General features: G+C 34.8%; 3 protein-coding genes and 1 pseudogene across 4 annotated transcripts; 1 reads left to right on the top strand and 3 right to left on the bottom strand.

The window, feature by feature from the left end:
- Nucleotides 1-15,200: 15,200 nt before the first annotated feature.
- LOC120208893 (casein kinase I-like) lies at nt 15,201-20,689 on the bottom strand. Its single transcript, XM_039208026.1, has 14 exons — nt 20,317-20,689; nt 20,178-20,218; nt 19,418-19,487; nt 19,149-19,297; nt 18,965-19,060; nt 18,139-18,209; nt 17,673-17,734; nt 17,510-17,573; nt 17,327-17,411; nt 17,032-17,158; nt 16,405-16,478; nt 16,264-16,327; nt 15,840-15,970; nt 15,201-15,729 (listed from the first exon to the last, which is right to left on the bottom strand). The coding sequence occupies exons 1-14, from the start codon at nt 20,390-20,392 to the stop codon at nt 15,439-15,441; spliced, it is 1,401 nt and encodes a 466-aa protein (XP_039063957.1). The 5' UTR covers nt 20,393-20,689; the 3' UTR covers nt 15,201-15,438.
- Nucleotides 20,690-39,231: 18,542 nt separating this feature from the next.
- LOC120208892 (pentatricopeptide repeat-containing protein At3g04760, chloroplastic-like) lies at nt 39,232-41,076 on the top strand. Its single transcript, XM_039208025.1, has one exon. It carries the CDS (start codon nt 39,284-39,286, stop codon nt 41,048-41,050), a length of 1,767 nt encoding a protein of 588 aa, XP_039063956.1. The 5' UTR covers nt 39,232-39,283; the 3' UTR covers nt 41,051-41,076.
- A 450-nt stretch (nt 41,077-41,526) lies between these two features.
- LOC120208891 (pentatricopeptide repeat-containing protein At1g08610-like) lies at nt 41,527-44,011 on the bottom strand. 2 transcript variants are annotated; one of them, XM_039208023.1, is made up of 2 exons: nt 43,817-44,011; nt 41,527-43,454 (listed from the first exon to the last, which is right to left on the bottom strand). In XM_039208023.1, the coding sequence occupies exon 2, from the start codon at nt 43,446-43,448 to the stop codon at nt 41,661-41,663; it is 1,788 nt and encodes a 595-aa protein (XP_039063954.1). In that variant the 5' UTR covers nt 43,449-43,454; nt 43,817-44,011; the 3' UTR covers nt 41,527-41,660. The 2 variants fall into 2 exon arrangements, with proteins under 2 accessions (XP_039063954.1, XP_039063953.1); XM_039208022.1 differs by having other exon boundaries at nt 41,527-43,451.
- Nucleotides 44,012-45,454: 1,443 nt separating this feature from the next.
- On the bottom strand, nt 45,455-48,108 carry LOC120208890 (annotated as a pseudogene).
- Nucleotides 48,109-72,089: the final 23,981 nt, after the last annotated feature.

The raw sequence follows: 72,089 nt of genomic DNA, 5'->3' as shown, positions 1-72,089 counted from the left end.
TACTGAAGTGGGTATCGATACCATTGGAGAGAAGTATCGATATTGTGGTTAGAATATTGATACAATTCAGTCATAAATGTTAATTAGGTGTTTCATTTCGCTTAAGTAAAGGTTAATTGGTTAGATGTTAATTGAGCTCCGACATTTATATTAATCATGTTAATGTGTAGATTTGATCGAAAGCAAGTGTTGAGCGAAGTGATGTATAAAGTTGGGGAGTTAAAGTGAAAAAGAGTTGCTTAGGGCTTAAGTGAGACAAATGTGAGTGTTATTTACTTATTTTATTTATGATTGGATGATGGCTTGCGATAAGCCAACCTCAAATGTTTTTCATTAAAATAAAATGCTATGAGTATATGTGAAGTTTTTCTATGTGAATATGTTCTATATAAGTAAATGGATATGTTGAATAATGATATGTAACATGAAATAATTATGTGAGTCACTATGAATGTATGTTATATGTGATTAAATGAAAAATATTGAATAATGCTATGTGAAACGAAATACCATGAGAAATTGTTTAAATGTGAATAAATAATAAAATTTGATAATGCTATGTGACAATGTGCTACGTGAAATGTTATGTGAATATGTGCAAGTGAATATATTGAGAAATGTTAAAAGAAATACTATGAGTAAATCATTTATGTGAATAAAAGATATTTAAATAATGTTGAAAACATTTTGATATTTCGATATAACAAATTAAGTTAAATGAATTTTAAGATTTTCCAAAAAGGTTTTCTAAGTATATTCGATATAATTATTCGAATATCAAAATATTACTCCAAATCTTTCAAATGTCATTTTTAATCCTTACTCAAGTGTAAAATTAAGTTTTAATCTTAAAATAATTTCAAAACGATTTTACAAAATATTTCGAACCATCTCAAAGCCAAAAATTCCAGATTGCTCAGAGGGAACCGATTCCCCCCCAAGGGGGTACCGATTCCCCCCTGAATGGTTTGGCTCCAAGAATTCCAGTATGCTCGGAGGGAACCGATACCCTCCCAGGGGGTACCGATTCCCCCCTGTGTAACGGTCGAAATATTTGAATTTTACACTTAGGGAACCGATTCCCCTTAAGGGGTACTGATTCCCCCCACTCTCCAAACTGTTTTATTAATTGATTTCACGCTAAAACGGCTATATTATCTTCATTAATGATCCTCAACGTTCAGAAGTGATTCAAGGTGTATTTAAGCAAGCTTAGAAGCCATTGATCAATAACAAGAAACATCAAGCAACTAGAATCAAGAGAGAATCAAAGAGAAAACATCAAACCTCAAGTTTGAGCATTTCAAGCCTATTTTTCATCCAATATTCATTTTGCTTTCAAGAATACTTATTGTGCTCAATTGTATTCATTCTTGAGTATTCTTTTATTTGTTCTAGAATTGTGCAAACAATCTACCTTGTCAGGATTTCCTTGTAAGTTTGTAAATTTGTATTGTTCTCTTTGGGAGAGAGTGTTCTCAAGAATTTGGGGTATAATTCTTGAGGGTTTGTAAGGTTACTCGTTGTCCTCAAAAGAAAGACAAATTAGTGAATTTGTGGAAAATCCTTAGTGTGGATAGCTAAGGTAGTGGAAGTAGACTTGGTTGATAAAGTCGAACCATTCTAAATCGTTGTGCAATTTCTTTCAATTTTCTGCAAAAGCTTCCACCAAAATTGTTATTGCCAATTCACCCCCCTCTTGGCCAATTCCGTCAATCGATTAACTCAATAATTGGTATCAGAGCCTAACTCATTTGAAGGTTTAATCACCTCTTGAGTCGATTCGAGAAGAGTTACATCGATAATCAAAGTCATCAATGGCCTCTACTTCAAACTTCGACTCCGGTCTCGATTCGATGCCCTTCAACAAGCCTCTTTTCTTCAATGGGGCTAATTATGCCTATTGGAAAAATAGGATGATGTACTTCATTTAAGCAAGTAACATGGGAGCATGGAATGTCGTAGAAGAAGGATACTTCAAACCTCTCACTCATCCAAGATTATGGAGTGAAGGAGAGACAAAAATGTTCCAGCTCAACTCCAAAGCCATCCATATCATATTTTGTGCTCTTCGACCAGATGAATACGGAAGAGTTTCATCTTGTACAACCGCCAAAGAAATATGGGACAAACTTCAAGTCACTCATGAAGGTACCGATGACGTAAAGAAATCTAAAATTAGTATTCTAACGCATAGCTATGAAAATTTCAGGATGAAACCAAATGAAGATATCAAAGCTATGACGGATAGATTCTCAACGATTGTCAATGGTCTCAAATCATATGGAGAGATCATTTCAAATGAAAACCTTGTGAGGAAGTTAGTCTACTCCCTCCCAAAGTCGTGGCAATCAAAGAAGACGGCAATCATCGAGTCTAAGGATCTAATATCCTTAACTCTTGAAGAGCTAATCGGTTCACTCCTCACTCATGAAATGATGCTTGAAGATGAGGTGGACCTTGATAAGATTGAAGAGACACCAAAGGAGAAGGAGAAGAAGAAAAACATTGGAGTTGCTCTCAAATCCACAAAAAATGAGAGTGATTCAGATGAAGATGACGATGACGAGGAAAAGGCATTGTTTGCCAAACGGTTCAGAAAAATGATGAGACCTTACCGAGGAAGAAAATTCAAACGAAATGAAGGCCTCAAAAATGAACCAAAAGAAAAGGACCCGATCATTTGCTATGAATGCAAAAAAGTCGGGGCATGTCAAATATGATTACCCACAACTGAAGAGAAAAGGGTCAATCAAAAAATAAGCACAAGGCTCATATGGCTACATGGAGCGATGAAGAAGGTTCCGATGAAGAGGAACAAGAAGTAGCAAACTTGTGCTTGATGACATTCGGGGAAGATTCTAAGGTAACCTCTAACTCATCTGATTTTGATGATTTACCTATGATGAGTTATTAGAGGAATATAATGGGTTGGCTACGGATTATGAGAAATTATTTTTAAAATATAAAAAATGATGTTTCAAAATTAAAAAATGAAAATAAACTCATATCCAAAACCAACAACGATCTTGAAAGTAAAATCAAAGATTTGCAAATCAAACTAGAAGAGTTTGAAAAGAAAATTTTGGATTTGCAAAATTTACTTTCAAAGGTCAATGATGATCATCAAAAGAAAATTGATGATCTTAAAACTTCTTTTGATAAAGTTGGAACAAAACGTTTTGAAAATGGAGAAAATTCAAAATCCAATTTTGTTAGAAAAAGTTTTAAAAACTACAATCATAGATGTCCCCAAAGAACCTCTAATGGAAAAATCGTTAGAAGTATATGGGTTCCTAAAGAGCTCATTACTACTAAAGATAAGGATATCCTACACAAATAGATACCTAAGGGGACTAGGATTTTGGAAACTAATGAATATAGACCCAAAAGAATTTGGGTACCAAAAATTAGAAATTAATCTATGTTTGTAGGAAAAAGAGCATTGCTACAAGGCACGGGAAACAAATCCAAATTCATGGTACCTTGATAGTGGATGCTCAAGACACATGACCGGAGACAAAAACCGGTTCATTGAGTTTAACGCCAAAAATGGAGGAGAAGTGACTTTTGGTGATGATTCAAAAGGTCACATTGAAGGTATTGGTACTATTGGTAATACCTCTTCCATACAAATTAAGAATGTTTTATATGTGAATGGATTAAAGCATAATCTATTGAGTATTAGTCAATTTTATGATAAGGGATTCAATGTCATGTTTGATATTAATGGTTGTAAAGTCATTGACATTGCATCTAATCGGATTATGCTTGTTGGTCATATAATAGGAAACATATACATGGTGCATTTAGATTCTATTGACATGACTAATTTGTGCCTAGTTGCTAAGGATGAACATGATAGTTGGTTATGGCATAGGAGACTAGGACATGCTAGTATGAGTGTTTTGCAACGGCTAACTCAAGGTGATTTAGTTCGAGGGTTGCCTAAGCTTAAATTTGATAATGATAAAATCTGTAATGCTTGTGCTAAAGGAAAACAAAAGCGAGTTTCTTTTAAATCCATTAATGACGTATCAACTAGTAGAGTATTACAATTGATCCATATAGATCTTTTTGGGCCAACTAGGACTACTAGCTTGGGTGGAAAACAATATGCATTTGTCTTGGTAGATGACTATTCTAGATATACTTGGGTTCTATTCTTAAGTACTAAAGATGAAGCATTAGAAAAATTCATCACGTTTTCAAAAGTAATCCAAAACGATAAAGGTTACTCTATAACTAGTGTTAGGAGTGATCATGGCACTGAATTTGAAAATCTTGGATTTACTGAGTTTTGTAATTCTAATGGTATTAGTCATAATTTTTCAGCACCTAGAACCCCTCAACAAAATGGAGTTGTTGAGAGGAAAAATCGAACTTTAGAAGAAATGGCTAGAACCATGCTTTGTGAAAATAATTTGCCAAAATATTTTTGGGCGAAAGCCACAAATACCGCTTGTTATGTTATAAATCGAGTAATGATTAGGCCAATTTTAAAGAAAACTCCATATGAAATTTTCAAAAATGAAAAGCCTAACATTAGTTATTTTCATCCTTTTGGATGTAAATGTTTTGTTTTGAACAACGGTAAAGAAAACCTTGGCAAATTTGATGCTAAAAGTGATGAAGGAATTTTTCTGGGTTATTCCTTAAATTATAAAGCTTATCGAGTATTTAATAAAAGAACTTTAGTTGTAGAAGAATCTATACATGTTGTTTTCGATGATAATCCCCTTCCGAGGAAGGATTCTTGTGTTAATGATGATGTAGGTATTATAAATACAAATGACGTTAGACATGACGTTGGAGAATCATCATCAAAAGAAGAAACGAAAGATGAGGAAACTCATGATCCCCTCGAGAATCCAACCATTGAAGAAAGGGAAGTATCTTATCCAAGAGAGTACAACTATGTCAAGGATGGTGAGATTATAGGTGATCCATCCAAAGGGGTAACAACTCGATCTTCTCTTAGAAATATTTGTAATTATGTTGCATTTATTTCATGCATAGAGCCTAAAAATATTAAAGAAGCATTAAATGATGAACATTGGATTATGGCTATGCAAGAACAATTAAATCAAATTGAGAGAAGTAAAGTATAGACATTAGTTGAAAGGCCTAGTAATAAATCTACTGTAGGTACTAGATGGGTATTTAGGAATAAGCTTGATGAGAGTGGTAATATAGTGAGAAACAAGGCTAGACTTGTTGCTCAAGAGTATACTCAAGAAGAGGGCATAGACTATGATAAAACATACACTCCCGTAGCTAGGATGGAAGCAATTAGAATGTTATTAGCATTTGCATGTTTTCATGAATTTAAATTATATCAAATGGATGTTAAAAGTGCATTTTTAAATGGTTTTATAAAGGAAGAAGTGTATGTGGAACAATCTCCAGGTTTTGAAGATTCAAAATTTCCAGATCATGTTCTTAAATTGACAAAAGCGCTTTATGGTTTAAAACAAGCTCCTAGAGCTTGGTATGAAAGATTGTCAAATTTTTTAATTGAAAAAGGTTTTTCAAAAGGGAAGGTTGACACTACATTGTTTTTAAAACACAAAGGTAAAGATTTATTAGTAGTTCAAATTTATGTTGATGATATAATATTTGGTTCTACTAATGATGTTCTTTGCCAAGAATTTTCTAAGCTAATGCAAAGTGAATTCGAAATGAGCATGATGGGGGAGCTCTCATTTTTCTTGGGACTCCAAATCAAGCAAAGAAAAGATGGCATCTTCATCAATCAAGCTAAATACGTCAAAGACATGCTTAAGAAGTTTGGACTGGAAAATGGCAAACCTCATGACACTCCAATGAGCTCTTCAACAAAGCTTGACTTAGATGAAGGAGGTAAATGTGTAGATGTTAAATTATATAGGTCAATGATTGGATCTCTACTTTATCTAACTGCAAGTAGACCAGACATTATGTTTAGTGTTTGCTTATGTGCTAGATTTCAATCATGCCCTAAGGAATCACATTTACTAGATGTTAAGAGAATCTTTAGATACCTTTAGGACACTCCTAGTTTAGGACTTTGGTATCCTAGAGACTCTAGCTTTAGCTTGCATGCTTTTTCTGATGTGGATTATGGAGGATGCAAATTAGATAGGAAAAGCACCTCCGGTACTTGCCAATTCCTTGGAAATATGCTGATTTCTAGGTTTTCAAAGAAACAAAATTGTGTTGCATTATGTACCACTGAAGCCGAATACATTTCAGTTGGTAGTTGTTGTGCACAAGTTATATGGATGAAACAACAACTTTTTGATTATGGAATTGAAGTTGGTACCATTCCTATCAAGTGTGACAATACTAGTGCTATTTGTCTCACTAAAAATCCCATCCAACACTCTAGAACTAAGCACATTGAAATAAGACATCACTTCATTAGAGACCATGTCACTAAGGAATATGTAGTTCTAGAATTTGTTGATACTTTGCACCAATTAGCGGATAACTTTACAAAACCTTTAGACAAGGAAAGATTTTGGACACTTAGGAGAGAATTAGGTTTAACTGACCTATCTTCACTTAGTGTTTAAAAATAATTTTTAGCACTTTTAAGACTAAATGAAAAATGCTAATTTTTTATTGCATTCATTGCTATTAGTTAGGGGGAGTTTATGATTCTTGATGAAAAATTAATTTTATGTTCAAATATCGTTTAAAGAATAATTTGATTGTTTGAACATGATTAATTTTCAATATATGAGTTGCCAATACCACTAGAGAAAATTAATTTAGCATTTTGTGTGTTTAAAATCGGATTATAGCATTTTGGTGTAGAGGGAATCGATACCCCCATGAGGGAACCGATTCCCCCTTTGAAGGGGAACCGATTCCCCCCACAGGGGAATCGATACCCCTCTGGGGTTCTGGATTTTAACATAGGCAGAACCCTTAAAACCTCAAACCCTCTTCTTCTCTCATTCACGCCATTTCTCCTCTTCTACTCTCTCCCTATCTCTATTTTGCCTCAAATCAACGATTTTAATCGGAATTCACTTCAAACATCATCTTCTAAACCCGCTAGCATCATTAAAATCGTGCAAACAACATCAAAATCCACTCAATCTCATCTTTCAAGGTAAAATTGTCTAAACTCTCTATTTCATTGATTTTGAACATATGACTAGTTTTAATTAGTTCTAGGTAGAAATAGTGATCGGGCATTGATTGTTTAGTGATTAGAAACTAGATATTACAACTAATTTCATCAAAAACACAAGAATTTTCCAAAATATTTGAAATTTTCGAAATAATAAAAAAATTGTTTTTTTTCAAATTATTGTGTTTTGATTGAATTATGTTGTTGTTATGAAAACTATACATATATTGTTTTTCAAAATCTTATTTTTCAATAGTTTTCAAAAACTTTGCCCATTAGGATTGAATTAGAGAACCTTGAAATATTGAGGACTCAATTGAGTTTTGGGATTGATTGAATTGCATACATGTGTTTTCTAAATTGCAGGTTATCCATTCTATTATGATTTCCTAACCATGTCCAATCCTAAACGTGTTAGGTCATCATCTAGTCGCTCACACCGTCAACCAAATCCACCTCCAAATCCTCCTCATGTTCCTGAAATTCCAATTCCTAATCCTAATCCAGTTGATCCCAATATAACGATCCAAAACTCGTGCTTCAATCTTCCTGGTCCTAGAAATCATCGTTTTTGGTATTATCAATATTTCGACTCTTACAAAATTAGAGAATAACATATCCCTTCTCGTCAAGCTATGTTAGATATTAATTTTAAATATCTTCCGCTTTTACAAGAGTGAAAATTTGAGAAACTCTTTGAACTTGAACCCATTGTCTACCATCAACTTGTTCGTATCTTCTATTCTAATGCCGTTTGTGTTAAAAACCGAACTGAAACCGAAACCATAGGAGTTCGTTCCTACCTCCTAGAACAATTCTTATATATTGACTCGGCTTACATAGCTAATGCATTCGGATTAGATAATGATGGTATTTCAAATGAAAAACAAATTTTAGGTTCTCGTTATAAAAGAAGAGATAGTGCGAGTGTCTTAGACCTTCATGAACGTTTTCTTCATCTAATGATTTCTTGGTGGTTTCGACCATCCGGAGGTCGTTATTCTACTCTTAGAGCCTTGGATCTTTGGTAGTTACATTGTTTCGAAAACAATATTAAAATAAACCTACCTCAGATCATTTTTGCTGAAATTGTTGAAACCGTAAATCTTGTTCCTAACAAGAAACTCTGTTCATCTCTAGTTTACGGTTGCATTTTGAGTAATCGATTTTCTAAAGCCGGGCTTAGAGTAGGTCTAGATGCCTCCTTTCCTCTAAAGAAACAAATTAATCTGCTTTCTTTAACAAGAGTGGGATGGATAAAGGATAAGGAAACCGGTGAATGGGTTCGATCATCTGAAAATACTCCGGGAGCTAGTTCTTCACGAGCTCAACCAGAAGCTGACGACGATCTCGAGCTTCAACAATTAATGCGAGACATCGATGAAGTCGAAGATGAGCCTGAACAGCCTGAGGAGCAGCCCGAGGAGCAAGCACAACAAACGCATCAAATGCCTCCATATTTTCAATCTTTTATGGAGACATTCGATTTCCGATATGCTACCATAGATTCGCGCTTTACTTCTATAGAGTCCCATTTATCCACAATGGGAGCTCAACAATTAGAAATCCTCTGAGAGATACGCACAAACAACGCTTCGATGAATGAACGTATTGATGCACTCTCACACGAGATGGCCGCTATGCGAGCTCGTTTTCCTCCTCCCGATCCTGATGTTTAATTCTGTGTTTAGCTTTAAAACTTTGAACTAAAAGATTATTGTTTCAACATTTTGAATATTTTGGATTGTTTGATTTTGTGGATTGTTCGACTTTGGATTTGTTTATATGTTTGAACTTATATATTGTGTGGTAAAATATATTCACTATTGCATCATTTACACCATGTTAGATATATGACCAATTTTTCCATGTCACATTAATTATGAATATTGATTATGGAACTAATGGCTAACATTTCTCTTGATTGTGATCTTAGCAGCTTAAACTATATATATTCAATTGGCTATATGATTTAAAAACCTTGTTTAAAATCTTTTACAAGTCTTTTTGAATTAACAAAAAGGAGGGGGAGAAGTGTTAAAGTAAGGGGGAGTAATTTTTCAAAAACGTCGTTTTTGATTTCAAAATCTTAAAATTACTAAAATGTTTTGTTATATCAAAAAGGGGGAGACTGTTGAAAACATTTTGATATTTCGATAGAACAAATTAAGTTAAATGAATTTTAAGATTTTCCAAAAAGGTTTTCTAAGTATATTCGATATAATTATTCGAATATCAAAATATTACTCCAAATCTTTCAAATGTCATTTTTAATCCTTGCTCAAGTGTAAAATTAAGTTTTAATCTTAAAATAATTTCAAAACGATTTTACAAAATATTTCGAACCATCTCAAAGCCAAAAATTCCAGATTGCTCAGAGGGAACCGATTCCCCCTCAAGGGGGTACCGATTCCCCCTGAATGGTTTGGCTCCGAGAATTCCAGTATGCTCGGAGGGAACCGATTCCCCCCTGTGTAACGGTCGAAATATTTGAATTTTACACTTAGGGAATCGATTCCCCTTAAGGGGTACCGATTCTCCCCACGCTCCAAACTTTTTTATTAATTGATTTCACACTAAAACAACTATATTATCTTCATTAATGATCCCCAACGTTCAGAAGTGATTCAAGGTGTATTTAAGCAAGCTTAAAAGCCATTGATCAATAACAAGAAACATCAAGCAACTAGAATCAAGAGAGAATCAAAGAGAAAGCATCAAACCTCAAGTTTGAGCATTTCAAGCCTATTTTTCATCCAATATTCATTTTGCTTTCAAGAACACTTATTGTGCTCAATTGTATTCTTTCTTGAGTGTTCTTTTCTTTGTTCTAGAATTGTGCAAATAATATACCTTGTGAGGATTTCCTTGTAAGTTTGCAAATTTGTATTGTTCTCTTTGGGAGAGAGTGTTCTCAAGAATTTGGGGTATAATTCTTGAGGGTTTGTAAGGTTACACTTTTTCCTCAAAAGAAAGACAAATTAGTGAATTTGTGGAAAACCCTTAGTGTGGATAGCTAAGGAAGTGGACGTAGACTTTGGTTGAGAAAGTCGAACCACTCTAAATCGCTGTGCAATTTCTTTCAATTTTCTGCAAAAGCTTCCACCAAAATTTTTATTGCCAATTCACCCCCCTCTTAGCCAATTCCATCAATCGATTAACTCAACAAATAATAAATGTGAAAGTGTTCTACGTGGATAAAAAACACTGGAATAAAGTATTGAAAATTAATTATAAAACTAAAGCCCAAATTATATTTTATGAGAATTAGGGGTATAGTTGGCATGCCAAGAGTCGAGGGTTCTACGCGGTCCTTCGGGACAATTCTACGTGGTCCTTTGGGAAAAATTATATGTGGTCCTTCGGGACAAATCTACGTGGCACTTTGGTACAAATTCTACACGATACTTCGGTACAAATTATATGAGCAGTGGTGACTGCATTAGTGCACAACCTCAATGTAATCACATACTTTGAGTTCTCAGCGATATACGTTAGGATAATAAAGCAAACTTGATATAATTTGAACCATGAGTAATAGTATTAAAATGTTAATGAAGTGTCTATTAGTTTTATACAAAATGTTTCAAAAGAATGTATAAGCAAGTGTCAAATGCACATAAGTTAATTAATGAGTAATATTATATGTTATAAGTTATGAAGAGTATGATATTATAATAGTTAATGATTCTTTTGGAAACTTTTACATAAATGTTTTATTATTTTTCTATACTCTGTATTGTCTCACTAAGTCATAGAATTAGCGTGTGATTATTTTTACACGTAGGTTCAGAGACATTAGTAGCATAAGCAAGGGCAGGACAACATATCTCTGAAGGATATCAGATCAGAGTAAAGTTGAATAGTATGTGATTTGATGATTGGCAAGTAGTTGGCATGTACTAAAATTTTGTAAATTATAGATGCTCTGATATGTATTTTACTAAGTTTATTAAATTTTATTTTCAATGTCAAGTTTTAGTTGTATTTTAAAAGTGTTTAAAAAGTCAATGTGACATTCTCATATTCGTATTCGGGTTAGGTACGGGTCAGAGGTGTTACAAAAATATTTTTTCGTTTAATTTTATTATATATATTATATATTAAAAAACCTCCTTATTCAAGAATATTTATTATATTAAATATGGTATGTCTTATGAAAATATTATAATTCCCTTACATGAAAATTTAGGTTTGATCTCCCTTGAGTTTTTCATGTATTTTCCATTAAATTTTGATCAATAACATAGTGAGACCTTATTATTGATGAACAATTTATCGATGAATATTTATTTATTGAGAAAATTAATATGTAAGTATGCTACGTCAGTTGTTGCTATTAATTTTTCAACGAATTATTGATTGAAATAATAATTTTTTAACGACAGACATTAATAAAAAAAAGAGAAAATAACCTCAGTGATCGAAAATTCCTTATAATATACGATTTTGACCAACTTTTTTTCGATTTGCCAAAATGACCAACAAAATCGCAATGCGATCTCCAGTATCGCAAATCAGTTTCCAAATTCGCAACGCGATTTTGACTATCGTAACGCGATAATACATAATCGCAATGTAATTCTGACTATCTCAACGCGATTCTGACTATCGCGTTGCCATAATACAAAATCGCAATGCGATTTTCAAAGCGCCATTAGTATCGGAGATAAATGTCGTGGCATCTTTGCCGATCGCCTATCATGAGGTGATGGTGGAGAAGAGGCTCGATGATGTGACGGAATAGGTGATGGCTCTCGTTGTAGAGGTGTATAGTGTGGTCGATCAGGTGATGGCTCTGGGTGAGGTGATGGCTCTCGAAGTGGAGGCTGCTCATCATCCGTGCCATCAAAAAAATGCTTACTAGCTTGCCACTAATCAGTGGCAAGCTCAGCCTCCGTGGGTGTCAGCCTCTATAATGGAGTGTTGGCCTCCTAACAATATAAAAGCTCAAACAAAGTTAAACGTGTACTAGTAATAACTTGTTTATATATGGTAGTATTTGTGTTAACTTACATCACTTATTGTCGTATACTGTAGTAACTCTTCCCAAATCAACAGTCGTCGTTTCCTCTTCCAGGAAATAGCCCTAGGAATATCATTTGAAGTTTTTAATGCATATGTCTGCATGTCGGGAAAAGCCTCAAATATCCAAATCTACAAACAATATAATACACAAACATTAGTAATTGTTAAATAATTAATTACAATTTTGGAAACATTATATAGAAATTCTTACCTTAAAGGCCCAAATAAAACCTGACAAAGTGTATTTGGAACCATCGCCACGCAAACTTTTGCGGTCATCAAAGGCAGACGACAACTTATTCCAGGTAGCTTTCCATAGATACGAACCCCACGAAAACATGTTCCATGCATTTAGGTCCTCTACCAATAATATTAGGTCCTTAGGAATAGGTTGTCTGGCCTCTCTGCCTAAAAAGCCGGCATGCAAAAGTACTAAAAGGCATACTCGGACAACATCGACGTCATCCATCCGAGTAAAACCATCTTTCTTATTAAATAATCTCGTCAAGTCGTCGACGTGTAAATTCGGCTTCTCCATTGATAGCTCAGAAAAAACCCGGGATAACCATGATGGGCGGGTAATATGACTAGTGTATCGACCTACATCATCGTGTTCGAAGTGTAGACCAGTGATTAAGCAAAACTCCTCTCGCCCAAAACACGTATACGCCGGTGGAAAATGAAATCATATCTCTTCATTACTACGTTTTATACTCTCGGGTAGATCTCTAGTCATGGTCTGAAGCCACAAATGGGTCAGCATAGCATCTCCACCCGGATGTTGTACTTTCAGCCATGGCCCGAAGCAATTATCCTCAAACAATTTTCTTTGTACAAGTGAAAGCTTCGACGCAATTGTATTGACTAGGCTTATTTTATTCCTTAAGGTCAATTGAGCCGAAAAATAGTTCTCCAAAAACAATAAACATACCAAGTTAGATATACCAAAAATTACACTGTGAAGATATACCAAAAACAATAATAAACATAAAGAGTAGTAGTAGTTTATTCTTCAAACTTAAATTTGCAACACTGTGAATTTCGTATTTGTCTTTGTTTTTTGGTTGAAGTAATGCAATTCATTCAAGTTTCAATTTGCAGAAGAAGAATAGTTTCTGAAACTTAAAATCGCAACACGAAAATGAAAATCGCAACACGAAAATGACTATCGCAACGCGAATTTGACTATCGCAACGAGAAACTAAAATCGCGTTGCGATTTTGTCGTTGCGATTTTCATTTCGCGTTGCGATCCTCGGTTTCAAATGGTCATTGTCTAAAATTAAAACTTGAATGAATTGCATTACTTCAACCAAAAGACAAAACAAAGACAAATACTAACTTCACAGTGTTAAAGACTAAACAGTTTAACAGTATTGGCAGTAATCGAATGAATTTAATAAGCAATCTAAGTGAAATGGTTAATTTATTATTGAAATTACCAGTAAACTTATCATCAATTTCAATATGAAAAACCTAATAATAATGCAAAAATTTCAAAATAAAAATAATTAAAAAAACTAACCCTCGGTGGTTGATTTGGTTGATTTTCCATTTCTGATCGTGAATGACTGTGAGGGTGGCTCTGAGAGATGGTGATAGACGGATTTCGCCGGAGATGGGGACGGATTTCGTCGGAGATGGGGACGGATGTCGCCGTAGAGAGTGAGAGATGGATATGAGACTGAGTTGTGATTTAAGGTTTTAGGTTAATAGTTGAGATTACGGGATATATTAATATTCGTGTTTGGAATTTGAAAATAAAATATGCGTTGCTATATTAATGGCACTTTGAAAATCGCATTGCGATTTTGTATTATCGCAACGCGATAGTCAGAATCGCGTTGCGATAGTCAGAATCGCGTTGCGATAGTCAGAATAGCGTTGCGAATCTGGAAACTGATTTGCGATACTGGAGATCGCGTTGCGATTTAGAGATCGCATTGCGATTTTGTTGGTCATTTTGACGAATCGAAAAAAAATGGTCAAAATCGTATATTATAAGGAATTTTCGGTCATTGAGATTATTTTATTATAAAAAAATTGATTTTAGTGATTAAAGTAAAAGTGACTTAAAAGTTCAGATGACTAGCAGCGTGGTTTTCAATATTTATTTAGCAAACCAATGATTATATACAAAGTTTTAATTTTAAAACTAAGCATGATCATGAGGTAAATTGTAAATATCGTGAATTAAATATATTTAATTATTTTATATTAGGAATTAAAGATTAAGTTAATAGATAATTTTTTAATATATATATTTTTAAACAAGAGCAACTAATCTTATTAAAACGTGAAAATATTCAAAATTATAATAAGGATTTACAATAATCATCGCAATTAAATATATAATTTGGATATTTTTTATAACACTTACACAAGAAACTAGTCACTTTATATCATAATTTTTTTAAAAATCTCAACAAAAAAACTTGAACAAAAAATATATACGAACAAATCAGACTGTATCGGCAAAACATATCACAAAAAGAGATTAAACTATTGAAATACCACCGAGAACTACAAATCAAAGTCGAGCTTCTTGAGAAACTATCCACGAACATAAAATTGTGTATCTAAATTCAATATGAGGATGTAGAACATGGAAAATCATCAAGATTACAAATAAACGCCATCATGATCAGTCGTGACGTCGTCAACTCCAACCTTGCGAAAACTTAAAATAAGAACGACCAAACTACTGACATAGAAGACGAAAAACGTGTCACAAAGACAGAAAAAAAACGTGCCACATAGACAAAATCACTATTATTAAAAATCTAAAAAAGTTAGTAGAGAGTTAAAGGTATTTCTTATTGAATGATGAAATAATTACTAATGTTGATTGATTATATTCATAATGTTGATTGATTACATTCATAGACAAGCCAAACCCACACGTAATGAAACTTAATTTATCAAGAACCGATAAAAGAGTTACAGATACTGAAATTACATATTAAATAGATTTAAGAGAAAGTAGGAAAATATGAACTGCAACTGCAACTGCCAACATAGCTTTTTCCATGAATAAATATTTAACAAATAAGCCTGGATCCAAGTATCTTTCTCTTCATCAACTCTACAACAACATAGCTTCACAACCACTAACATGATCACACACACATATATATATAATTCGACATTCCATCAAAAAATATGGAATTTGGCAGCAACGACACCCCATGATGCATGCAATAAATTCGTTCCGATCGAGGAGATGGGAATGCGAGGACTACACCGAGAAGAGCCTGCTCTCTCTCTCTCTCTTACCAAATGCAACATTCACACCTTCCTCTTCTCCATAAACCTCGACCGGTTCTCGGTGTTTTGATTCTGATTCTGTTCTTCAAGGGCACCTTTTGAGACCGTAGCGCGGGAGAGAGATGATTTTTGCTCAGACCTTGAATGGACTCTCTGGCTTGTGGAGAGGCGACTGCTACCTGAAAGAAGCCAACTTGATCGACTATCGCTGGGCCCTAAAGAAGAGGTTGGCCCGCTGCTCGAGGCAACAGCCCTCTTGGACATGCTGCTAGGGCGGGTGGAAGAAGTTCGTGCCCTTCCGGAATCATTATCCTGGAAAACCATGATAGAAGTTCATAATAGCCTTTGGAATAAAAGATGATCAACTCTTCATGCCAATAACCGAGTAAATAAAACAAATTTTATGGCAGTCAGATGCATACCCTATCATTCGATGGTGATGCCTTCTCCGATACTTTCTGCTTTGAATGATCACTGAGAAGTCCGCTGCCTGAAGCATTTTTCCTAGTAAATGCCTCAGCAGCACCTGAAACTCTATCCCGGGTTTCTCGTGCTACAGTAAAAAACATGGAAGAAAAAAAAGGCAAAATCAATTAGCATCTGTTTAACACAGGGAATACATTTTTCTTTAATTAAGTAGCAGCCCAGAAACATGTTGAATCACTTGGCTGTAAAATGGCAAGGTTAAGTACCAGAGCCTCGAGCATGATAATTGCAATTAAGAATTGTATCTAGAAGGAACTCTAGAAAACTAAGGAAATCAAGAAATCCAAATACACGCTAAGCGTTCAAATATTTTAAACTGTATATCCCGTCCCTACAACCTCAAGAGAGAATGGAGTGCACCTGATGGCTTCTTTGTTCTTTCAGCAGATGTTCCAGTGTTTACAGCAACTTTTCCACTTGATGGCTGAAAAGACACAACAAAGCAAATAAGCATAATCTGCGATAGGAGAGATGTACAGCTCAACAGTGACACTCACTGACCCGTTGTTTAGAGCTACCAGTCAGCTGGGGATACTTGAGTATGGTCCAGTCATACACATAGTCGAACTGATATCCTGTAAACAAAACCATGTCGGGTCAAAAACTGCCTTCCAACAGCCTTCAAATAAATATTTTGCAACTTCTTGAAAACAGGAAAATTAACTTCAGCCAGAAACAGAATTAGTCAACAGACGCTATTGATTTTGCAAAAACAAACTGTGTTCACAACATGTTTAAAATGCATTTTCACAGATGTCGGTATGCAACATCCTTATACTATTTGAAGCTGCATGAGTTAGTTACTGATATTTGCGTACAATCAATTCTGACAAAGCGACACCAATCTATGCAGAGTTTCTTATACATTTGAATGACTGACAAGACCAGAAGAAACTAGAAAGGTAGGTCATCAAGTTTCCAGAAAACAACCCATCTTCACAAATGTTAAATTTCAAAACAGTCATGCTTTGACCGGTAGCGCTTGTGTTAAGATAAACATAGACTCGGGTATGTTACAAATATTTTTGGGCATTACAACAGATACAAACAGCTACCATCCATTAGTAATAGCTGAGATACGATGAAAGTATTTTGAACTTGAAACAACAATGCAGGGTTCTTTCTTACCTTCTCGAATAAACAAGTCACGGAAAAGCTTCTTCAAGTACGAATAATCTGGCTTGTCTTCAAAGCGTAATGAACGACAATAATGGAAGTATGATACGAATTCAGATGGATATGACTTGCAAAGTACCTAAAGGAAGGATTTTCACATTTTAGGTGATTAGTCACAAATAAGGGAAAAGTACTGACAGGGTTATGACACAAGCCTTGCCTTTTCAGAATTCAATACGAATTCCCTATGCATTAAACTATAAGAATATCATTCTACATGCAAGTGACAAGTTGAAACTTATAATACCTCAACAGGAGTTAACATCTTCTTTTCACTGATTCTATCATACTTCTGCTTTTTTGTTCCTGCTCTAAGGCCCTGCCATGGAAGGCTGATTCCAGCAATACAAAATAAGAACGTGAATAAAGACAAATAGTTTTTCAATCAAATTTAGAACACAAAAAAGAATAGTGCTTATATTGTTACAACCTTCCCTGTAAGAAATACATTAGCACATAACCAAGAGATTCCAAATCATCTCTTCTGCTTTGCTCTGCATATGAATTGAGAAACAATTAGACTGCACAATTCACATCATGACTAACATGAATAAGCAGAAACAAGAAGATAACTATTCTGGCACTTTACCCACCAACTCCAAGGTGAGTGTTTACACTTGCATATCGAGCTGTGCCAGTAAGATTCTTATTCTCTCTGTAAAAATAGCAAAATCAAAGTAAATATTGAACACAAAGAATAAATAGATAAAGAACCACTCAAATAAACAATTGAAACTAATCATAGATGCTAGTAAAAATGCGATCAATTTTTGGACAATTTAAAGCAGCATGTAAGCAATTGAACATAAAAGAATGCAAGTAAAAGAAGACAACAACTGATCAAGAACTTCAAAAGTACCCTGGCCTGGTGCCCGCCTTTTCTAGCTTGTTTAGCTAGATGCTATCATTTTCAATGAGAATCACCACCCATAAGAAATTAATTTACAAGTATCTACCTTTCACATAGAAAAACATGTCACATACTAGATAAATGTAACTGCAGGAAACAAGGATTCATTGTAAGACTATTATGGATAAGCAACAATGGTAAATGCATACCTATATGGTATGTGTTTATGAGTTTGAAGATCCCTATACTTTTTAGCAAGGCCGTAATCAATGGCATACACCTGTTACAAAATCAATGTGATGATTAGTAGCAAGTTGAGACATTTAGTTAATGGCCCTTCACATAACAAATAAATACAGCTGCAGTAACATTTTGGAATATTCAGTTATCAACCATTGATACAGGCAAGAGAAGCTGATGCAAACTTCAATATATAATCAGAACTGACCTAAGGCACCAACATGAAATAATATTTGAATAAAGCTCAACATAAAGAAGCAAAATTAACTCTAAGAGGATACCATGATAAAAATTTACTTGCCCACGTGTTATTTCAATATCTTAAATTAACTCTTCATTGAATTAAATAATTGTATCATATTTAAGATGAAAAAATGCTTATGTGAAAATTTCACAAAAGAAAATCACACTGATGCATCCGCGATACAAGACCTTGTAGATGTCCTCTCTTTGGACTTCTTGGTTACCATTGTATCAGATATTGAATCATTGAAACTCACAGTTTAGACAAAAAGGATTAGCTTTTACTCGGGAAACATGATAATTTTCTTTTTTAAACTTTCTTATGGAAGTCTGGAACTATTAACTGCTACAGTTATAAGTGTGAACCATAAAGTCTTCTTACTGATGGATAATCTTAAGAAACACATATCAGCATTAGCAAGATATAAAATAATAAACTTCGCTCTCTAAATTCCCACCTTTCTCTATTTCACCAACCATGAAGTTCGAGAAAATTCCAAATGAGTGCACTCCACAATCTAACCAGAAATTGAAAGCATTTAGCTGAAGTACCTGATTTGCTTTTCGTCCCAAACCCATTAGAAAGTTGTCAGGTTTTATATCACGGTGAAGAAATCCCCTTGAGTGCATATATTCAACTCTGTTGATCTGAAGGGTAACAGATACAGGAGAATTTGTCACACTTGATGCTAAACTAATAGGCAGAAAATTTCTCCTGTAAGACAGGTAAACATACTAACTGATCTGCGAGCATTAAAACTGTCTTCAAAGAGAGCTTTCGATTGCAGTAGTTGAACAAGTCCTCGAGGCTTGGCCCTAGAAGCTCGATAATCATAACATTGAAGTCACCTTCAACTCCAAACCAATTGAGCTGGGGAATCCCCGCTTCATCAAAAACAATAAAGAAAAAGAACAATGAACTTTAGTTAAATCTTTTTTATATCGAGTTCAAATTTTTCTAATTATGCTTATTTATAATCAACGCAGAAAATAACAAAATCTTACTTCCGCCTTGAAGAAGCATGTACAACTTTGATTCATAGTGAAGCTGAGGGTGCTTGGTCTTCACAGGTTCCTAAAAATGTAGGCAAAAAGTATATCATGGTGATCAATATCCAATGAGATTAAGGAAGGGAATTGACAGACACATTCTGAATTCACTTCTCGCAACATTCAGGAAGAAAAAGACACTTTTCATTCTACAATACATGCCCACTATGAAGCAACTACACTCAGTCTAGTTCCATTTTCGTAAATTTCAGCCCACTAGCCACAAGTCCAACTTAGACAGAGATATTTGGTCAAAAGGGAAAAAATAAAATATTGAAACACATTGCACTTGCACAGTTCTGCGAAATACAAAACTTAAAACTGCCCAAAAAAGGCCCTATTCCAAAATTTAATATATCTTTTAATCCAAATCTCTGTTCTGGTCAGCATTTCCCAACTCAAAACTTTATCATTGGGCAAAGTATGTTCTGATCCAATAAATCTCGTAAACTCACACTTGCAAATGACTATACATAGCTATTCTCATAACATTATGATTACTTAATTTAACTCTTTTCCACACAGAATATTCAAAATCCAACTGATTGCATTGATATTGAAAATACAAGTAGCTAGACTCGAAATGTAAAACCATTCCCTAGAATTTTCTTATATCCAGATGATTATATATCAATACAAAACCAGTAAATTACTAACAAAAATTAAGCCAATCAAACCTATACTAAATTTAATTCCAAAAACACAAGGCTCATACCATCTTAATCGCAACTTCTTCCCCTGTCTGTACATTGACCCCTATCAAAAACAAATTCCCAGTAAATCAGATTAATTATTACTTCAATTTAAAAGGTAAAAAAAATTAAAGAGGAAAGAAAAAAGAGAAACATATTTACCGAGGAAAAGCTCGCCGAAAGATCCAGCTCCGATCTTCCGGCCCATTTTGAATTTTCCACCGATTACACGATCCATTATCAATTTACTTTATTATTCAGAAAAATTTAATCAAAAACTCAAATAAAAATTTATAATCAGATGATTTCATAACAAAACCGGCTGTAATTGGGAAAAATAAAAGGCGGAAATTATTGGGTCAATGAACCACATTGCTTGAAAAAAATGAATAGTTTTCGTGTCAAAAAAATCAATAAAATGGAATTAAAACAATGAGATTGTCAAATGATAAGAGGAAAAGAAAGCGGGAAGAAGGAGAGACAAAGAAATCAAACAAAGATTTTCGATTAAGAAGGAGAGGGAATTTTCTCTGTTTCTATGATTTTTTTTTGGGATTTTTTAAGAAAAAGAATTTTATTTTATTTTTTTCCTGGAAACTTTTTTCCCCCTTCCCTTTTTATCTTTTTTTCTTTTGGTATATAATTTCCTTCTGTTTTGTGCGCGGTTAATACTTAAGACGGCGAGCGGCTCGAGCAAGCACGTGACCAACACGTGCATAACAGTTCATTACGTGGTATTAGAACGTATCGTTATTTGTTTTTCCTTTTTTTCTTGTTTCCTTTTGATTTTCCCGGTAACCAAACAGAACTACAGAAGCAAAGAAGCTAGTTCCGCCAGAATTCTAAAAACAGGGAAGCTAGAAAATCGAGAAAAATGAACGAAAACTCGTTTGGATCAAGAATTAACGATGGATCCGTTGAAACAATTCCAAGAAATGCTGGAACCTGACCTCTTTTGTCAGTGATTCACATTATTTGAGAAGTTAGGTGGTTTTCTCTATTCGATTATGAAATCTATATATATATATATATATATATATATAATATATAGATTTATCGATTCAGTTGTTAGATTGTATTCAAAAATCATTATTCTGCAGTGTTTAATTACCATGAAATGAAAAATTTAGGAATATATGCAAAATATTTTCTTTTAACATAGAGAATAAAATTTATTTTTGAAATTTTATTTAGGGTTACCAAAACATATTTTGTTTTCCATTGATTAAATCACCATTAATTTAATCCCAAAAATTTATCGATTTTTCATGCAACTGACTATCTCTGTATACCTCAATTTGCAGCAGCTAATGCTTCGAGTTTTCGGAGAATTCCTGCAGTAAACAATAAGGTGACAACTCTTCTTATGATGTCGAAAACTATGGAGTTTTAAAGGTACATTTCCATGGAAGATTCATGCAAATGCACTCCATCTTTTGTCATCTTTATCAACAGGAAAGAATTAACAACATAAGTGCTGAATTTGCATAGGCATTGCCATTAATGATCATTGATATCTGAAAGACTTATCTGGATAATGCCATTAGTATTAGAGAAGGTTTAAGGGGTTTCCGGACAGAATTTAGCACTTGTTCTTTGCAATTTCATTGCTTTTTTTTATCAAATACAGTCTATTTGTGGCAGAAGGCACTTATCTGCTCGAGTTATTTCTGCAGTGTCCTAGCCAACCATTCTTTCAATCCTTGAATTTAAGTCTGTATTGTTCAACACGAATTAAGCGACATCGGTGATAAAGGAATGATTGTTATTCCTTGAAGTTCCGCGTTCGAGCACCATGAATGTCAGAAGTATGAGCGTTATATGTCAAATGATTCAAGCCCGAATTAACTCTTCGCTAAATATTACACATTTAGTAACATATGTCCATGACTATTTCTTCTGGATTTGGTGAATTTATATGCTCAAATAATGTTATGGTGGTTTCAACTTCCAAGGGTGCATCATCCTGTTTTCCAGCTTTGTGGAGATCCAAATTCCCTGAAGATAAGGTAAGCTATTATAAATCTAAGAAATGGCTGACCATTCCTACTCTGCCTAGGTCCTTGAAAGAAACCTGCATCCGGAACAAGAGGAAGCAACCTAAGTTACCCCGAGTTAGGGACAAGTATCAGGTACGAGCACGATCGATGTTTCGAAATTGAATATACCCTTGCTTGTATGATTTAAAGCACAGATAATGAAATGAAGAGTCCAGTAACACAGAAAGCAACAGGAAGCGAAACCCGAGTTCGCCGAGTAGGTATGAAAACTATATCTTCCGCATTACTCACCGGAATATAATGCAGTAAATGTGAATGAAATCTGGGCTTCTCTTTGCTTGAAATTAGCTCGAGTAATAAATGTTGTTCTTGTTGGTACATAGGTAATAAATGTTGAGTAAGGGTTAGGGAAGGTATTTTTAATGAATGATAATTGGAATAAGATATGGACATTCTTGTTTCTTCCTCCCCAAGAAATGCAGTTCTTTATAATTTCTTAATAAAAATCGAAGCAGGATTTGATTCGATCGGCCATGAAATCTGGTGTTGAAGGATCGATGTCCACTCATTGCCATTATCCAAATTGTAAGTCACCAGAATGAAACGTGGAGGAACTAGAGCTTACCAAAAAATATTGGTCTAATGACATTTTTAGCCCCTGAACTTTCATTTTAGTCTTTACTTTTTGGGTAAATTACAAATTTGGCAATTGAACTTTACACTCTCGTATTTCACTCATTGTACTTTAAATCTTTTCAACTTTCACATTGAACTTAATATATTGAGTTTTTTTTACCACTAAGTCGTTTTCTCACTAACGACATTATAAATTGGTTGTTATATAAAAGCAAAACAACGTCATTTTAGTGAAACTTTTGTTTTTAAAATGACGTCGTTTTAACACTGTTAACTATTTAACCCAGAATGAAAAAAACCCTCAATATATTAAGTTTAGTGAGAAATTTGAAAATTTTTAAAATTCAATGAGTAAAATAAGAGAGAGATTAAAGTTTAGTAATGAAATATGTAATTTACCCCTAATTTTCTTTCGTCTTTTTTTTAACATTCAAACTTTTAGTTTTTTTAATCAAATTGAACTAAAGAAAAAATGATAAAATATTAAGATGATGTTAGTTGTTTTATATTTTTTATTGTTAACTTTTATAATGCATTTACATTTTTAACGTATTTTACATTTTTTAATCATTTAAATATATCCTTTACAATTTTTAAATTTTTTTAAAGTTTTATATAAAATGATGACTTAAAATATCTGTTATTTTTGTCGGTTGGTTAAATTTGATAAAAGAAAGACAAATGATTTTTAAAGTTCGAGAGCCAAAAATGTCATTAGATTAAAAATATTTTAGAAAAATAAAATTAATTTTGATTATTTAAATAATTCTAGAACTCTATAATTTTGTTTAGTTTGAAAATGAGATAAATCAAATTGATTTTAACCAATGTAATTTTAGTTAAGTCAATTTGATTATAAGTTTTATGAACTTTTACTTTTTAAAATTTAAAAATTACACACTAATTTTTCTTTAAGATCATATCGATAATATTTGTTTTAGGATAAAGTATACAAATGGTCCTCCGATTATAATATGTTGTTTTGTTGAGTTTCTGACTATTAAAAGTTAAAAAATGGTCCAGGTTATTCGGCGCTGCTTTGTTGAGTCCAACGACTGTTGAAAGTTATAAAATGATCATCCAACTATTCATATGTTCCAAACTCGTCATTTTCTGTGAAAAATTGACGACAAACTGAGTTGGACTTTAACCTGATGATTGAGATATAATAAAATCTAATCCAAGAATCTCAAATGACTATCATATTTCAATTAGTATGTTAACGTCCAGCTCAAACGACCATCAATTTTTTTAACAAAAAATAACAAATTTGGAACATATAAATAGTCGGGTGACCATTTTGTAACTTTTAATAGCTAAAGGACTTAACAAAGAAACATCCTACAATCGGAGAACCATTTTGTAACTTTTAATAGTCGGGATTTAATAAAGAGAAAATAATCTCAGTGACCGAAAATGCCTTATAATATATGATTTTAACCAACTTTTTTTGGATTTGCCAAAATGACCAACAAATTCGCAACGCGAACTCCAATTTTGCAACCCAGTTTCCAATTTCGCAACGCGAATATGTAAATCGCAACACAGAAGTCAAATTCGCAACGCTATAGTCAAATTTGCAACATAAAAGTCAAATTCGCAACGCGGAATTTCAAATTCGCAACACTAATTTAATTTCGCAACAGGTTTTAGTTTCGCAACACAAATGTTTTGGGTATATAACAACGCAGCAGCAACTCATAACCTAAATCCCTAAATCGCAACTCATTCAATCTCCATCTATCACTCTCTCCGGCGACATCTGTTCATATATCCAACGACATCCTTCCCCATCTCTAATTTTTTTTTACATAATTTTATTTCTATATAATTTTTCAATGATTTCTCTCCCAAATTATCAACTATCAACTTAATAAATGTATGTTTTTCTCTAAGTTAGTGATGATATCTAGTTTATAGCTCGTTTTTTAGTAAATTAATTTACAATTTATAGAATGAAATCATCTATTGTTGATCATGTTTGGATAGATTTGTGTTTTGGAGGGTCATGGGAGAATGTTCATGGTGTTTTACAATATGTTTCTTTACCCATGAATCTTCAACTAAAACTGTCATTAAAAAAGTTAACTTATGAAACTTTAATGTTATGTGTTGCAAAGAAATTGAATTTAGAGCCTCTAAGTGGATTTAGGTTATCTTATCAGAGAAAATGTAAAGTTTATTTGTTAACCGACAATGAAGATGTTGAACGATTCATTGCTTACATTAGTGTTTCGCAAGAAGATGATGTTACATTGTATGTTGTTGAACCTAGAAGTAGTGAAGTTGGGTCAGTAGCGGGTAGTAATCAACTAAGTTCTTCAACCCAAAATTTAATGGTTCCACCACAATTTCATCACTAAGCAAATTTTGTTTCACCACATTTCCAATATCAAACACTATCAAACACAATCTCAAAACCCACAACATTTTCCTAATCCAAATCCCAATCAACTTTCAGCACCAAATTCCGATTTTCGTATTGACCAGTTAGACGATTATGAGCCAACAGAAAAAATTGTGAGTACTAGTCAGTATTCGAAATTTGATCTTGGTCAATGCCCAGACTTTGATCTTGGTTAATACTCGGATTTTGATGATGTGATGGAAGAAGAAACATACCCTGCATGTAATGATTTTAATATTGGTCAATACCCGAATTTTGATAATGAAACAGCCGCTGCCGAGGAAGATGTTGTTGATGATAATGAGGAGGAAGTTACGACTATGAATGAACATGATGAACATCCATTCTGTAATTCATATAACCTTGAAGAAGAAGAAGAAGAAGTCCCCGAAGAAAGAAAAAAGAAGAAAATGACACGGGAGTATAACTGGAATATGCCAGAATTACTTCAGATACCGGAAGAATAGTTGATAAAGATAGCAGTTGATTGTTACACAAAAGTTATTCGTATCAAGAAAGATGATTGTTTTGATACAAAGGAAGACTTGAAGATAGCTTTGTATATGAAATGTGTAGAAGATGGCTATCAACTAAAAGTTAACAAATCAAGCAAAGATCGTTTCGAAACAAGGTGCATGATTGATAAAAACATTACGTGGCGTATGATTGCAAAGCGGATAAAAGATTGCGAAATGTTTCAAGTTAGGACTTTTATTGATAAACATACATGTTCAAGAACCCAAATTTTTCCTCACCATAGACAAGCAAACAAAAAGGTGTTGGGTGGTTTTCTGGCTGAGTTAATGTTTTTGAATGGAAGGGTATATCGGGGACATGAAATTATGACTGACATAAATGCTCGGTTCAAGATTAGTATCTCATATTCTCAAGCTTGGAGAGCCAAATGTTATGCCTTGGAATTGTTGAGAGGGTCGCCAGAAGCATCGTTTGCCCAATTGCCGGCTTATTGTCACAATTTAAAGCTAAAAAATCCTGGGTCGGTAACGCTTTGAGTATCGGGGACGCTTTGAGTTGCTGTTTATCGCTATTGGTGCTGCGGTTAGTAAATCATTATAATTTTGTTGACTCATTTTGTTAGTTGCATGCATTTCACATTTAAATTATTATATTTCTTGTGTATATGATTTTGTAGATTCGTTCGTTTATTACTTGCATGCGCCCAATTATTATAGTTGACGGAGCACATTTGAAAGGTCGATACCTTGGAGTAAACTTATTAGCAGTAACCATAGATGCTAACAATGGGATACTGCCAATAGCTTACGGTGTTGACAAATCTAAAACCTCTGATTCATGGACATGGTTTATGGGACATCTTAGGGATTGCATATTTAACACCCTAATTTAGGGGATAAAATTAAGAAATTATAAAGTGGTGGATTTAATTTGGTATTTTGAAAGAAACAGTGGGTTAAATTGCAAAATTTTAAAATTGGCAGACCGCTTTAAGAAGTGTAAGAAATTCAGTGGCTAAACCTATGATTTACCCATTTTTATTTTGGAGAGAATTATAAATCTCTCCCCCGTATGTTTTCTGGAGAAATTTTTCCAGATTTTCCTCTTCATCAACCCCTCTTTGAACTCCGATCTACTCGCCGTCCGACCTCCGATCGACGAGCCGAAACCACCATCGTGTTCGTTGTCAACCGAGGAACAAAACCCCTCAAACATTTCGTCGTGAATCGACGTCGTTCGTCGTTAATTTCAGTCGGAAGCATCGTCGGTAATAACTCGATTTTAGTTGGTTTTTCATCGATTCAAGACGATCGGGCCATCCGTTTACGACACCTCCCGTACCATCGTGTTCCTTGTGCCGTTCCGAGTCCACCGGTGTCCTCCCTTTTCTCCGGCGGCGGCGGCGCGTGTGGGGGTTAAGCGGTCAATGTTTTCGATTCGTTGAAATCGAGCTCTCCGCCGTTCAAAAATTTGAACCGAGCTTTGTAAGTATTTCGAAATCGCTTAAAATAATTTTTAAGAATTTTTCCATGAATTTTCCAATATCATGGCACTATTCATGCACCCCCACGCGCTGCCACTGCGCGTGGGGAAGACAAAAGTGATCGGTTTGACCGATTTTGGTGCATAGTTGACCGGTTTGACCGGTCATAACCCGACCCGACCCGTTAACCCGTTGACCGTTGACACATTGACCGTTGACCGGCGTTGACCACTGTTGACCAAAACTTTGACGGGCTTTAAACGACCTTTGTTTTTGACCGAGTATACATATCCTGACATTTTTCGACGTTCCAAATCCAATTCCGCAATCCATTTTTCGAAATTCGGACCCGAAGGCCTCGAAATTACCGGTCAAACCCGTTGACTTTGATTTTGACCGAAAATTCCAAATTTCTGAAAAGTCATATTTTATACTTTCGACGTCTTGAATCTGAATCCGAAGTCCGTTTCGCCAAATTCGAACCTTGTAAGCTGTCTTTCACTGATTTATCACCCGATTCGATCCGTTTATCGCAATTAAGCTCCGTTTCTGATATAATTTATGTTGATATGTATCTGAGGAATTATTGGAAGTTGAATTGAAGATCAAAGACGTTCGAATGGATTTTTTTATGGTCGATCAATATTGCACGGAAATTGAGGTAATACTTTACTACATCTTTATGCTTTATGGAACATGTTTATATTGATAAATGCATGAACAAGGTAATGTTGGTCACTTTGGTGGAGTTGAATAATTTATACACTCGATATGATGTGGTAGAAATTTTGTAACTGATTACGGATCGAATGACTAATATAAGAGATTGAGGAATTGTTAGATTAAATTACAAGTTTGCGATTAGTGATAAAGAAATCAGCCCTGTATCTGCAACTTATAATTTATTTCATCAAAGGTTAAATGTTAAAGGTACTTGGATGAGAAATTATGAGAATACTCCAGTAGGGTAAAATTACGAAAATACCCTTATGTTATAAAAAAACAAGATTTGAATATGAAAGTTAGATAAGAGGATTTTACAGACATATTGATCTGATAAAAATATTGATGTGCATAAGAAATGTTAGTTTTATTTGGAAATTATGGAGAACCGGTTTTAATCCTATGAAAGTTTGTGAAGGATACTAGAAGTTTGTTAAGAGAACCGTTTCAAGATCAGAGAGTATTCAAGAAAGAAATTAATCATATGATCTCTAAATTATATTATTTTCGTTAAGAGCTAATATTGAAATTATCTGGTTAAGAAATTACGAAAATGTCCTTAAGAGGTAGAATAGTATGAGTTGACTCTGAATGAGAAAATACTTAGGGGATTCGTACTTAACTCGATTAAGTACGGATTTAATTGTTAAGATCTTGACTTAGTGCAGGAAAATTCATGATATTCCGTTTTTAAAATCTGAGAAGACACTTGACCCGTAAATATTCGAATAATGAGTAAATACTTGAAGAATAATTTATTGGGGGTATTCTGCTGTCAGAATTGTTCGAAAGGACTAAAGTAAATGATAAGATTGAATTAAATAATAAGGCCAGGAAAAGATTGAAATACCGTAGATCTATAAAATGACCAAAATACCCCTGTAATAGAAATGACCCAAGAATACCACCAAGCTCAAGAATGATTGGATATCTTCGAACTCTGAAATAAATGGAATAAAAATGAATACCAAAATTACTAAAATACCCTTGTGTCCTATTCTAAGTAAATGTCTTGGATTAATTAAGGAATCCAAATAAGCATAGGTGTTGGACTACCTTTAAAAGTTATGGAACACAGCTTAAGTGAGCCGATCAACCTCAATGATATGTCAGTACCTGAACGACATAAATATTACTTGAATACGTGTTTGTCTTCTCAAGTTTGGCTCGATGATAATTTTAGAAGTGTTCAGCTCAGCTCAACTCTAGATCGCGTTAAGCACTAAGAATTGGATATTTGTTCGACAAATCAACCACGAAGACCGAACTGAACAGAAGTACAATATGTATCCGAAATTTAGAGACGTCCAAATTAATTTGGAAAACTCTGAAGTAATTGGAATGGATTTGACTACTAAGTGAAATAAGTAACCTCAATGACTAAGATTTTAATAAGTGATTTGGATGAGTCTGGAAACGTTAATGAACATACACGATGTATTGTTCTTCTGGATCATGAACTACAAATCAAACACGTCAGTATTTCATGATATAGTGGAAGCGTAAAAATGAAATAAAGACATTGGAAGATCTATTCAGTGATGATTCCGAAGATGATCTATGGATAAGAATTTTTGGTATTAAAGTGTAAATACCCTAGAAGGACACGAAATGACCAGTAGATAAGTATTAGTTCTGGGAACTATTCATCTAAGAGTTGTTCGATAATGCGATCAATCGACATAGATTGTTAAGGTTCTGAATCTTCGTTGTTAAGTTGTTCGATTATCCACTCAATTGATATGGATGTAAAAGATCCTGAATACCCTTCCGATTACGTACAACTTCTGAAAATTGTCCGAATAAGATATGATCTTGATAATTCACATTCTGAATAACTGATGATTCCGATAGTTATTGAAATATTCCTATAGTGATCCTAAATACCGACATTCTATCGGTAAATTGAAGATCTGTGTTTCTCTGCCTTATAAGATTATCTAGTCCCTCTAAATAATGTCCATAAAATCTGGTGTGTTCCCTACTCACATGAATATTTTATCTGATTTTCGATTTGAATTCTAATATGATACTTGACATGGATTCTGATCTGATATCTGACATAGATTCTGATCTGATACTTGACTTGGATTCTGATCTATTACTTGACCTGATTTCTGATATGATACTTGACCTGATTTATGTTTTGATTTTTTGATATATCTATTTTCGGACGGAAAATGTTTTAATTGGGGGTATTATTGAAGGAATAAGTTTTGCAGGTTCTTCGGCTTTGTGCTCAGGGCCTTATATGATGTGCTGGGTTGGGTGTATGGTTCTGGGGAACCTACACATTATGATGTGTTAGGATGGGGGTATATATATATATGTTTTAAAAAGATCTGAAAAGTTACATGGTTTTTGGTAACACACTAGATAACCTATTCTGATCTCCTGAACTCAGTCATCCGAAATATTTGTCTGAACTGAAAGCTCATTGTCCGTTACCATCTGAAATATCAGTAAGATCTCTGCTCAGGATAAAAATCTATAAATGTTCGGAAATAATAAGGATATGTATGTTTATCTGTATCTGCACGTTCTTCATCATCATCTGGTAGTTCTATATTACTGAGCTTTTCGAAGCTCACTCTATTACTCACCTTTTCAGGTTAAAAGAATTGTACCAGTGCATCTATCGACTTCAATAAGGGAGTTCTTCCGGCGTTGTTGCAGAGTATGGTACATGTGATTAGGGGGCATGTAATTGTATTTTGATTTATATACGAGTCTGGAAATCTGTTTTATTTTTAAATAGTGACAACTAATTTTATTAGTTTACATGTAATTTAAAAAGTTTTAAATTTTCCGCTATTTTTACAGTGGGTCGCTCCGGTGGCCTAAATGTGACACCCCGGATTGGATCTGGTTATCCTTATCGGTCTGTGAGGGTTACAACATATGTCCTATTAGAAATCTGACAATCATATCCGATAGGGCAAACTCAATTGACAACGATGTTAGAAGGTGTTTCCCAGATGTTTTTCATGGACTTTGTGGTGTTCATTGGTACAGAAATCTAAAATCAAGGTCTGTTGGTATAAAAAAATCACAAATGGACATGCTGGAAGGTGTAAAAGCTTATCGGGAAGTGGATTTTAATAAGCATATAAATTGTTTAAGATGTGTTTTGCCTCAATGTGCTCAAACACTAGAAGGTGTCGGGTTTGAAAGATGGTCAAGAGTACATCAACTTAAAGCAAGATATGGTTCATGACGTCTAATAGTGCAGAATCAATCAACGCTCTAAGTCGTCATTCCCGGAAATTACCCATTATTATATTAATGGAGTTTTTTCGAGCCTCTATTCAATAGTGGTACTACAAGAAAAGAAACCATGTAGGTATTATTTCTTTAAATTCGTAACTTATCATATATTTTACTAATGATTATTTATTTAAATTTACAGGAACATTGGAACGTCGTGTTACACCATGGACTGAAAAAAAGATAACGAAACGTGTTGTGAAGTCAACGTCATTGAGAGTTGAACCATGTTCAAACACTTTGTTTGAAGTATTGGATAATAACTTAAATGGGCTTGTCGATCTAAATGCAAAGACGTGTAGTTGTAAGAAATGGCAAACATATGGTTATCCGTGTGGCCATGTTATAAAAGTTGTTCTTCATCTAAACCAAGATGATTCAAGCGCATACGCTATGGATTGCTACACTACAGAAGTATATCGACAGACTTATGCCGAGATTGTCTACCCATGTCCACATCCTTCTGAGTGGGACATACCAGATGACTTACAAACAGTTTTGCCACCAGTCATGGACAGCAGGCTACCTGGCCGACCAAAAAATCACGATCGTATATTGTCTAAGGGTGAAGAGAAGAGGATATCTACATGTAGTCGGTGCAAGGAAAGTGGTCATACAAGGTTGACCTGTGGATCACCAGTGTCATCATAATCATATTTTCCTCTACCAAAAATGGATCCTCATCAAAATCCAAAGCTCATATGGTGCCAAGCAAAAGGAAATCAAAATCGCAATCAAAATCAAAATCTCAATCAAAATCGGCTTCACCTTTTGGGACTTATTAACTTAGGTGATTTTTAAATGCAAATGTTGTATTATGTGTGAATGCATACATTTTCAGTTAGACATTCATTAGTAACTTGAGTTTGAACATTTCTATGATCTGTTCAGTTGTTATCATGTTGGGATTTTCTCTTGTGTTTGATTGCTTGGATAGTTGTTCTCTTGCTTCTTCAAGTGTCCTTAGCTTGTAATTATAGCTTGGAATGTGTTTGATGTTGTATATAACTTGATGTTGTATGTTGCGATCAATGCGAAAGTCAAATTCGCAACGCAAAATCGCAAACCGAAAATTACAACGCGAATTTGACTTTCGCGTTGCGAATTTGACTATCGCAACTCTTATTTCGCGTTGTGAAAGTTTACATTCAATAGGTCTTTTTTACCTTCAACATAATGCATATTGAAAATTAAACAACAAATCAATTAAACATTGTTGTGGGTACATTATTTGGAAAATAATGTTTCGGACTTCATTAGAAATAACCCTTTTTCATCAGATTAATTTTGTTTTTGTGGGTACATTATTTGAACATTGTTATGTATAAATTTGTTGTGTATGTATATTTTGATTTGATTATATTGTATGTATATTTTCATTCAGATGAGATGGGTTGTGTATAACAAAACAATCTATCTCTTCCATGTGAGTACTTTATTCCAACCATGTGACAAGTGTGACAACCCCATCAACTCACAACTCAGCTTTGAACTCAATCAATATTGTCTTTTAGCTTGATGGTTCAGGAAGCATGTTACTTGAACAGTATAAATCAATTATGCAATTTCCATGTTCAATTTAACACTGCATTTCAAATTCATTTTATATGTAATTGGAGTTTGAATTTAAATTTCAATTTGAGTTTGAATTTCAATATAAATTTCGGTTCCACTATAAATATTAGCCCAAGCCTTTGTTCCATCCAAACAACAACTTACTCAATGGAATAACTTAGTCAATATGCATGTTATCATTGATTATTCCTAATTTCCATTGTTTTTTTTCAACTTTAAACGCGAGGGAAATCCCGACCATCGTAATTTTTGGTTAACAAGCAGGAAGATTGGATATCCGAAGAATGCCTTTTGGATATTATCCATTTCAGTCATCTCATTGAGGTAGTTTAACCCTAAACTGAAATTGTCTTAGCTAAACATACTTGATGTAGAAGCAGCTGCAGATTTAAAATCTCAATGGTGATGTATTTGGTTCTCAAACAGTTAAAGCGTTAGAAACGTTTCGGACATATGATCTGGGTGGTATACGAGAAATGCAACAAATGGTAACTAAAAATCCTGATAATTGAGGGCTACAACTTGTAATAATAACAAAATAATAATAAGTCCGAAATGCTTCCGAGTACCACCCAAATCATAAGTCCGAAATGCTTCTGATGCTTTAAATGTTTGAGAACCAAATAGATCGCCTTCAAGATTTTAAATATGCAGCTACTTCTACATCAGTTATGTTTCTCTCAGACTGTTTCGGTTAACGGTTATCCTATCTTCATGAGCTGGATGAAATGGATAATATTCGGAAGGCATTTTTTTTACATAATTTTATTTATATATAATTTTCAATGATTTCTCTCCCAAATTATCAACTATCAACTTAATAAAGGTATGTTCTTCTCTAAGTTAGTGATGATATATAGTTTATAGCTCGTTTGTTTAGTAAATTAATTTATAATTTGTAGAATGAAATCATATAATGTTGATCATGTTTGGATATCGACATGTGGATCACCAGTGCCATCACAATCATCTTTTCCTTTACCAAAATATGGATCCTTATCAAAATCCAAAGCTCATATAGTGCTAAGCAAAAAGAAATCAAAATCGCAATCAAAATCAAAATCCCAATCACAACCGGCTTCACCTTTTGGGACTTATTAACTTAGGTGATTTTTAAATGCAAACGTTGTATTATGTATATTTTATGTGTGAATGCATACATTTTTAGTTAGACATTCATTAGTAACTTGGGTTTGAACATTGCTATGATATGTTCAGTTGTTATCATGTTGGGATTTTCTCTTGTGTTTGATTGCTTGGATAGTTGTTCTCTTGCTTCTTCAAGTGTCCTTAGCTTGTATTTATAGCTTGGAATGTGTTTGATGTTGTATATAACTTGATGTTGTATGTTGCGATCAACGTGAAAGTTAAATTCGCAACACGAAATTGCAAACCAAAAATCGCAACGCGAATTTGACTATCGCAACGCTTATTTCGCGTTGTGAATTTACCTTCAACAGGTCTTTTTTGCCTCCAACATAATGCAGATTGAATTTAAAACAACAAATCAACTTTTACAAATCAATTAAACAAGCAAAAAAATAATTCTTATTTACACATCAAATTAAACAAATCAACTTTTACAAATGAATTAAACAAGCAAAAAATAATTCTTATTTCCTCATCAATTAAAAAAATCAACTTTCAATGTAAAATTCAATTAAACAAGCAAAAAAAGTGTACTTCATACTGTTGTTTATGAACAAATACATCAATTTCACGTAGCTCACGTTAGGAATAACCTGCAGAAACCAAACATTTGCTCAAACAACACTTTCTACACATCTAAAACCAACAAACAACAAATTATTGAATTCTAGGTACTTAACCAAACATTTTCAAACCAACAAAGAGTATATATGTTAACAACACTTGCTCAAACTTACCAATTATTTATGCAAACTTTCAGCACGCGGCTGCAGGTAGGCAACGTCTCGTATATATCGCTCGAGCCATAAAACTCCGAAACCATAAGCCTACTGCACCTCTATCTCTATCTGTGGGAGGTAGAAAGTGTTTACTTCCTGTCATCAAACGCTCCAAGCACATGCATACAAGAGGACCACAATCCCCTCTGGCTCCCTCCGTTTGTTGTAGCGTGGTATCGTCTCTGATAATTGTAACTTTGAACTTTTTTGGCTTCTTGTTTCCAGAATTAGTCCAATAATCAATCGCGTCCAAGTATTTCGCCAAATGAGCGCTCCATCCCTTACAAATAATATCTCTCAAATCAGACAATGGTATGTAATTCAACATGCTGTCATATACCATTGTCTTCAGGGATGGGAGCTGAAGCTCGACGAGAAGCCAATGACGACATTCCAAAACAGGGATAAACATCTGAAATCATAAATAATTGCACACATCAAATAAAATTTATGAAAACCTTTAAAATATTCAAAAAATAAATACTAACCTTATCGACCTCCCACCACGCAGGATAAAGTTTAGCTTTTCCATTACTCAACGTATATGAAGCATCTATCGGATCCTTCAAGTGAGCTACGTGAAAAGACGTCGGCATAATAGTCCATCGAGTATTTCTTATTTTCCTCAATTTCCTTATTATTAGAAGACGTGACACCCATGCATCAATATGTTGTTTTATAAAAAAATATATATATTAGTGAATTTATTAATAATTTTAAAAAAATTAATCAAAACGCAATATAAGAAGAATATAAGACTTACCACCCCTTTGAGATAGCCATTATCTTCAACCCCTAATAAAATACCACGCCAAGACCGATCAAGAAACAAATGAATAACATCGTCGAGTTGGCATAGGTCAGAATAACACCCCTTGCTCCGCTCATGTAGATAAAAATCAACTGCGGTCTTAGCCTAAAGGGTATTATCCGTAATTATGTCCGGTAGTGTTTCCCTCTCCTGCTGACGAATGGTACTGGCCGGTAACACATACAAAAGCCAACTCGCATCCATCATATCGGGCACGAGAGGGGGTTTATCAATATGTCGACATATGACGCCATATGAATCGGGCTCTTGAACGGCGGGCGGGACCTCTTAAATAATGACAGGGGCCTCTTGAACGGTGGGAGGGGCTTCTTCGATGATGAGAGGGGCCTCTTGAATGATAGGAGGCGCCTCTTGAATGATGATAGGTGCATCGGGCTTCTTCTTACGGAGTCTTGGCACTAGTGGGGTGAACGAAGACGTAATGGCACGTGTAGGACGTCTGATGCGTGAACCTCGTCGTGCAAGAAAAACCCGACGTAAAACATCTACCTTATCGGGCCGTTGAAAATAAATTAATACATAAATAAATAAATAAATAATGCCGAAAAAAGGTTATTTGTATTTTTAGTATAGTATTAAACAAATTTACCTTATTACGTAGAGTATGAACCTCATTTTGCAACAATGAAACAATCTCGCATAGAGTGGCAACCTCATCACATAAAGTAGATACCTCACCACGTAGAACACCATTGTCATCGCATAAAAAATCCACCTCACCACATAAAGACCGAACCTTATAACTTCATGCACCATTATCTTCACGTAAAGTACCGACCTCATGATGCAAAACACCGACCTCATCACATAACTCCCCTAACTCATCCCGTGGAGGTGGAGAACAAAGAGATAAATGTCGTGGCCTCTTTGTCGGTCGTCTATCATGAGGTGATGGTGGAGGTGGAGAAGAGGCTCGATCAGGTGATGGCTCTGGGTGTCGAGTTGTAGAATCGGCCCGATCAAGTGATGGCTATCGAATTGGGGGGTGCTCATCATCCGTCCCATCAAAAAACCGCTTACTAGCTTGCCACCAATCAGTGGCAAGCTTAGCCTCTGTAATGGATAGTTGGCTCCTAACAATATAAAAACTCAAAAAAAGTTAAACTTGTACTAGTAATAACTTGTTTATATATGGTATTATTTGTGTATTAACTTACATCATTCATCGTCGTATATGTGAGTAACTCTTCCCAATCCAACATGCGGATCCTCTTCCAGGTAATAGCCCTAGGAATATCATTTGATCTTTTTATCGCATATGTCCGCATGCTCGGGAAAGCCTCAAATATCCAAATCTACAAAACAATATAATACACAAACATTAGTAATTGTTAAATAATTAATTATAATTTTGGAAACATTATATAGAAATTCTTACCTTAAAGGCCCAAGTAAAGCCTGTCAAAGTGTATTTAGAACCATTGCCCTGCAAAATTTTTCGGTCCTCAAAGGAAGACAACAACTTCTTCTAGGTAGCTTTCCATATATATGAACCCCACGGAAACATGTTCCATGTATTTAGGTCCTCTACCAATAATATTAGGTCCTCAGAGATAGGTTGTCTGCCCTATTTTCCTAAAAGCCGACATGCAAAAGTAATAAATGGCATACTCAGACAACATCAAGGTCATCCATCCGAGTAAAACCATCTTTAACAAATAATCTCTTCAAGTCGTCGACGTGTAAATTCGGCTTCGACTTTGCCAGCTCAGGAAAAAACTGAGATAACCATGATGGGCGGGAGATATGACTAGTGTACCGGGTTACTTCATCGTGTCCGAAGCGTAGACCAGTGATTAAGCAAAACTCCTCCCACTCAAAACAAGTATACGCCGGTGCTGGAGGAAAATGAAACCATATCTCTTCATCACCACGTTGTATCCTCTTGGGTAGATCGTTAGTCATGGTCTGAAGAAACAAATGTGTCAACATAGCATCTCCACCCGTATGTTGTACTTTCAGCCATGGCTCGAAACAAGTATCCTCAAACAATTTTCTTTGTAGAGGTGTAAGCGTCGACGCATTTTTAGTGGCTAGGCTTAATTTATTCCTTAAGGTCAATGCAACCGAAAAAAATTTCTACAAAAACAATAAACATACAAAGTTAGATATACCAAAAACTACAAATTATACACTATAAACAGACATGATATTAAACAGTGAAAACAAAGCCAAATATGTTTCAAACTAGCACGGTATTCACATGCTGTCATTATTCCATCATAGTTTACAAAATGCATCAAATAACTTTCCAGAAGTAAGCACTTATATAAACATTTAAAAGGACAACATATAGGTTTAGTGCAGGTTCAAGGACAACATAAAGAGTAGTAGTTTATTCTTGAAACTTAAATTAGCAACACTGTGAAGTTAGTATTTGTCTTTGTTTTGTCTTTTTGTTGTAGTAATGCAATTCATTCAAGTTTCAATTTACAGAATAAGAGTAGTTTCTGAAACTTAAATTCGCAACGAGAAAATGAAAATCGCAATGCGAAACTAAAATCGCGTTGCGATTTTTATTTTTGCGTTGTGATTTTTGCATTGCGATTTTTGCATTGCGATTTTGGTGTTACGATTTTCATTTTTGTGTTGCGAATTTAAGTTTCAAAAATTATTCTTCTGCAAATTGAAACTTTAATGAATTGCATTTCTTCAACAAAAAGACAAAACAATGACAAATACTAACTTCACAGGGTTAAAGACTAAACAATTTAGCAGTATTGGCAGCAACCGAATGAATTTACTAAGCAATCTCAGTGAAATGGTTAAAATATATATTGAAATTACCAGTAAATTTATCAACAATATAAGAAAAATCTAATAATAATACAAAAATTTCAAAATAAAAATAAGAGATTAAAAAACTAACCCTCGGTGGTTGATTTTCCATTTCTGACCGTGAATGGTTGTGAGGGTTGCTCTGAGAGATGGAGATAGACGGATTTCGCCGGAGATGGGGACGAATTTCGTCGGAGATGGGGACGGATGTCGCCGTAGAGAGTGAGAGATGGAGATGGGACTGAGTTGTGATTTAGGGTTTTAGGTTATGATTTACGATAATATTGTTTACATTTGTGTTGCAAAATTAATATTGTGTTTCTCGTTGCGAATTTGATTATCGCGTTGCGAATTTGACTTTTGTGTTGCGATTTACAAATTCGCGTTGCGAAATTGGAAACTGGGTTGCGAAATTGGGGTTCGCGTTACGAATTTATTGGTCATTTTGGCAAATCCAAAAAAAGTTGGTTAAAATCGTATATTATAAGACATTTTCGGTCATTGAGGTTATTTTCTCTTTAATAAAACAATATCATATAATCGAAAGACCATTTGTGTACTTTCCTCTTGATTTTATAGGCACAAATGAGATGTGTGTGTTCACAAGCTATTCGAGATTATCGGGCCGAGCTTGAGTTGGAGCTGAAGCAATTCAAGTTTTCAGCCCAACTCATAAACTGCCGGCTGTGCTTTAGTTGGGGATTGAAGCAGATTACAGCCCATGATGTAGGTGTTGAGAAAACATATACCAATAAGAACAGTGGGCTTTCCGGGTCAAACAATACCCGAATCCAACCCGATAACCAAGCCAGATTCCTTATCCTGTAGCTATATCTCCAAATCCAATTGAAAATCTGTGTACACAATGTACAAGCAATGAACACCATTAAACCAAATTCCAACACCCAAAATAGTTCAGTTTTATCACCTTTTCATTCTTACAGGTACTCTCTCTATCTCTCAATCCATTTCCTTTTGTACCAAAATGATCTTCCTTGACCATTGAGCACCAGAATTCATCAAATGACAGTGCTGTTTTCAACTGAGTTGATTCCCCATGGCCTACCCATTAACCCACAACAACTAAAACCAGCTTCAAATTCATCTTCACACAACACTTCATTGGTGAGTTGCTTGAGCCATGACAGTTCTAAAGATGGCATTAGAAAGTCCAGAAACAATCAGAAAATCTGGGTTTCTGCTGAAACAAAACCAACCCATCTCTTATCTTTTGATTTTAAGGAATCCCATCTGATGAAACTGCTCAATAGGTCCTGCAAGGCAGGCAAGTACAATGAAGCATTTTACTTTCTTGAATGCATGGTCGGTAAAGGTTACAAGCCTGATGTTGTTCTTTGTACAAAGATGATCAAAGGGTTCTTCAATGGAAGGAACATTGAGAAAGCCACCAGGGTGATGAAGATCCTGGAGAAATATGGGGAGCCTGATGTTTTTGCTTACAATGCATTGATTAGTGGGTTCTGCAAGATGAACCGTCTCGATTTCGCTAACAAAGTGCTCGATCGAATGAGGACTAGAGGGTTTTCGCCCGATGTTGTTACGTACAATATCATGATCGGTAGCTTATGTAGTAGAGGGAAACTCGATTCGGCTTATAAGGTCTTGAACAAGTTGTTGAAGGATAATTGTAAGCCTTCTGTTATCACGTACACGATATTGATCGAGGCGACGATCCTTCAAGGCGGAATCGAAGAGGCTATGAAACTCTTGGATGAAATGTTAACCACTGGTCTTAGACCTGATATGTTCACTTACAATGCAATTATAAGAGGGATGTGCAAAGATGGGATGGTGGACAGAGCTTTTGAGTTTGTTAGGAGCTTAAATGCTAGGGGTTGTAAACCAGATGTTATTTCATACAACATTTTGCTAAGAGCTCTTTTGAACCAGGGGAAGTGGGTTGAAGGCGAGAAACTCGTGTCGGAAATGGTTTCCAAAGGTTGTGAACCGAATGTCGTCACTTATAGCATCTTGATCAGCTGTCTTTGTCGCGAAGGGAAGGTCGAGGAGGCCGTAAATGTATTGAAGATGATGAAAGAAAGGGGTTTGACACCTGATGCTTACAGTTATGATCCATTGATATCTGCATTCTGCAAAGAAGGGAGATTAGATTTGGCGATCGAGTTTCTGGAATATATGATCTCTGATGGTTGCTTGCCGGATATCATCAACTACAACACGATCTTATCGACTCTTTGTAAGAATGGAAAAGCTGATCAGGCTTTGGAAATCTTCGAGAAGCTAAGTGAAGTGGGATGTCCTCCAAATGTGAGTTCTTACAACACAATGTTCACTGCACTTTGGAGCACAGGGGACAAGTTCAAGGCCTTGGAAATGATATTGGAGATGCTAAGTAAACGAATCGGTCCAGACGAGATTACGTACAATTCGCTCATCTCGTGTTTGTGCAGAGACGGGATGGTAGACGAAGCTATTGAGTTGCTGGTAGACATGGGACGAAGTAGGATTCAACCGACGGTTATCAGTTACAATATCGTTCTTCTCGGTTTATGCAAAGTACATCGCATCGAAGATGCCATCGAAGTAATGGCAGCTATGGTGGAGAAGGGATTGCAGCCGAACGAAACGACTTACGTATTGTTGACTGAAGGGATCGGTTTCGCCGGATGGCGGTCTCAAGCAATGGAATTGGCCTATGCTCTGGTCAGAATGGAAGCAATATCAGAAGATACATTCGAACGTTTGAACAAAACTTTTCCTTTTCTTGATGTTTATAAAGAGTTTGCTCTTTCGGATTCTGATAAGTAAACCCCTTTAACCTTGTTATACTTGTTTCATACAAGCTTTTTTCTGTTAATATCCACACCTCAGCTATGTTTTAGGGTAAATTATTTTTTACCACCTCGTTTTTTTATGTTTTTCAATTATGCCCTAAATCCTGAAAATAGATTTTAGATTGAATTCCTAGAATTTAGATTCTCTTGATTTAGTCCTCATTTAGTGAACTATTTCAGCCCTCAAACTTATACAATATTTTGATTAGGTCCTTAATTCAAGCTTGGACAATAAGTTTAAGCCTTAGAGTCTTAATTTATGTCACTTTAGTCCTGGTTTATTAGTTTTAATTAAATAGTGGCCGTAGGATTTGTAATTGACTTATATTTGGTCCTAATTTAGTTTCCTAATAAACAATGACAATGATGAACAATGTGACAAAAATCAAATGGAAGTAAAAGAAAAGATAATTCCATTTCAAGCTCTTAGATGAGACATATCTAAGCACTAAGGTAAACAATCCACTTAAAGAGGACAGAAGGTTAAAAATAAATGAAGCAATATATCAAAACCAAGTGTAGAGAAATTATTGTAATTGTACTAATTCATTGGCGTAAACAGCCAACCACAATGACCAAAGTCTTTAATCCAACCGTGTACTTTCTCTGAGAACCCTCCATTCCATCAACTTCTGATTCAACTTGCTAGCTTCTTGTTTCATTCCGGCATCAGCTACATGTCTTATTATAGTCGAATACGCTGTCTCTTCCGGTGTTTTCCGACTCGAGACCATCATTTCTAGAACTTGTATTGCCAATTCTATCTTCCCATTTCTACATAACCTATGGATCACCATTTTATAGCCACTATCTCCGACCATGTGTTTCCTCTCCGACATCACCTTTAGTATCCCTACAGCTCCCTCGACTTGACCCGCACGGCAAAATCCCCAAACTAAACAGCGGTGAGTTATATCGTCAGGGTCAATCCCATCTCCCGACATCTGATTATATAATCCCATTGCTTTCTCAATTGCACCTCTTCTAGCCAATCCATCTATCACAGTGTTATAAGTAATCAAACCAGGAGAGCAGCTGCTCCTACGTAAAAGTTTAAGTAATCGAAAAGCTTCTTCTACCATTCCTTCTTTCGAAAGAGCGTCGAGAAGAATATTATAAGTAACAATGTTCGGAGAGCAATTTTCAGAGAACATGTGATCAAATAAATTGATGGCTCGGTCCAAACAGCCGTATTTAGACAAACCATTGAGTAACAAATTGTATGTAACCACAGTTGGAGGATGACAGGTTTCCTTCATGATTGCAAGTATCTCATCGACTTCGTCCCAACGCCCGTGATTACAGAGAGAATGGATAAGAGTATTGTAAGTTATAACATTTGGCTCCATGCCATGAGATATAAGATTATATATGACCAAAGCAGCTTCCTCGAATTTCTCTTGTTTACAAGCAAGATTAACCAGAGAATTGTAGGTGACAATGTCCGGATAACAGCCTTCAATGGCCATATCATGTAATACTTCCATTGCCTGCACAGTTCCACAATGCTTGCAGACGAGCTCAACGAGAATCGTATAGGTGATTAGATACGGAGGACATCCCTTTCTCAGTTGATTCCTCCAGAACCCAACGGCCTGATCGAACATCCCGTTATCAAACATGCAGCGGATTATCGTATTGTACGTGATCACATCCGGAGGGCAACCACTCAAGCTCATGTCTTCCAAAAGGTCAATAGCATATCTCATCCGTCTCCTCTTACAAAGCCCACGAACCATCATGTTATACGTGATATTGTCCGGAATCCCGCCAGACATTATCATAACTCGAAGAATTCTGGCAGCTTTATCAAGTTCATCAACTTTTAGAAATCCCCTAATCAAGTTTATGCAAGATGGGAAATGAGGAATTTGATTCCAGCGAGCCATAACTCCGATCAACCGCAACGCACTCTTCAGTCTCCCATTGCTGCAGAACTTTTGAAGAATATCATTGTTGGTTTCCTCACCGTTTCTAACAAAAGATCCATCTAAAATCGACATCAACGAATCTGGAAGCTTTTCCGAAACCATTCTCTCTTTCGATTTTCCATCAATACACATCTTATGATCTTCTGAACTCCTCCATTCATCCTGATCAAATCCACCTCCGTCAATACAAACACTTCTCTGCAATCCTCTACACTGTAAAGACATCACCGCTCTTTCTGAACCATTTGCTCCCTTCCATGGCAAGTAAGAGTTGCTTCGACGACAATACTCGATTAAACAAGTTAAACGAGAAGTAGACACGTTTACCGTCGAGTGCTTCAGAGAGCTACAATCCGGACCGCCTTGTTTCGAACCCCATTGCAAACCATGAAAATGGAAAATCTCAACCGGAAATTTCTGAGCAACGACATGCCCCATCATGGTCTTCTATCCAAAAAATATATAAAATTTAATCACCTAATTAAGTGTCAATATGCTTGAAAAAACATAAAATTTCTTGCTTTCCTTCTTTACTTTAATCAAACTCAAACTAAGATTAATTCCCAGCAGAATGGTGCAAATAAATTCCCTTAATACATGATTTCAAGAATTTTTTTTTAATTAAGCAAGCAATTCCCATTCTTTCTCAGCTTATCAAAATGAGAATAAAAACCAATCCAGAAGCCTTGAATTCAACTACACATTTCCTGTAATTCAAGCCACTGACTATTTCACCTTCATTGAATTCAAAAGACCTTTAATAACCCCATCAAAAATATATAAAAAAATACCCAGAATTAAAAGATTACCTGGATGCTTGCTCAAAGCTCTAAATTGACGAAAATGAAATTTGAAATCCTCTGGACACAGAAAAGGCAAAGCTTTCATTTTTCACTTAATGAGTTCTGGTTATGAGGTTTAACGGGTGACGTTAATTACTAGGGTTCTATTAGTGGTATAATTACACTTAAGTGCTTCTTTTGTAATCCCATTTACGATTCAGGACATTTCAGAACATTCTAATTTATTAAATTCTTAAAATATTTGTATTCTATTAAAAAAATTCTTCATCGCTCTACATATAAATTTGAACTTCAAATGTTAATTTAAATATTTAGAATATATGAATAAAATTATAAATATTAAAAAAATATCCTAAATTTATAGCACAATATTTTATTCATATAATCAGAGCATTTGAATTAGTGAGCCAAATCTAGAAAAAAGATTGAGTTTAATCAAATTGATGAATCTTATTTTATTTTTTTAATTTATTCAAATTTAATGTATTTTTTCAAATTAAAATTAAAATAAGTTAAATATATCAAGTTAAAACCTTGTTAACAGTCTATTGAATTTTAATTTAAATCACATAAATAAATTCGATTTGATTATTTATTTAATATTTAAATCTAATAAAATTTCAGTTAACTTAAAAAAATAATCATCATGTAACTTAATTGAGTTTCATAATATTTCATATTTAAAAAAAATTATGAGTAGCATTATATGATTTTAATAATTTTATATGTTTATAGAAAATTTGATATTTTTTTTATAAATTTATGAAAAGGACTTACAGTTTTTTTATAGATTTAAGGAAATATATATATATATATATATATATATATTAAGAATTTTATTGATAGAAATCAATTGATTCAGTTTTTTAAAATTAACATAATTCAAAGAGTATTTGCACAAATTTATTAATTGATTTTTGAAATATTCAAGTGGTAAATTTTTTCTTCGATTCAAACTTACAAAAAGTTAAATCTTTTAGTTAATTTGATCCAACAAATCAGATAATTCAATTCAATTATCACAAAAAAAATTTAAAAAAACTTTTAATTTTTGGTGTTGATAAACATGGTATGAATACAAAATAATATATGTTCAAAAACTCTTTACCAATTAACAATGAACATTCATGCATTGACAATACTCATACCCTATCAGTACTCGAACCCAAGGATGAATCTAGAAGGGAGCGGATAGAAACAATCACCCCTAAAATTTCAAATTCTTGTATATTTTAAATATTTTCTTTGCATTTAAAGTTAAAAATATGTTTTAACCCTCCCTAAAATTTTATAAGCTTACCCCTCTTAACATAAAATTCTACATTCGTCTTTACTTAAACCTAAGACCTCTGAAGACAATAACAAATCTCTTAATTATTGAAATCGCTAATTTTGTTCTTTAAATTGATATGAATCTAAATTTTTTTATAACAATATTATCAATAAAACATTAATGCTTTACACATTCCTCCACAAGAACACTTTGAAGTTAAAATCTAAACGAATCTCCTTTATACAACAATTTCAAAGTTGATGGCCTTTCCATTCATCATGTTCAGCATCTTCCAGTAGATGTTTTACGATATTACTTCATTGTTCTTCCTTTTGCCATTTCTACCATTTCGCTGCGCTTTTATTTCTTGGCGATTGAAATTTATCATTTGTTTACCAAGAAATTTGCCGCAAAAAAAACAAGCTTACTGATGCTTGTATTTGATTGCTGGATTGTATTATAATAAAGTTTCTCAGTACTCTACAAACACCAGATTTTAACCTTAATTGCCTTGGATCCGACAAAAGGAAGGCGAAAACATTCATCAGGGCTGCTCACTTGTGTAATATCCCTTTTTTTGCGGCTTCGGCTTTTTCTGAAAATGGTTCTGCCAATGAATTTATCATAACAGACATCCAGTGTTAGAATCAGAAATGACATAAAAGTTGGAAAGAAAAAATTGAAAGAATCAAATGGAAGTGTATTTGTACCTTTCGTCTCACAAGGGCTTCCTGATCTATCCTCTCCTTCCAGTTACTCTTCCGAAGCTTGATTGGTTGATTTCCAACATATTTACCTGCAACACATTATCCGAAAAGTGTACACTCTTAGGGTACAAACATATATGAACACTACACAAAATAGGTAGTTCAGATTTGACTATGATTATAAAAGTACCTACCATTCATCTCTTTAAGTACGGCTGCAAGGTCTGAAGGGTTAGCAAAGCTAACAAACCCATAGCCCTTTGTTTTGCCCGACCTTTTGTCTCTAACAACCTGGAGGAAAGATAACATGTCATACAAATGTCTTGGATATCAAATCATTCTTAAGAAATCATGTATCCCTCGCTGATTTTCTTAAGAACAAACAGGTCAATCACAAGCATGATAAAGACACATGAAACAAGATACTGCAAGGTAATGTTAACGGTTGATTATCAAACTAAATGAACTTAAAATCATCAGAGCAGAGTGTTCACGTGGCAAAAACTCGAAAACTCAAAATGAGCATACTCACAAATCTGTATCTATCATTCTTCTTAGCATATGATTATAATCACAATGCATAGGCAACACCGAGATTTCTCAAATGTGCCACAATATTCGAGTCAGAAAACCAGTGAAACCACAAGTGGTTTTAATCATTGTTGGGATGTGGAATAGTAATTCACTGACAAAAAAGAATAAGGTTCTCGCAAGTTCAATGCCATACAATAAAAATTAACAGGTAAAGGGAAAACAATGCACTTCTTGTTTCCCCCATTTAAAGCTACTCAGGACTACAGGAGGTGGTATCCGACTTAAACAGTTTAATTGGTTGACTGACCTTATTCATACTAGTTCAAAAATCAATTCAGCTTGCTATGAATCAAACTACTCCATAAGTCAGGTAAAAAATACCATACTCAGGCCCTAAGTCGTGTTCCAGCAGTCAACATCTGACATTGATGTCTACAATTTTGACAACATCAATGAACACTAATGAAATAAACTGTATTATTCCATTAATTTGCATACATGGGGGTCCAAGGCAAAACCTACCTTAACACTAACATATAACTGCTTTGTGCACTTCTTACAAGAATCAGAACAGGAAATGCAAAGAGTTGATAGACACATGGCAAAATATGCTAATAAAAAGAAAAACTTAAAAAAATCGACTCATTGGAAAACTTACTTTAGCCATGTTAAATGATGGAAACCGTGCAAAAGCTTTTGAAAGAACATCATCATTCACCTCATTACCAAGATCACCACAAAATAAGCGAAAGTCATCTGCATATTACCAACAGAAATAGAACATGAGGAAGAGCCAAAAAGAACTTGTAAACACACAAAGAGAAATCACAAGATAAATGAATATAAAATATGATAATTCATACTTTCTGGCCACTCTGCAAGTGTTGGATCCTCCCATGACTGACCGGCAGCTTTCTGTGGGATTGCTTTCTTTTTAGTTTCTGCTTTGTGATCAATTTCACTGCTTGCAGGAGCAGCCTTTACACTCTCTAATGCCTCGGGGGTAACTATTTGAGCATCCCTTTGAAATAACTGTTGGGCCTGTCCAAATATACTATAACTTATTACAGATGTGAATGGGTACTCGAACTCACAGCTTTAAAATAAAAACAGGGTTTTTTGGGGTACTTTCTCCAACATTAATATAAAGAACAATAAACTAGCAATAAAAAAAAGCAAAACTTTCTCAGCTAAAAAATAAGTAAATTTATAAAAGCAACACTAAATCAAATATAATGATCGCAAATTTAAACTAAAAATTCAAATTATTCGTTAAAATTTCAACTCTCTTCCACCAATCTAATGCAGCTGATTGATCTCGCTATAATTTTGAATTCAATTCTCAATAACAATATAATCCAGAAAATTTCAAAGTTAGCAAAAAAGTTGGTGAAAATTTTAAACCCAACATAACTCATAAATTCCATGAATCTCAAATTTACAAATAAAAATTGAAATAATATTTATAGTTTCTTGTTCTACATACCTGTTGGTATTGAGGGAGAGAATAGACGCCGGAGACGGCAGCTACGGAGGCAGGATAGGTAGGGGCTGGGGCGGCCGGAACGGACTGAGCTGCCGTGCATAAGGTTGAGCCTGTTGCTGGAGATGAAACGGCAAAGGAAAATACGGCGGATTAGTCGTCGCTTGGTAGGTGAATTGAGAAGAGGATGAGGAAGAAGGATTTGTGGCGGAGGAGGGTGGAATCGACATGGCTGAAATTGAGGATTTAGGATTTTAGAATAAAAAATTGGGGGGAGAATTGTTGATTTAGAAGAGGGGATGACTAGGGATCCAAGATACAAGGGATACGGATTTAATAATGTTTTTGCCTTTCAGTTTTAGGAGGCCAGCCTGTCCCTAAAACGCTGCAGTATTGCCATGAAGGAGGGAAAGCTAAATTTAATACGGTCTAATATGGATTTGTTGAAGGGTTGAATTATTTGTTTAAGTCGAAAATTTGAGATTCTAAACAACTTAAAAACGGTAAACTACACTAATGTCACTAAATTTTGAGTAAATTTTTATTTTCCCTACTAAAGTTTTAAAAATAGTAAATTGATCACTATCGTTATCAGTTTATATTATCGATTTATAACAAATCAATCACTCACCATTAATAAATATTGACATGGATGATGGAATGTTGATGTGACATGTTATAGAATAGCATAAAGGAACTTGGTGGTAGTGTCGGTTAGAACAAACAACCATTCAGACTCAATCGAGGATATGACCAAGGAGAACAAGAATAACGGAGAAAACATCAGAAGATTCGAGTGTCGTTACTGTTAACTAAAATAATTAATAAAATGCCAAAGAGATTATTGTTTATTCATCAAGTTTGGTTTCAGATAAACAACGTTCTTTTTCTAAAAATTATGCCTCTAAAGCTTCAAATGACAGAAATTCCTGCAACTGATTAATCATTAATGCAAAGAAAAATATGCTTCATCAATTGACTCCATAGATCCATTTATATGCGTTGCTTTTGTAGTTAACCAATTCTTGTGGCTTGAACCATAAGTTGATCTCATCCTTGGCGGTCTCCGTACCATCACTTCCATGAATTATATTTATGCATTTCAAAATAAACCCTCCCCATTTTATATATTGTAAAACTAACACGCACGAATCAAGCGACATCGGTGGTAAAAAAAACTGTTGTTATTCCTTGAGTTCATAGGTTTGAGCATCATTAATGTCAGGAATGTCAGAATTCAATGTCAAATTTTGCTTTGAGATGAGCAGAACTAGGTATACCATTGATCGACTTTCTTGTTTGAAATAATAGCTTATAGTTGTGTTATATTTTCCATCCTGCTATGAAAAAGCTGAGAGATCACAAGGAAATTGGTGGTTCTTGATGAATACTTTCTGTAATTCTTTCTTCTCCTCTTTGCCTGTTATATGTACATAGCTTCCTAAGCAAAGCCAGCACTAATCCTTGGTGGGGAGATGATGAAGGACAAGAAGGAAGGTGAATAAAAGAAATAGGGTTCTCGTTATTAAAAAATGATTTTTAGAGTCAAAGAGTGGTAACGTCACTATAACACCCCAATTTAGGGGTTAAATTTTAGGAATCTTAAAGTGGTGAATTTAATTGGAATTTTGGAAGGAAATCGAAGATTAAATTGTAAAATTTCAAAGTTGGCAGAGCATTTTAAGAAGTGCAGGAAGTTCAGTGACTAAACTCATGGTTTACCCATTTTTTATGGGATGAATTACAAACTCTCCCCGTGCGCAGGTTTTTCAGAATGTTTTCCCAGTTTTCCTTCTCCAACAACCCTCCTTTCAACTCCAATCTACTCACCGTCCGACCTCCGATCGATGAACCGAAACAACCATCGTGTTTATTGTCGACCGAGGAACAAAACCCCTCAAGCCTTTTATCGTGAATCGTCGTCGTTCATCGTTAATTTCAGTCGGAAGTATCGTCAGTGATAACTCGATTTTCGTTGATTCGACCATCTGATTATGACACCTCCCGCACCATCGTGTTCCTTGCATCATTCTGCATCCACCGATGTCCTCCGTTTCTCCGTCATCGGCGGCGTGTGAAGGGGTGAAACCGTCAAAATTTCCGTCGTTTAGGAATCGAGCTCGCCGCCGTTCAAAATTGTGAACCGAGCTTGGTAAGTGTCTCAAAATGCCTTAAAATAATTTTTAAAAATTTTTCCACGAATTTTTCGACATCGTGTTACTGTTCACGCGCCCCACGCGCCACCCCCGATAGTGGGAATCGTCTGGGTGTTAATTTTGTAATTAATTTCTATTTGGATTCTATTTGTGTAAAATTTGGTTTGTTAGTTTCGTAAATATTTGTAGAAAGTGGCTAATTTTGTAATTAATTTTTCTTAGGATGATATTTATGTAAAATGGAGAAATGTTTACCGTTGACATGCGTTAACCATTGACCACTATTGACCAGAACTTTGACCGGGCATTAAACGACCTTTGACTTTGATCGGGTATATCTATCTTAACATTTTTCGACGTTCTGAATCTGATTTCGCAGTCCGTTTTTCAAAACTCTGACCTGAAGACCTCGAAATTGCCAGTCAAACCCGTTGACTTTGACCGAAAATTCAAAATTTTTGAAAAGTCATATTTTGTGTTTTTGACGTCCTGAATCCGTTTTTGGGGTCCGTTTCGCCAAAATCGAACCTGGTAAGTTGTTTTTTTACTAATTTATCACCTGATTCGATATGTTTTTCGGAATTAAGCTCCGTTTTTTATGTAATTTCTGTTGATATGCATCTGAGGAATTATTGGAATATGATTTCAATATCAAGGGCGTTCGAATGGAATTTAATGGTTGATCAATATTACACGAAAATCGAGATAATACATTACTATCTTTTCATGCTTTAAGAAACATGATGGTATTAATAAATGCATGAATGGAAATGTTGGCTCAGATGACTACATAAGAAATTGGAGGACAGTTGGAATTAAACTACATGCTTTGTGATTAAGTGATAAATGAATCAGTCTGGTTATGTAAATTATAATTTTATTTCATCAAAGGTACTTGGATTGAAAATTATGAGAATACTCTGGTAGGGTAAAATTATGAAATTACCCTTATGTTGTAAAATGACAAGAATTGTCCCTAGAAGTTGATTAATAACTCTGAAAAGCATATTGATCTGATAAATTTACAGATGTGCATAAGAAATTCTAGTTTTGCTTGGAAAATTTGGATAATCGATTTTTATCCCCAAGAGGGTTTGTACAAGATACTAGAAGTCTGTTAAGGAATCATTTCAAGATAAGAGAATGTTCAGGAAAACAATTGACCATAGGATCTCTAAATTATAATTATTTTCGTTAAGAGTTAATACCGAAATTATTTGATTAAGAAATTATAAAAATGCCCTTGAAAGGTAAAAATAGTTTGAGTTGACCCTGAATAAGAATGTACCTTGAGATTTCGTACCTAACCCGATAAATTAAGGATTTAACTGCTAAGATCCTGTCTTTGTACAGAAAAATTCCTGATAACCTGTTTGTAATTTCTGAGAAGGCTATTGACCTGAAAATCTCCGAGTTAAGAATAAATTATCGAGGGTGCTCTTTTATCAGAATTGTTCGAAAGGACTAGAAAAGATGATATGTTTGAATTAATTAATAATATCAGATGGATGGAAATGATTGAAATACATTGGATCTGTCATAATAGTTTGATGGGACTGACATAAATGATAAGTTTGAATTTAATAATATAATCGGACATAATGAATTATTGGACTACAATGGATCTATAAAATGACCAGAATACCCTTAGAATGCAAATGACCAAGAATATCACCAAGCTCAGGAATGAGTGGATATCCTCGAGCTCTGAAATGAATGGAATAAAACTAAACACCAAAATGACCAAAATACCCTTATGGCCTATACTAAGTAAATGTCTTGGATTAATTAAGGAATCCAAATAAGCATATGTGTTAGACTACCTTCAGAAGTTATAAAACACAACTTAAGTGAGTTGATCAATCTTAATGATATGTCAGTACCTGAACGGCATAGATGTTACTTGAATGTATGTTCGTCTTCTCAAAAGTAGTTCGATGATAATTTTGAAAGTACTCAGCTCAGCCAAAGAAATCTGTAAATATCTGAACCAATCAGGAAAAATATGTTTATCTGTATATGCACGTTCTTCAAGATCATTTGATAGTTCTGTATTACTGAGCTTTCCGAAGCTCACTCCATTACTCACCAGTGCAGTTATCGACTTCAGTAAATGAGTTCTATCGGCGTTGTTTGCAGAGTATGCTACATGTGATTAGAGGGCATGTAATTGTATTTTGTTTTATATACGAGTCTGAAAACCTGTTTTATTTCTGAAAACTGATAAATCATTTTATGAGTTATATGTTTTAATAAAAATTTTAAAGTTTCTGTTATTTGTACAGTGGGTCGCTCCGGTGACCCTAATGTGACAACCCAAATCGGATCGGGTTACCCGTATCGGTCTGAGGTGGTTACATTTAGTGGTATCAGAGATATGGTTGAGTCAAATTTTTCAAGATAGACCGGCCGATCGAATTTCAAAAAGATGTTTGATCAATACATGCCCCTAGACTGCATTCGTACCTCTCTGAATCGGAACTCCAAGGTTGAGTCTCTATCTATAATGAGCAAATCTAAGATTTTATATGTTAGGACTCTATCATTTTATAAAGGAATACGAGTAACGTCTGTCTAAACGTTGTAAAGTACCTCACGAGCCATGTGAAAGTTATTTATCTGAGAAATTATGACTCGACTCCAGAAATGAAATTGGAAAATGCTACTGCTTTATGAGCCTATTTTCATGACCAAGACTGAATTGATTACTCAAGGAAATTTTCGTTCGGATTCTTTTATTGAAATGAGAGAGTGTTCTGATAAGAATATATACTCAACATGTTAAGGATTAATGGAGGATTCATATTTCTATAAGAGCTACATGAAAGATATGAAAGAACTGATGGAAGTTTTACTTATACAATTATGTGACATGAATGAATTTCGAGGACGAAATTCTTTTAAGGAGGGAAGAATTGTAATACCCTAATTTAAGGGCTAAATTTTAGGAATCTTAAAGTGGTGAATTTAATTGAAATTTTGGAAGGAAATCAAGGATTAAATTGTAAAATTTCAAAGTTGGCAGAGCATTTTAAGAAGTGTAGGAAGTTCAGTGACTAAACTCATGGTTTACCTATTTTTTTATGGGATGAATTATAAACTCTCCCCGTGCGCATGTTTTTCAGAATGTTTTCCCAGTTTTCCTTCTCCAACAACCCTCCTTTCAACTCTGATCTACTCTTCGTCTGACCTCCGATAGACGAATCGAAACCACCATCGTGTTCGTTGTCGATCGAGGAACAAAACCCCTCAAGCCTTTTTTCGTGAATCATCATCGTTCGTCGTTAATTTCAGTCGGAAGTATCGTCGGTGATAACTCGATTTCTGTTGGTTTTTCATCGATTTACGTCGATTGGAAAATCTGCTTACGACACCTCCCGCACCATCGTGTTCCTTGCATCGTTCCGCATCCATCGGTGTCCTCCGTTTCTCCGTCATCACCGATGCGTGGAGGGGTGAGACCGTCAAAATTTCCGTCATTTAGGAATCGAGCTCTCCGACATTCAAAATTGTGAACCGAGCTTGGTAAGTGTCTCAAAATGCCTTAAAATAATTTTTAGGATTTTTTTCGGGAATTTTCCAAAACTGTGTTACTGTTCACGCGCCCCCATGCGCCACCCCCGAGAGTGGGCATATTCTTGGTATTAATTTTCTAATTAATCTCCGTTTAAGTACTATTTGTGTAAAATTCGGGTGTTAGTTTCGTAAATATTTGCAGAAAGTGACTAGTTTTGTAATTAATTTTTGTAAGGGTGATATTTGGGTAAAACGACCTTTGACTTCGTCTAGGTATATCATTCCTAACGTTTTTCGACGTTCTGAATCCGATTCCGCAGTACATTTTTTGAAATTCGAACCAGAAGGCCTCAAAATTTCCAGTCAAACCAGTTGACTTTGACTTTGACCGAAAATTCAAAATTTTTGAAAAGTCATATATTGTGTTTTTGACGTTTCGAATTCATTTTTGGGGTCCATTTCGCCAAACTCGAACCTGGTATGCTATTTTTAACTAATTTATCATCCAATTCGATCCATTTTTCAGAATTAAGCTCCGTTTTTATGTAATTTCTGTTGATATGCATCTGGGGAATTATTGGAAGATGATTTCAAGATCGAGGGCGTTCGAATAAAATTTAATGGTCGATTAGTATTGCACGAAAATAGAGGTAATACATTACTACCTTTTCATGCTTTAAGAAACATGTTGATATTGATAAATGCATGAATAGAAATGTTGGGTTATCTGAATAGTTAATTAATTTTTACACTCGATATGAATGTGGTAGAAAGTATGTAACTAAATATGGCTGAGATGACTATATAAAAAATTGGAGGACAGTTGGAATTAAACTACAAGCTTTGTGATTAAGTGATAAATGAATCAGTCTTGTTATGTAAATTATAATTTATTTCATCAAAGGTACTTGGATTGAAAATTATGAGAATACTCCGGTAGTGTAAAATTATGAAATTACCCTTATGATGTAAAATGACAAGAATTGTCCCTAGAAGTTGATTAATAACTCTGAAAAAGAATATTGATCTGATACATTTACAGATGTGCATAAGAAATGCTAGTTTTGTTTGGAAAATTTGGATAACCAGTTTTTAACCCCAGGAGGGTTTGTACAATATACTAGAAGTCTGTTTAGGAATCATTTCAAGATAAGAGAATTTTCGGGAAAGCAATTGACCATAGGATCTCTAAATTATAATTATTTTCGTTAAGAGTTAATACCGAAATTATTTGATTAAGAAATTTTAAAAATGCCCTTGAAAGGTAAAAATAGTCTGAGTTGACCCTGAATGAGAATGTACCTTGAGATTTCGTACCTAACCCGATAAATTAAGGATTTAATTGCTAAGATCCTGTGTTTGTACAGAAAAATTCCTGATAACATGTTTGTAATTTCTGAGAAGGCTATTGACCTGAAAATCTCCGAGTTAAGAATAAATTATCGAGGGTGCTCTTTTGTCAGAATTGTTCGAAAGGACTATAAAAGATGATACGTTTGAATTAAATAATAAGATCAGATGGATGGAAAGGATTGAAATACATTGGATCTGTCAGAATAGTTCGATGGGACTGACATAAATGATAAGTTTGAATTTAATAATATGATCGGACGGAATGAATTATTAGACTACAATGGATCTATAAAATGACCAGAATACCCCTAGAATGCAAATGACCAAGAATATCATCAAGCTCATGAATGAGTGGATATCCTCGAGCTCTAAAATTAATGGAATAAAACTGAACACCAGAATGACCAAAATACCCTTATGGCCTATACTAAGTAAATGTCTTGGATTAATTAAGGAATCCAAATAAGCATAGGTGTTAGACTACCTTTAGAAGTTATGGAACACAGCTTAAGTGAGTTGATTAATATTAATGATATGTCAGTACTTGAACGTCATAGATGTTACTTGAATGCGTCTTCGTCTTCTCAAGTGTGGTTCGATGATAATTTTGAAAGTACTCAGCTCAGCCAAAGAAATATGTAAATATCTGAACCAATAAGGAAAAATACGCTTATTTGTATCTGCACGTTCTTCAGCATCATTTCGTAGTTCTGTATTACTGAGCTTTCCGAAGCTCACTCTATTACTCACCATTGCAGGTTAAAAGAATTGTACCAATGCAGCTATCGACTTCAGGAAAATAGTTCTTTCAGCGTTGTTTGCAGAGTATGATACATGTGATTAAGGGGCATGTAAATGTATTTTATTTTATATACGAGTCTGAAAACCTGTTTTATTTATGAAAATTGATAAATCATTTTATGAGTTACATGATTTAATAAAAGTTTTAAATTTTCTACTATTTTTACAGTGGGTCACTCCGGTGGCCCTAATATGACAACCCAGATTGGATCGGGTTACCCGAATTGGTCTGAGGGGGTTACATTTAGTGGTATCAGAGCTATGGCTGAGTCAAATTTTTCAAGATAGACCGGCCGGTCGAATTTCAAAAAGATGTCTCATCAGTACATGCCCCTAGACTGCATTCATACATCTCTGAACCGGAACTCCAAGGTTGAGTCCCTATCTGTAATGAGCAAATCTAAGATTTTATCCGTTAAGACTCTATCGTTTTATAAAGGAATACAAGTAACGTCTGTCTAAACGCTGTAAAGTACCTCAAAAGCCATGTGAAAGTTATTTATCTAAGAAATTCTGACTCGACTACGGAAATGAATTTGGGATATGCTACTGCTTTGTGAGCCTATTTTCATGACCAAGACTGAATTGATTACTCAAGGAAATTTTCGTTCGGATTCTTTTATTGAAATGAGAGAGAGTTCTGATAAGAATATATACTAAACTGGTTAAGTATTAGTGGATGATCCGTATTTCTATAAGAGCTACATGAAAGATATGAAAGAACTGATGGAAGTTTTATTTCTGCAATTATGTGACATAAATGAATTTCGAGGATGAAATTCTTTTAAGGATGAGAGAATTGTAATACCCCAATTTAGGGGCTAAATTTTAAGAATCTTAAAGTGGTGAATTTAATTGGAATTTTGCAAGGAAATCGAGGATTAAATTGTAAAATTTCAAAGTTGGCAGACCATTTTAAGAAGTGAAGGAAGTTCGATGACTAAACTCATGGTTTATCCATTTTTATGGGACGAATTACAAACTCCCCCCGTGCGCAGGTTTTCAGAATGTTTTCCCAGTTTTTCTTCTCCAACAACCCTCCTTTCAACTCCGATCTACTCACCGTCCGACCTCTGATCGACGAACCGAAACAACCATCGTGTTCATTATCGACCGAGGAACAAAACCCCTTATGCCTTTTGTCGTGAATCGTCGTCGTTCGTCGTTAATTTCAGTCGGAAGTATCTTCGGTGATAACTCGATTTCCGTTGGTTTTTCGTCGATTTACGTCGATTCGGCCATCCGTTTACGACACCTCCCTCACCTTTGTGTTCCTTGCATCATTCCGCATCCACCGGTGTCCTCCGTTTCTTCGTCGTTGTCGGCGTGTTGAGGGGTGAGACTGTCAAAATTTCTATCGTTTAGGAATCGAGCTCTCTGTCGTTCAAAATTGTGAACCGAGCTTGGTAAGTCTCTCAAAATGTCTTAAAATAATTTTTAGAAATTATTCCGGAAATTTTCTTACACCGTGTTACTGTTCACGCGCCCCACGTGCCACCCCTGAGAGTGGGCATCGTCTGGGTGTTAATTTTGTACTTAATTTCTGTTTGAGTGTTTTTTGTGTAAAATTCTGGTGTTAGTTTCGTAAATATTTGCAAAAAGTGGCTAATTTTGTAAATAATTTTTGTTAGGGTGATATTTGAGTAAAATGGTCGAATGTTGACCGTTGACCAGCGTTGACTATTGTTGACCTGAACTTTGACCGGCGTTGACCAGGCATTAAATGACCTTTGACTTCGACCGCGTATATCTATCCTGATGTTTTTCGACGTTCTGAATCTGATTCCGTATTCTGTTTTTCGAAATTCGGACTCGAATGCCTCAAAATTTCCAGTCAAACCCGTTGACTTTGACCAAAAATTTAAAATTTTTGAAAAGTCATATTTTGTGATTTTAATGTCCTGAATCCATTTTTGGGGTATGTTTCGCCAAACTCGAACCTGATAAGCTGTTTTTGACTGATTTATCATTCGATTCGATCCGTTTTATGGAATTAAGCTTCGTTTTTTTATGTAATTTCTGTTGATATGCATCTGAGGAATTATTGGATAATGATTTCAAGATCGAAGGCGTTCGAATGAAATTTAATGGTCGATCAGTATTACGCGAAAATCGAGGTAATACATTACTTCTTTTTCATGCTTTAAGAAACATGTTGGTATTGATAAATGCATGAATGGAAATGTTGGGTTATCTGAATAGTTAATTAATTTTTACACTCGATATGAATGCGGTAGAAAGTATGTAAGTTAATATGGCTCATATGACTATATAAGAAATTGGAGGACAGTTGGAATTAAACTACAAGCTTTGTGATTAAGTAATAAATGAATCACTCTGGTTATGTAAATTATAATTTATTTCATCAAAGGTACTTGGATTGAAAATTATGAGAATACTCCGGTAGGGTAAAATTACGAAATTACCCTTATGATGTAAAATGAAAAGATTTGTCCCTAGAAGTCGATTAATAACTCTGAAAAAGCATATTGATATGATAAATTTACATATGTGCATAAGAAATGCTAGTTTTTCTTGGAAAATTTGGATAACCGGTTATTAACCCCAAGAGGGTTTGTACAAGATACTAGAAGTCTGTTAAGGAATCATTTCAAGATAAGAGAATGTTCGGGAAAGCAATTGACCATAGGATCTCTAAATTATAATTATTTTTATTAAGAGTTAATACCAAAATTATTTGGTTAAGAAATTACAAAAATGCCCATGAAAGGTAAAAATAGTCTGAGTTGACCCTGAATGAGAATGTACCTTGAGATTTCGTACCTAACCCGATAAATTAAGGATTTAATATCTAAGATCCTGTCTTTGTACAGAAAAATTCCTGATAACCTGTTTGTAATTTCTAATAAGGCTATTGACCTGAAAATCTCCGAGTTAAGAATAAATTATCGAGGGTGCTCTTTTGTCAGAATTGTTCGAAAGGACTAGAAAAGATGATACGTTTGAATTAAATAATAAGATCAGATGGATGGAAAGGATTGAAATACATTGGATCTGTCATAATAGTTCGATGGGACTGACATAAATGATAAGTTTGAATTTAATAATATGATCGGACGGAATGAATTATTAGACTACAATGGATCTGTAAAATGACCAGAATACCCCTAGAATGCAAATGACCAAGAATATCATCAAGCTCATGAATGAGTGGATATCCTCGAGCTCTAAAATTAATGGAATAAAACTGAACACCAGAATGACCAAAATACCCTTATGGCCTATACTAAGTAAATGTCTTGGATTAATTAAGGAATCCAAATAAGCATAGGTGTTAGACTACCTTTAGAAGTTATGGAACACAACTTAAGTGAGTTGATCAATCTTAATGATATGTCAGTACCTGAACGTCATAGATGTTACTTGAATGTGTCTTCGTCTTCTCAAGTGTGGTTCGATGATAATTTTGAAAGTACTCAGCTCAGCCAAAGAAATATGTAAATATTTGAACCAATAAGGAAAAATACGCTTATTTGTATCTGCACGTTCTTCAGCATCATTTCGTAGTTTTGTATTACTGAGCTTTCCGAAGTTCACTCTATTACTCACCATTGCAGGTTAAAAGAATTGTACCAATGTAGCTATCGACTTCAGGAAAAGAGTTCTTTCAGCGTTGTTTGCAGAGTATGATACATATGATTAGGGGGCATGTAAATGTATTTTATTTTATATACGAGTCTGAAAACCTGTTTTATTTATGAAAACTGATAAATCATTTTATGAGTTACATGATTTAATAAAAGTTTTAAATTTTCTACTATTTTTACAGTGGGTCACTCCGGTGGCCCTAATATGACAACCCAGATTGGATCGGGTTACCCGCATCGGTCTAAGGGGGTTACATTTAGTGGTATCAGAGCTATAGCTGAGTCAAATTTTTAAAGATAGACCGGCCGGTCGAATTTCAAAAAGATGTCTGATCAGTACATGCCCCTAGACTGCATTCATACATCTCTGAACCGGAACTCCAAGGTTGAGTCCCTATCTGTAATGAGCAAATCTAAGATTTTATCCGTTAAGACTCTATCGTTTTATAAAGGAATACAAGTAACGTCTGTCTAAACGCTGTAACGTACCTCAAAAACCATGTGAAAGTTATTTATCTGAGAAATTCTGACTCGACTACGGAAATGAATTTGGGATATGCTACTGCTTTATGAGCCTATTTTCATGACCAAGACTGAATTGATTACTCAAGGAAATTTTCGTTCGGATTCTTTTATTGAAATGAGAGAGAGTTCTGATAAGAATATATACTAAACTGGTTAAGGATTAGTGGATGATCCGTATTTCTATAAGAGCTACATGAAAGATATGAAAGAACTGATGGAAGTTTTATTTCTGCAATTATGTGACATAAATGAATTTCGAGGACGAAATTCTTTTAAGGATGAGAGAATTGTAATACCCCAATTTAGGGACTAAATTTTAAGAATCTTAAAGTGGTGAATTTAATTGGAATTTTGCAAGGAAATCGAGGATTAAATTGTAAAATTTCAAAGTTGGCAGACCATTATAAGAAGTAAAGGAAGTTCGATGACTAAACTCAGGGTTTACCCATTTTTTTATGAGACGAATTCCAAACTCTCCCCGTGCGCAAGTTTTTAAGAATGTTTTCCCAGTTTTTCTTCTCCAACAACCCTCCTTTCAACTCCGATCTACTCGCCGTCCGACCTTCGATCGACGAACCGAAACCACCATCGTGTTCGTTGTCGACCGAGGAACAAAACCCCTTAAGCCTTTTGTATTGAATCGTCGTCGTTCGTCGTTAATTTCAGTCGGAAATGTCGTCGGTGATAACTCGATTTTTGTTGGTTTTTCGTCGATTTACGTCGATTCGGCCATCTGTTTACGACACCTCCCGCACCATCGTGTTCCTTGCATCGTTCCGTATCTACCGGTGTCCTCCGTTTCTACGTCATCGTCGGCGCGTGGAGGGTTGAGACCATCAAAATTTCCGTCGTTTAGGAATTGAGCTCTCCGCCGTTCAAAATTGTAAACCGAGCTTAGTAAGTGTTTCAAAATGCCTTAAAATAATTTTTAGTAATTTTTCCGGGAATTTTTCGATACCGTGTTACTGTTCACGCGCCCCACGCGCCACCCCCGAGAGTGGGCATCGTCTGGGTGTTAATTTTGTAATTAATTTTTGTTTGGGTGCTATTTGTGTAAAATTTGGGTGTTAGTTTTGTAAATATTTACAGAAAGTGGCTAATTTTGTAATTAATTTTTGTTAGGGTGATATTTGTGTAAAATGGTCGAATGTTGACTGTTGACCACTGTTGACCAGAACTTTAATCGGCGTTGATCGGGCATTAAACGACCTTTGACTTCAACCGCTTATATCTATTCTGACGTTTTTCGATGTTCTGAATCTGATTCCGCAGTCTGTTTTTCGAAATTCGAACCCGAATGCCTCAAAATTTCCAGTCAAACACGTTGACTTTGACTGAAAATTCAAACTTTTTGAAAAGTCATATTTAGTGGTTTCGATGCCCCGAATCTATTTTTGGGGTCTGTTTTGCCAAACTCAAACCCGGTAAGCTATTTTTGACTGATTTATCATCCGATTATATATGTTTTACGGAATTAAGCTCCGTTTTTATGTAATTTCTGTTGATATGCATCTGAGGAATTATTGGAAGATGATTTCAAGATCGAAGGCGTTCGAATAGAATTTAATGGAAGATCAGTATATCATGAAAACCGAGGTAATACATTACTACTTTTTCATGCTTTAAGAAGCATGTTGGTATTGATAAATGCATGAATGAAAATGTTGGGTTATCTGAATAATTAATTAATTTTTACACTCGATATGAATGCGGTAGAAAGTATGTAACTGAACATGGCTCAGATTACTATATAAGAAATTGGAGGACAGTTGGAATTAAACTACAAGCTTTGTGATTAAGTGATAAATGAATCACTCTGGTTATGTAAATTATAATTTATTTCATCAAAGGTACTTGGATTGAAAATTATGAGAATACTCTGGTAGGGTACAATTATGAAATTACCCTTATGATGTAAAATGACAAGAATTGTCCCTAGAAGTTGATTAATAACTCTGAAAAAAACATATTGATATGATAAATTTACTGATATTCATAAGAAATGCTTGTTTTGCTTGGAAAATTTGGATAACCGGTTTTTAACACCAAGAGGGTTTGTACAAGATACTAGAAGTCTGTTAAGGAATCATTTCAAGATAAGAGAATGTTCGAGAAAGCAATTGACCATATGATCTCTAAATTATAATTATTTTCATTAAGAGTTAATACCAAAATTATTTGGTTAAGAAATTACAAAAATGCCCTTGAAAGGTAAAAATAGTCTGAGTTGACCCTGAATGAGAATATACCCTGAGATTTCGTACCTAACCCGATAAATTAAGGATTTAATTGCTAAGATCCTGTCTTTGTACAGAAAAATTCCTGATAACCTGTTTGTAATTTCTGAGAAGGCTATTGACCTGAAAATCTCCGAGTTAAGAATAAATTATCGAGGGTGCTCTTTTGTCAGAATTGTTCGAAAGGACTAGAAAAAATGATACGTTTGAATTAAATAATAAGATCAGATAGATGGAAAGGATTGAAATACATTGGATCTGTCAGAATAGTTCGATGGGACTGACATAAATGATAAGTTTGAATTTAATAATATGATCAGACAGAATGAATTATTGGACTATAATGGATCTATAAAATGACCAGAATACCCTTAGAATGCAAATGACCAAGAATATCACCAAGCTCAGGAATGAGTGGATATCCTCGAGCTTTGAAATGAATAAAATAAAACTGAACACCAAAATGACCAAAATACCCTTATGGCCTATACTAAGTAAATGTCTTGGATTAATTAAGGAATCCAAATAAGCATAGGTGTTGGACTACCTTTAGAAGTTATGGAACACAACTTAAGTGAATTGATCAATTTTAATGATATGTCAGTACCTGAACGACATAGATTTTACTTGAATGTGTGTTCGTATTCTCAAGTGTGGTTCGATGATAATTTTGAAAGTACTCAGCTCAGCCAAAGAAATCTGTAAATATCTGAACCAATAAGGAAAAATACGTTTATCTGTATCTGTACGTTCTTCAGCATCATTTGGTAGTTGTTTGCAGAGTATGGTACATGTGATTAGGGACATGTAATTGTATTTTGTTTTATATACAAGTCTGAAAACCTGTTTTATTTATGAAAACTGATAAATCATTTTATGAGTTACATGTTTTAATAAAAGTTTTAAATTTTTCGCTATTTTTATAGTGGGTCGCTCCGGTGGGCCTAATGTGACAACCCAGATCGGATCGGGTTACCCGCATCGGTCTGAGGGTATCATAGTCACTGTAATGTGCCACATCAGCTTCCTTCACCCACGTTAACAACTATTAACGTTGAGTGACTGATTTTTTATAAATCGATAATATTAGTGACCAATTCATTACTTTTGAAACTTCAATAGAGAAAACTAAAAGTTACTCAAACTTTAGTGATCATTTGCGTAGTTTACCCTTAAAATAGGAATGGATACAAACATTTGTTATTGTTTTTAATTATTTAAATATTTCAATTTAATTATTTTTAAAAAAATATTAATGTTATATTTTTTAAATATTATTAATTTTTATAATTTCTTCTCGAAGATTAAACCATCTCTTAGACATTTTTTTAAATAATTTTTTTTCATGTTACATTATCATGTTAGTAGGATTAACAATTACCTCAATACAATAAAATCAACAAAAATAGTGTCGATCAAATAATTAAACTAATGAAATTTATCGGTTTAAGGGTAAACTATCATGTTCAGTATCTTTTAGGTAGCTGCCTGCATTATATGGAATGTCCTTTGCACGAATGTAACTGATCTGTGTACACATATAAATGAGTTTTAATATCATATAGAGGAATCTAGCAGAAAATGTGCATTCGGTTAGTGTGTTGTTCTAGCCCTACCCAAAATTTTAAAGCCATTACTGATCCGAGAGAAACATCGACACCGTCCACTGTTTATTTCTCTGCAGGGGTGATGTTTTGGACAAAGGGTGTTGTGATTGTGTGTCTGCAACCACCAAAGACATCACTCATCGTTGTCCCGTCGAAAAATTACGATGATAATAACATAATAAACAACTAAAAGACAAGTCAAGAAGAAGCTTTGAAACTTGAAGGACAATAGGAAAAAAGAAAAGGAAAAAAATATGGAATTGTATGTAAGGGTAATAATTTATAAAAAATGGAAGGGGAGTATAAGTGGTATTTAAGAAAAAATGGGGGTGACGAGGCAGAAAAATCAGAAAGGTGGAGAGGTCAGGTGGGTGGTGAGGGAAGAAAGTACAAGTTGGGTTAAGGACTTGTCGATAATGGGGTGAAGAAAGTATAAGAAGAAGAATCTTTATTTGATTTTAATTATTAATCTACGTGGCAAGTTTTATTTTTAAAGATAAGCCATGTGAGCACCGTGTTAATGGGAAAATTGCTAAGTGATAAGAAAATTTAATTTATAAAGTTTAATGAGTAAATTAAAAAAATTAAATTACAGTGAGTGAAATAGAAAAGAAATTAAATTTGAGTGAATTAATTTGTAATTTACCCTAAACCTAATGTAAAAAAAAGCATTACTATAAAAATAATATCAATTAAAAAAACATTATTTGCTCTCTCTTTTTCGTTTGAGTTTATACTGTTTTCTATAAATCAAATCAACTTTTTTTCTATGATTTTGCTTAGCCGGCGATGATACTGGTTTTAATGTTGGTTGTCGACCGTCGATTCTCTTCTCTATTTGTTTCTCTTTTATTTTTTTAATAAGAATAATTTTGCCTTTGTAACACATTTATTTTTGCATTAATGACACGTTTTTCGTCTTCTTTTTCGGTTGTTTGACTGTTCTTTTTATTTTTTGTATGGGTTGGATTTGACTACGCCACGAGTAATCAATATGACATTTATTTGTAATCAAGTTGAAATATCTTAATATAAATAACGTGAGATTTGATAATTTCGTGGTGAAATTTTTTTAGATACATGTCTTGAATTTGATTAGACTTGTGTTAGTACAATAGTAAAATACAATTTGCCTTCTAAAATATTCAAAATCTTAGTATCCAAAATTGACTTTAATTAACTTACTGAACAATTTAAATTAATTTAATAAAAATAATGATTTACAGTTATTTTAATAAATATATATATTTTTGCACGTGTAATGTCATCACTTATTCACATATGAACCTATGCAATTATAAGGAAGTGTCAACTAATAGTTTTCAATCTACCAAAAGGTTATTTTTAACCTAAATTGCAAAAAATATGAAATATAAATGGGGACCGAATTGAATCAATTGGAAATCCAGTGGCCAAATTGCATGCAGTGACTGAAATGAATTGCGCCTCAAACCTTGGGGGACGGCGGAGAGAATTAAACTATTCTCTAATTACATGGTAGTCCCTGCTATTTAAATACCCCAATAACCCAATTATCAACTCATTTGCACCATTTCTTCCACAACTCTCTAAGCTCTCTCAAAGCCCAGAACACGGGCGATATCTGGCCATCACCCGTAGCCACCTACCGTCGAGCCGCCTCCACTCCGGCCGCTGAAAAAATGCATAATTACTCCAAACATCCCTTTTTACACCGCGACCCCAAAACCAACCCTCAAACTCCCAAGAAACTCCGTATTCGACGTAGATCTAACATGCAAGCCTTGGGTTTTCACCTTTTTTAGGAAAATGCTTCGCTTTCCGGCGCCTTTCCTCCGGTGATGTTCCTCGTCTGTTTTGGTGAGAAAAGGCCTCGCCTTTCTGAGTTTTTGTTTTGGCTTTCTACTGAGGGGCTTCAGCCTTTGGGTTTATGTTTTTGATGTGTACTTTTTTTTGAGTGTCTATGTTGTTCTTGTATTGCTTTTTTGTCTCGATTTTATGTGTTGTTGGATCTCGGTTGTGATACCGAGATGTTGGCTCGATCTTGTTCTCCCGAGGGTTCTGTTCGTGATGGCCGTGGGTTTCTCATTTTTCTAATAATCGGTGTCCCCCCCGAGGCTTTTATAGCTCGGTTCTGGCCGTTTTGGGTCCCGACGATCTCGGGATCGTGGTTATTGGTTAATAAAGATCTTCGTGCATGTTACATCGATCGCCTCGGGATGGTTTAGGCCCGTTGATGCGGCCGGAAAACGCGTTGGCCATTGGTTTGCTCCCTTACGGCGCTGTTGACTAGTTATGTTAGGGTTTTTCATACCCTAATGGTCTTGGGCTGGTTCGAGCCCACTTAGCTGATGATGGACCCGAACGCTTTGGACATATTGGATTGGACCCTGGACCTAAAACGAAAAAAAAGAAAAAAATAATAAGTAATAAATAAATAATAAAATAAATAATAAAAAAGGTAAATAATAAAATAATAATAATAATAAATAAATACAATAAATAACATTTTTAAAACTATACAATATATGTTTTTAAAAAATAATTTTCAAAACCATATAATATATGTTTTTAAAAAATAATTTTCAAAACTATATAATATATATATTTTTATAACTAATTTTCAAAACTATATAATATATATATTTTAAAAACTAATCTTCAAAACTATATAATATATATTTTTAAAAACTAATTTTCAAAACTATATAATATATATGTTTTTTAAAAATGTTTTTAAAAACTATATATTATATATATTTTAAAAAAAAGTTTTCAAAACAATATAATATATATTTTTAAAAATATTTTCAAAAATTATATATTATATATTTTCAAAATATTTAAAAAACCCATATATTGTATAATTTTCAAAATGATTTCAAACTATATAATATATATATATATATATATATATATAAAATGAACGAAAATTTGTGTCTATAGCTGCCCCTCTTTGTCCTTTTTCGTGGAACAAAAAAATAGGGCAAAGACAAAAGGACACAAATTTTCGTTCGATGGAGTTGAGAATTTATTTGAATTAGGAATAACTCCCTGTCGAATTTGAGTTGCGTATGGCTCCCCCGTCGCGAAGTCGAGTCCACCTTGAAATGATATGGAATTGAAACCGTTGTTCGAAATTTGAATCGAGATGCGGCTTCTCGTTGCCCAAACGTAGTCAACCTTGGTCCTCTTCTCGGTTTAAAGACCTTGGTTAAAAATTCGACTGGAAAGTAGTTAATTGACTCCACCATGTGGTTGATAGGCCCTCGAGCTGAATAAAATCGAACTCAAAAGGTCTTCGTTGTCAGATAACTTTTCTCATCTAAAGCTTTGCTGCCAGGAAATAGTTTTTTTGTCACTGAGGCGCAGTTAACCCAGGTCTTATTCTCGACTTAAAAAACCTCGATTACGACGGAACAGTAGTGTGATGTGCCATCGATCTGAAGAGAGTCGAACTCGACAAATTTATTGATAGATAGACGTTCTTGCCTTAGGCTATGCTGTAAATGATGTGCCCTAGAGCTGAGCGTAGTCGAACTCGAAGGTCTTTGGCAGATAGCCCTTCTAGCCTTGAGTTATACCACAAATGATGTATCGTTGAGCTGAGTGTAATCGAACTCAAAGGTCTTTACTAGCATATAACCCTTATCGACTTAAGTTATGCTGTAAATGATATGCCTTAGAGCTAAAAGTAGTCGAACTCGAAGGTCTTTTAGTGACAGATATCCCTTCTAGCCTTGAGTTATGATATAAATGATTTGCCCTCGAAGTTGAGTGTAATCAAACTCGAGGGTCTTTGGCAGATAGCCCTTCTTGACTTAAGCTATGCTGCAAATGATGTGCCTTAGAGCTGAGCGTAGTCGAACTCGAAGGTCTTTGGTTGGCAGATAACCCTTCTCGATTTAAGTTATGCTGCAAATGATATGCCTTGGAGTTGAGCGTAGTCGAACTCGAAGGTATTTGGGGACATATAACCCTTCTAGCCTTGAGATATACTGTAAATGATGTGCCCTCAAAGCTGAGTGTAATCGAACTCTAGGGTCTTTGGCAGATAACCCTTATCGACTTAAACTATGCTGCAAATGATGTGCCTTAGAGCTGAGCGTAGTCGAACTCGAAGGTCTTTGATTGGCAGATAACCCTTCTCGATTTAAGTTATGCTGCAAATGATATGCCTTGGAGATGAGCGTAGTCGAACTCGAAGGTCTTTTGGTCACAGATAACCCTTCTAGCCTTGAGTTATGATGTAAATGATGTACCCTCAAAGCTGAGTGTAATCGAACTTGAGGGTCTTTGGCAGATAGCCCTTCTCGACTTAAGCTATTCTACAAATGATGTGCCTTAGAGCTGAGCGTAGTCGAACTCAAAGATCTTTGGTTGCAGATAACCCTTCTAGCCTTGAGTTATGCTGCAAATGTTGTCTTAAAAAATGGCTTCCCTTCACAGGTCAAAGCTGGTCATAGTTCTTCAGGTGGTTACTCTGAGTGGGTCTGAACCAAGTAATATGATTCTTGGGATGACTCATCTTCACGGGAAATCCCACTGATAAATTCTGTCCGCCGGATATCTTCCATCATGGAATTGAAATCTGGCTTGAAAGTGTTAACTGGAAACTTGTTACTCGTTGTTGAGTTTAGCCGAAATGAATTTATTCTAAATAAGTTCTCGAACTCATCTGAAGTTGATTGTCAATCTTGCAATCTGTCGAGTTAGTTAAGGGGTAGCTTTTTGCTGTTGAGTTAAACAACCACCATCGATCTTTAAAGGTGTTTTTGAATTGAGTATCCTTTATCTTGAAGTCAAAACTTGACTATAAAAGCTGTAAAAAATCATGTATGCTAAAAATGATTAATGTGATGCACCTAGGTTTGTCTAAGATGCATGCAACATGAATGAATTATGTGTTATCTCCTGGATAAAGTCTCGTGCTTTGTCTGTCAAACTGGTCATTGGAATCAATCGTGCCCCATTCTCTTTTCGAGCTTTGGCTTTACAGACTTTTTAAATCTGAGACTATTATGTTTGAAAATATTTTTTCCTTTTTCTTATTTTAGGAGGGAAAATGATAAAAAATTCTGTAAAATATTGTTCGCAATTGAATCAAATTGTAAACGCGAGTTCAAAGAATATCAAAGGAATCAAGAGCTCTTTTGATGCTTTCAGAGTTACAGCTCTTTAACAAATGTTCAAATGGATGAGTTGGCTTTAGGTTGGCCTCATTTTCTAAGGTTTCGGTAACCCAAAATGTTATTTTTTTTGAAATATCGCAATATGCTTTGGTATTTCAATTGGGTGCAGACAAAATGACGCAACTAGCATGATCGATTACTAGACCTTTTATTTCGGTCCTCTGGAATCTTTCATTTGTTCAAGCTTTGTAGGCTCCTCTAACAAAGACAGTGCAAAAAATATCGGTCTAAAAATGAAATTCTTGAGTGCTCGTGTGTAATTGACTATAACAGGTGTTCCTTAACTCCCTTAGTCCATCATTACCAAAAATTTCTTGCTTAGATAAATTTGATTTAATTTACCGTTATCTGGCTAGCTGAATCCATAAAGTCAGGGAGTTTAACCAATTGCTTTAGAGGGAAAGCTTAATATTATAATCACTTTTATCAAGATAACTTAAGGGTTCATCTCATCACAAAGTCTTCAGCCTGACAATAGCAGTGGAGCAAACACCGAGTTGCCAAGTGTCCAAGCAATGTCATGGTTTGAACGCAATCTATTCATAAAGCCAGGGCTTTTGAGTTTTCTCTTTAACCAATTGCCTTAGCGGAATAGCTCAGTTTTTGCGGATTTAATTTCTTAAGATTGTCAAGAAGAACCTATTATAGTCTAGGTATTTTTTAAAGTCAAGGAATCTCATCTTTTGAGTTCAATTTCCAAGCAACTGACCTAAACTAGATTCACCTACTCGACTATTCCATCTGTGAAGATCGTTATTATCACTAAACGTCTTAAACGAAAAGTATAGTAATTTTCATATGCAAATGATCCCCATGTTGTCCCCACCTTATGAAAGGAAAAAGGTTAAATTTCAAGAGCATGGTACGATGTTTGAGTGTATATTCTGGGTAAGGCCAAAGTCATTGTTTTAAATCATGTTACTCTGTAAAAGATCTGTAACTTTGAACCATTTACAGAGTTTCTTAATTCAAATGATATTCAAAGAATTGCAAGTTTGCAAATGTGATTCATTGCTTAACATCTTTAAAGTAACATAAATTTATTCGAATGTCCTTACACAAACTTGAGAGGAAAAAAAACAAATTCAAACAAAATGTCTCAAATGATGAAATGGTCTTCCTCACTTGGATGCCCCCAAGTTACTGAAGTCGATCCAGTCCTGGTTACGCATTTTCTGTATGACTCTTTTGAATGCGTAACAGTTCTCAATTGTGTTCCTTGGGACACCGCCGTGATATTCACAATAAGCATTTTCATCATACCACTTGGGGTACGGGGGCTTCATAGGTTCCACCGAGTATGGTGACACTACATGGGTGTCAAGAAGTTGTAGGTAAAGCTCTTTGTAGGTCATGGGAATAGGGTCGAAATGTTCCTTTCCCTCATTGGTTCTCTGGAATCTTGTTTAGAAGTACCTGACGGTACAATTGTAGTTGATTTCGGTTTGGAGATTGTAATACATTTACTGGCATGGTTGATGTTGTTAATATCTCTATCTCGCTCTTGCATAGGAGGTTTCCTATTGGCCTCCCCATCCTTAATTTTTCCTTGCTTTATGGCCGACTCGACCATTTCTCCGGCCATAACCAAGTCTAAAAAGCTTCTTGATGTGATCGTAGCCAGGTGTCCGAAGTATGGAGTCTTTAGGGTCTGTACGAAAAGTTTTCGGGTTTCCTTTTCATCCAAAGGTGGATGCACTTGTACAACCAAATCTCTCCATTTTTGTGCGTTATTGCCTGAAACTCTCGTTATGCTTCTTTTCCATGCTTTGTAGCATAACTCGATATGGCCTTATGTCATTGATATGCTTGTATTGTACTAGAAATGACTTGGCCAAGTCCTTCCAAGTCTTGATATTTGATTGGCTTAGCTGGTTGTACCACCGGATGGTTGAGCCCGACAGACTCTCCTGGAAGCAGTGAATCAATAGTTGATCGTTTCCTCCATATCCTGTCATCTTTCGACAGAATATGGTGATGTGAGCGGATGGGCAACTGTTCCCGTCAAATTTCTCGAATTCAGGGGACTTGAATTTTGGAGGAAGAACGAAGTCTGTGACTAGACTGAGTTCCGCGGAATTGACTCCATGGTAGTCATGGTCTCCTTTAACTACCTTCTTTTGCTCCTCCAACTGCTTGATTTTTTCCTCCATCTTCTTCGCTTTGTCCTCTTCGTCCAAATCCGGTACATGATAGTAACCCGAATTGTTCTTAGGGTTAAATATAACAGTTTGTATCTTTGTAGTATATGTGGTTTTTGCTTTTACAGGGGATAAGTCCCCTTGAAGTCCAGGTAAAATTCCAGGTGTGATAACTACTTGAGGGGTAGGTGGTATAGTTACCCATTCCGGTGAACCTTCCCCAGGTGCACTTGCTTGATGTAGACCAGACAACTTGGTAACGATCTGATCAGCCAAAGATTCTTGGTTCTTCATGATTGTATTCAGAGTACTAAAACTAATCTGGTTTATCTTATCTTCAAGTTCTTTCTGTAATTTTGCCATGTTCTCCTCAATTTTCTCGATTCTTGCTTCCATCTTTTTCTTTTTCAGATGGGTGTTATACGGATGGGGTGTGTCTAATGCTTGAGCTGGTGTATCCAGTATGTGTTCCTTCTGATGAGACATTCTTCCATTAGTTAGTGCGAATGTAAAGAAAAAATAACAAAATGCAGAATATGTTTAAATTCATAATGCATGCAATGTTCGAGGCATTGATCCTGAAAAATGTGTCTGTTATTAGAAATAATCCTTATTGGAGATAAAATTGTTTTATCTTTTAAGAGACAAAAATATCCTGACAACTTCTGATATGTGGATTAGTCTTCTGCCTTCGTATGTCACCCGTTGAATAACCTGTCGAACCGCTCTGGCTTCTCTGGATGAACCGTGCAAATGACGAGTTATTTGCCCAAAAAAAGTCTCGAAGGACTGCACCTTCGTCTTCCATTCTTTACTGAGTCTGTTCCTAACGAAAGCGCCATTGGAGCCCTCCATTCAAAGTTTATCGGCTTGTTTCTTGAATTCGTCAATAATGGTCTCAAGCTTAGCTAGGGTTTCACCATCTTGTTCTCGTAGTTTTCGAAAGGAGCGTCCTGGTCTGTAACCTTTCCCTCGTTTTGCTTTGCAACTTTTGCCAGTCAATTCTTCAAAGATAGACTTTCATTGTGCTTGATGTAGACTCGGTTCATCCTGAGTCATTTATAATGCTATAGAGTGATATACTCTTCAATTATGGGCATCACGTCTTCTGGATTGAATGTGACACATAGTCGCCTTGTAGACTGTCCTCTGCATTTTCATCTCTTG

Source organism: Hibiscus syriacus, unplaced genomic scaffold (genome assembly GCF_006381635.1).
Source record: "Hibiscus syriacus cultivar Baekdansim isolate YM2019G1 unplaced genomic scaffold, ASM638163v2 tig00017792_pilon, whole genome shotgun sequence".
In the NCBI taxonomy this organism is placed as follows: domain Eukaryota; kingdom Viridiplantae; phylum Streptophyta; class Magnoliopsida; order Malvales; family Malvaceae; genus Hibiscus; species Hibiscus syriacus.
This window is presented reverse-complemented; position numbering and strand designations above follow the sequence as displayed.

Bases quoted from the DNA above. Each gene is read 5' to 3' on its own strand.
- LOC120208893 (XM_039208026.1), bottom strand. From the start codon at position 20,392: ATGGATCGTGTAATCGGTGGAAAATTCAAAATGGGCCGGAAGATCGGA. The intron at 18,210-18,964 runs GTACTTCAGCTA...ATTTTGTAACAG, and splicing joins TGGGACGAAAAGCAAATCAG to GTGTATGCCATTGATTACGG. The intron at 15,971-16,263 runs GTGCACTCCATT...TTTTTACTGTAG, and splicing joins AAGAACAAAGAAGCCATCAG to CACGAGAAACCCGGGATAGA.
- LOC120208892 (XM_039208025.1), top strand. From the start codon at position 39,284: ATGACAGTGCTGTTTTCAACTGAGTTGATTCCCCATGGCCTACCCATT.
- LOC120208891 (XM_039208023.1), bottom strand. From the start codon at position 43,448: ATGATGGGGCATGTCGTTGCTCAGAAATTTCCGGTTGAGATTTTCCAT.